At 44.5% G+C, this 72,089-nt stretch overlaps 2 protein-coding genes, 2 long non-coding RNA genes and 1 pseudogene across 15 annotated transcripts; 2 read left to right on the forward strand and 3 right to left on the reverse strand.

The window, feature by feature from the left end:
* Positions 1-26,549: 26,549 nt before the first annotated feature.
* Positions 26,550-29,038, reverse strand: LOC123427892 (pentatricopeptide repeat-containing protein At2g15980). Of its 8 annotated transcripts, XR_006622444.1 has the most exons (4): positions 27,524-29,038; positions 27,091-27,207; positions 26,913-26,982; positions 26,550-26,839 (listed from the first exon to the last, which is right to left on the reverse strand). XR_006622444.1 is itself a non-coding variant. In XM_045112034.1 (2 exons), the coding sequence occupies exon 1, from the start codon at positions 28,988-28,990 to the stop codon at positions 27,563-27,565; it is 1,428 nt and encodes a 475-aa protein (XP_044967969.1). In that variant the 5' UTR covers positions 28,991-29,038; the 3' UTR covers positions 26,550-26,839; positions 27,524-27,562. The 8 variants fall into 8 exon arrangements, 4 of the variants coding, with proteins under 4 accessions (XP_044967969.1, XP_044967968.1, XP_044967967.1 ...); XR_006622445.1 differs by lacking the exon at positions 27,091-27,207; XR_006622442.1 differs by having other exon boundaries at positions 26,550-26,982.
* A 340-nt stretch (positions 29,039-29,378) lies between these two features.
* On the reverse strand, positions 29,379-39,514 carry LOC123428776 (annotated as a pseudogene).
* A 4,724-nt stretch (positions 39,515-44,238) lies between these two features.
* On the forward strand, positions 44,239-46,998 carry LOC123430862 (E3 ubiquitin-protein ligase RNF14-like). Its single transcript, XM_045114698.1, has 4 exons — positions 44,239-44,399; positions 45,087-45,161; positions 45,265-45,778; positions 46,503-46,998. Exons 2-4 carry the CDS (start codon positions 45,087-45,089, stop codon positions 46,646-46,648), a joined length of 735 nt encoding a protein of 244 aa, XP_044970633.1. The 5' UTR covers positions 44,239-44,399; the 3' UTR covers positions 46,649-46,998.
* Positions 46,999-47,424: 426 nt separating this feature from the next.
* LOC123427896 lies at positions 47,425-52,949 on the forward strand. The gene is made up of 3 exons (XR_006622451.1): positions 47,425-47,790; positions 47,926-47,995; positions 52,839-52,949. It is a non-coding gene; the product is annotated as an uncharacterized LOC123427896 (long non-coding RNA).
* Positions 48,443-52,831, reverse strand: LOC123427895. Of its 5 annotated transcripts, none has more exons than XR_006622448.1 (4): positions 49,705-52,831; positions 49,530-49,589; positions 49,346-49,409; positions 48,443-48,955 (listed from the first exon to the last, which is right to left on the reverse strand). It is a non-coding gene; the product is annotated as an uncharacterized LOC123427895 (long non-coding RNA). The 5 variants fall into 5 exon arrangements; XR_006622450.1 differs by lacking the exon at positions 49,530-49,589 and having other exon boundaries at positions 49,346-49,464; positions 49,705-49,773; positions 50,774-52,829; XR_006622446.1 differs by lacking the exon at positions 49,530-49,589 and having other exon boundaries at positions 49,346-49,464; positions 49,705-49,808; positions 50,774-52,829.
* Positions 52,950-72,089: the final 19,140 nt, after the last annotated feature.

Below are 72,089 nucleotides of genomic sequence, written 5' to 3' on the forward strand. Positions count from 1 at the left end.
TTTCGAGGGTAGAGTATTCAACCCAAATTTATTGATTCGACTCAAGGGGAAGCGAAAGAATATTCTCAAGTATTAGCAGTTGAGTTGTTAATTCAACTACACCTAGAAGACTTAGTATCTGTAGGAAAGTAACAGTAGCAAAGTAGGGTGATAGCAGCAGTAGCAACAGTAACCAGTAGCAGCAAAGTAACAGCAGCAACAATAGAGTAACAGTAGCAGCAGTGACATCAGTAGCGGCAAAGTAACAGAGCAAGGACCAGTAGTAAAAGACTCGTAGGCATTGGATCGGTAATGGATGATTATGCCGGATGCTATTCATCACGTAACAGCTATAACACGGAGAGATATGTAACTAGCTCCCGTTCGTCAATCTAATGTAGGCATGTATTCCATATATAGTCACACGTGCTTAGGGAAAAGAACTTGCATGACATCTATTGTCCATCCCTCCCGTGGCAGCGGGGTCCTAATGGAAACTACAGGATATTAAGGTTCTCCCTTTAATAAAGAACGAGACCAACGCATTAACACTTGGTGAATACATGAACTCCTGATACTATGGTCATCTCCGGGAGTGGTTCCGGCTATTGTCACTCCGGGGTTGCCGGGTCATAACACATAGTAGGTGACTACAACTTGCAAGATAGGATCTAAAACACACATATATTAGCGACAACATAATAGGTTCAGATCTGAAATCATGGTACTCGGGCCCTAGTGACAAGCATTAAGCATGGCAAAGTAGTAGCAACATCAATCTCAGAACATAGTGGATACTAGGGATCAATCCCCGTCAAAACTAACTCAATTACATGATAGATCTCATCCAACCCATCACCGTCCATCAAGCCTACGATGAGATTACTCACGAACGGTGAAGAACATCATGGAATTGGCGATGAAGGAAGGTTGATGATGACGATGGCGACGATTTCCCCTCTCCGGAGCCCAGAACGGACTCCAGATCTGCCCTCCAGATGAAGAATAGGAGGTGGCGGCGCCTCCGTATCGTAAAACGCGATGAACTCTTCTCCTTGATTTTTTTTCTGGGCGAGACGGACTAAATAGAGCTGAGATTGGAGGCGGTGGAGCAATGTGGGCCCCACAAGCCTGCCAGGCGCGGCCAGGGGGTCCGCGCCTGGTGGGCTTGTGGGCTCACGGCTCCACCCCTCCGGTTGATTCTTGCGCCAGCATTTTTCATTAATTCCAGAAAACTTCTCCGTAAATTTTCAGGTCATTCCGAGAACTTTTATTTCTGCGCAAAAACAACACCATGGCAATTCTGCTGAAAACAGCGTTAGTCCGGGTTAGTTCCATTCAAATCATGAAAATTAGATTCCAAAACAAGGGCAAAATACTTCGGAAAAGTAGATACGACGGAGGCGTATCACGGCTCGCAACTTAATACCGGAGAGATGTTTTGGATAGATATCTCAAGGTGGATGATTAGTAAGTAGATGCTGATGAATAAACGGTCTACTTGTCTTGGCGTACTGCCCATTACTATTGAACCTCTAACTATCAAGTAGCATAATTAGCATTGCAGTGCGATCACAATTCTGTCAATTGCCCAACTATGATTTGTTTACTCTAGCATAGTTTTTTATCGTCTTTTGGGAGAGAGACATCACTAGTGAACATCATGTGACTCCGGTCCATATCACCATCATTGTTTACACCTTCATCATTTACCGCTTTCATTTTACTTTTCCGTTGCAATCATTATTACTTTCCCGCTTGTGTTTTGATCCTTTGCAAGCTACAAGGCCGGAGAGATTGACAACCTCTCTGTACTCGTTGGGAGCAAAGTAATTTGTTGTGTGTGCAGGTCCACGCCTTCCGCTGACCAGGACAGGAGACACCTACTTGTTAAGCCTAGGAGTCCTTCTGGTTCGATAAACCTTACAGTCTTCGTGTAAGGGAAATCTGTTGCTGACTACATCTTCACCTTCCACTTGGGGTAACTAACGAGGGGCGAGAAGTATATGCATCAACTTGTCATCAAGCAAATTTCTGGCGCCGCTGCCGGGGACTCCAGTCTTCAAGATAGGGGAGTTGCACGCTATCTTTTACCTTTGCTTTTAAGTCTTGTTAATTTTCTTTTTAGTGTTTTGCTTTAGAGTCTTATACCAAAAACCCAAAAAAATAGTTGCTTTGTTCTTTCTTGTTGCCGTTGCTATGGGTTCTACTGAAAACACCAAGTTGTGTGACTTCACTAGTCACAACAACAATGACTTTATCTGCACTCCTATTGCTGCTCCGGCCACTGGAGCCACGTCCGATGAGATTAAACCTGCTTTACTGAACCTAGTTATGAAAGATCAATTCTCCGGTGCTGGAGATGATGTTGCCTTGCACTTGAACAATTTTGTTGAGCTCTGTCATATGCAAAAATATAAAGAAGTAGATGGTGATATTGTTAAACTTAAGCTTTTTCCTTTCTCCTTGAGAGGAGGAGCTAAAGTGTGGATTCAATCTTTGCCTAGGAATAGCATAGATTCTTGGGATAAGTGCAAAGATGCTTTTATTGGGAAGTATTACCCGCCTACTAAGATTATCCAGTTGAGGAGTAACATTATGAATTTTAGGCAATTGGATAATGAACATGTTGCTCAAGCTTGGGAACGTATGAAATCTCTTGTTAAGAATTGCCCTACACATGGTTTGACTACTTGGATGGTTATCCAAACTTTCTATGCAGGATTGAACTTTACCTCGCGGAATCTGTTAGACTCGACCGCGGGAGGAACCTTTATGTCAACTACACTTGGTGCTTCCATAAAGCTATTGGATGAGATGATGACAAATTATTCTCAATGGCACACCGAGAGAGCTCCAACAGGTAGGAAGGTAAACTCTGTTAAGGAGTTCTCCTCCCTTAATGATAAGGTTGACATGATCATGACTTTACTTACTAAGCAAGCTCCTATTGATCCTCATGATGTTCCTTTAAATTCTTTGGTTTCTCAAGAAAGAGAGCAAGTGGATGTTAATTTTATTTCCAGGAACAACTTCAATAACAATGCTTATAGGAGTAATTTTGATAGCAATCCTAGACCGTTCCCATCCAACAACTATGGGAACAATAACAATTATCCTAGCACCAAAAACTCCACTACTGAATTAGAGAGCATGCTTAAAGATTTTATCACCTCTCAAAAATCCTTCAACAAGAGTGTAGAAGAGAAACTAGAAAAATTAGATAGTCTCTCTTTCAATGTGGACAACATAGCTCATGATGTAGAGATTCTTAAATTTAGAACTTCCCCACTTGAGGAAAGGAACACCACACAAATGAATGATATCCAAGTCCAAATTAATAAGAACGATAGCCAAACTTAAAGAGGTATGGGCTAGAGAAAAGGAAGAGTAAGAGAGAATTAAGATCCTTCCTACACACACTACCATTGATACTATACAAGTTGTTGAGGATCTCAAAACTTTTAGCACCCATCGCAGTCCTAGTCCAGATGGACCTATTAATGGTGATGCTAATACCTCAACTATAGGACAAGAAGGTCCTTTGAATTCAGAGACTACCAAAAGAATGAGCTTAGATGACATTACTACCACTTTAATTAATGGTAGTAATCTTGATTTTGACAATTGTAGTCTTTCTGAAGTTATCACCTTTTTGCAAAGAATGGCTAAAGACCCCCACACTAGTACGCTTAATATTGCCTTCACCGAGCATATTACCAATGCTCTTATCAAAGCTAGGGAGGATAAGCTCAAGCTAGAAACTTCTATTCCTATAAACTAGAAGATGGTTGGGATCCTATGGTAAAAATTAAATTGAATAATATCTCTTGCTTTGCATTGTGTGATGTTGGAGCTAGTGCCTCCGTTATGCCCAAAAGAATGTATGATATGCTTGATTGGAAACCTTATGATCCATGTTCTTTTGGTGTTCGTCTTGTTGATTCTTCCATAAAGAAACGTTTAGGGATAATTGATGATGTGCTTATTATTGTCAATGATAATTATGTGCCCGTTGATTTTCTTATTATGGACATTGAATGTGATCCTCCATGTCCAATTATTTTGGGACGTCCTTTTCTCCGCACCGTTGGTGCTATCATTGACATGAAAGAGAGAATTATTAAATTCCAATTTCCTCTTAAAAAGGGAATGGAACACTTCCCTAGAACGAAGATTAAGTTACCTTATGAGTCTGTTACTCGGGCAAGTCATTCTTTTGGAGTTGATAACACTTGATCTTCTTGCATTATGCCTAGCTCAAAGGCATAAAAGAAAGCGCTTGTTGGGAGGCAACCCAATTTTTTTACTTTCTGTTTTAGTGGTCTTGATGCTTGTTACTACTATAGCAACATCTTTATTTTTAAGCTGTGTGTCAAGTTATAGCCTCCGATTGCAAGAAAGTTCAAAAATTGTGACATGCTATCGAGAAACAGATTCTGTCTTCTTGACGGAAAAAATCGCCAAAAATCGCCAGATCATATTTTTGATCTGATTTTTTTGACAGCATGCTATATGTAATTTCCTTTCTGGAAACTGTACTGAGGTTTTTGATTTGAGTTGCATAAGTGCCCCGAATAAATTATTTACTACTTGATGTTCTGTTTACGCAGATTCTGCCATGTTTTGCGTTTTCATTGTTTTGTAAATCCTAAGCTTACTTTTTATGTGCAAAAAACTTTTGGCAATCATGAGAAGCAGTAGCTTGTCTTATAATTTCTATGGTAGTCATTATTTATTTACTATTTCTGCTAGTAAAATCACATGGTAAAGCACTCATATTTCCAGCAATCCAAAACCTTATTATAGGCAATTTACCCCGAGTGGTTTTGCTGCTTCCATGAGGCATCATATATTTGAGGGTGTTCACTATAAGAGATGGCGTGTGAGGGTTGTTCGATGGTTTCAAACCATGAGCTTATATGATGCCACTCTTGGCAAACCTGAAGGAATTCTTGATCCTCAACATGATCAAGCTTTTTATAAAACTGATACCCTGTTTAAGGCTGCTCTCTTGATTGTTTTTGGTGAGAACATATTTGATGTTTATGTGTCAATTGACAATGTAAAAGATATGTGGGACGCCCTCAAGGCCAAGTTTGGGGTCTCGGATGTCAGCACTAAGTTGTACGCCATGAAACAATTCTATGATTACAGGATGACTGCTGAGCACTCCGTGGTTGAGCAAGCTCACGAGATATAGTCAGTTGCTAGAGAACTTGAGTACTTCAATTCTATATTACCAGATAAGTTTGTTGTCAGAGGTAGAATCACTAAGCTTCCTCCCTCGTGGAGGAACTTTTCTAACCACAAGTTCAAGTTCAAGAACAAGGGAAAGTTTGATGATAAGGGAAAGTTTGATGGGATGGGAAGAACAAGGCTTCGTAGCACACCAACTTCAAGAAGAAGACTGACAAGAAGAAATGTGTTTTTCATGTCCGTGGAGATCCTGATCATTGGGCACCTAGTTGTCCTAACCATTATGACAAGCGTCAACATGGGAAAGGCGACAAAATCGCCAATGTTATCATTGCTGACGCTGAGATGAAGGATGCTGGGTATGATATACTTCCCACTACTCTCTTAGTATGTCGTTCCCCTGATTGGTTGATTGGCAAACGTGCTAATGTGCATGTACGCGATGATATTTCCATGTTTTTTTCTTATCGGGACGCAGGGACTACTTCCATTCTGATGGGCAATGGTTCAAGTGCTTCTGTTCGTGGTGTTGTCACGGTCGATCTGAAGTTTACTTAGAGGAAGATCGTGCGACTGAAGAATGTGCATTATGTCCCCTCCATCAATAAAAATCTTGTTAGCGGATCTCTTCTGTGTAGAGATGGCTACAAGCTTGTCTTTGAGTCCAATAATTTGTAATATCCAAGTATGGAACTTTTGTTGGTAAAGGTTATGAGTGTGGAGGCTTGTTCAGACTATCCTTGTCAAATGTTTGTAACAAAGTTGTTAATCATGTTTGCAATAATAGTGAATCAAATGTCTCGCATTCACGTCTCTCTCATGTTAATTTTTGTTGTATGATGCGGCTAGCCAAGTTGAACTTAATCCCCAACTCCACTACTGTCAAGGGATCTAAGTGTCAAGTTTATGTGCAAGCTAAGCAACCTCGTAAGTCTCATACAACTCCGGAAACAAGAAATCTTGCGCCACTAGAACTCATAAATTCAGATCTTTGTGAAATGAATGGTGTTTTGACGAAAGTTGAAAAGAAATATTTTATGACGTTAATCTATGCCTCCACTATATACTCGCATGTGTATCTTTTAAAATCAAAAAATGAGGCTTTAAATTTCTTCAAAATCTATAAAACTCAAGTGGAAAACCAACTTGATCAGAAAATCAACATGCTTAGGTCCGATCGTGGTGGAGAGTATTTTTCCAACGAATTTGATTCTTTTTGTGCGGAACACGGTATAATCAATGAGAGGATGCATCCCTATTCACCTCACTCAAATGGGGTAGTTGAAAGAAAGAACCATACTCTAACTGATTTGGTTAACGCCATGTTAGACACATCGGGTCGCTCCAAGGCATGGTGGGTGGAGGCGATATTGATTGCATGTCATGTCCTAAATCGTTTTCCCACAAAGAACAAAGAGATAACTCCGTTCGAGGAATGGGAGAAGAAAAGGTTAAATCTTTCTTACCTACGAACTTGGGGCTGCTGGGCAAAAGTCAATATACCCATTCCAAAGAAGCGAAAGCTTGGACCAAAACTATGGATTGTGTTTTCCTGGGCTAAGATTTTCGTAGCATTGGTTATAGATTCTTGATTGTAAAATCTGAGGTATCAAACATGCATGTCGGTACAATCATGGAGTCGAATGATGCAATTTCTTCGAAGATATCTTTCCCATGAAGGGTAGCACCTCAAATCAGGAGTTGCCTAGTTCATCGAGTCAAGATGTAGTAACCATTTCTGAACCTACCATTCAGAAGCAACATCTTGAAGATCCTATGGAGGACAATAATGAGACTCCTAAAAGGAGCAAGAGACAAAGGACTGCAAAGTCCTTTGGTGATGATTTTCTTGTATATCTCATAGATGACACTCCTAGTTCTATTTCAGAGGCTTATGCGTGTGAAGATGCTGATTACTGGAACGAAGCAGTTAGTAGTGAGATGGATTCCATCCTCACAAATGAAACTTGGGAGATAACTGATCGTCCTTATGGGTGCAAACCTATAGGGTGTAAATGGTTATTCAAGAAGAAGCTTAGGCCTGATGGTACTATTGAGAAGTACAAGGCACAACTCATGGCCAAGGGTTATACCCAAAAGGAAGGTGAAGACTTCTTTGATACTTACTCACCTGTGGCTCGACTGACTACTATTCGGGTGCTACTTTCATTAGCTGCCTCACATGGTCTTCTTGTTCATCAAACAAGGTTGTCAGAATCGCGATTCTGAATCGGATCAGAACTCCATTGATAGGATCGTGAATTGTAGAACCATAACTACCAGGATCGTATAAACTTAGATTCGATGAGCAAAATCATAGAATCGGAGGGGCTAGTTTGGATCGTAAAGTCATAAGATTCTAAGACATGAGTCTCGATTCTAACAACTTTGTCATCAAATGGATGTTAAGACTGCTTTCCTAAATGGAGAGTTGGACGAGAAAACTTACATGGAACAACCAGATGGGTTTAGAGCGGACGGTCATGAAGGGAAGGTGTGCAAATTGTTGAAGTCTTTGTATGGACTTAAGAAAGCACCTAAGCAGTGGCATGAGAAGTTTGAAAGAACTTTAACAATTGCAGGCTTTGTTGTGAACGAGGTTGAAAAATGTGTGTACTATCGCCATGGAGGGGGCGAGGAGGTTATCCTTTGCTTGTATTTTGATGACATTTTGATTTTCGGGACAAATCTGAATGCTATTAAGGAGGTCAAGGATTTCTTATCTCGTTGTCTCGAGATGTAGGATTTAGGAGTAGTTAATGTTATTGTGAATATCAAGCTACCGAGAAATGATGATTGTGGGATTACATTGCTTCAATCTCACTATGTGGAGAAGATCTTGAGTCGGTTTGGTTATAGTGAATGCAAACCCTCTCCAACACCTTATGATGCTAGCGTTTTTCTTCGAAAGAATCAAAGAATTGCTAGAGATCAATTGACATACTCTCAGATAATTGGCTCGCTTATGTATTTAGCCAACACTACAAGACCTGGCATCTCTTTTGTTGTTAGCAAACTGAGCCGGTTTGCCTCAAAACCAGGAGATGATCATTGGAAAGCTCTAGAAATAGTTATGAGAAACAATTTCCACATTGTCTTAACTGCGTACCAAAACTCGTAACTCAGATATTCATCTCTATGATCATATCGTAGACTGTTTATCCTCTTGTCACGACGATCTTCACTCTAAAATAGCTTTGAACTTTTCAACATTTCAGACTTGTGATTCATCAAGTAAATACTCCTGTATCTACTCAAATCATCAGTGAAGTAAGAACATAATGATATCCACTGCGTGCCTTAGCACTTATTGGACTGCACACATCAAAAATGCATTACTCCCAACAAGTTACTCTACTTGTTTCATGTGGCATGTTTTTCATGTATCAAGTGATTCAAAATCAAGTGAGTCCAAACGATCCATCAGCATGGAGCTTCTTCATGCATTTTACACCAACATGACTCAAGTGGCAGTGCCACAACTAAGTGGTACTACCATTATTACTTTTTATCTTTTGGCACTAATATTATGAACATGTGTACCACTACGATCGAGATTCAATAAACCATTGAGGGTAATTATTCAAGCAAATAGAATAACTATTGTTCTTTTAAATGAATAATCGTATTGCAACAAACACGATCCAATCATGTTCATGATCAACGCAAACACCAAATAACAATTATTTGGGTTTCACCACCAATCCCGATGATAGAGGGAGCGTGCGACGTTTGATCATATCAACCTTGGAAACACTTCCAACACGTATCGTCACCTCGCCTTTAGCTAGTATCCGTTTATTCCGTAGCTTTCATTTCGTGTTACCAATCACTTAGCAACTGAACCGGTATCCAATACCCTCGCGCTACTAGAAGTACTAGTAAATCACACATCAACATCATGTATATCAAATATACTACTTTTGACTTTGCCAGCCTACTTATCTACCAAGCATCTAGGGTAGCTCCACCTCAGTGACCGTTCCCCTCATAACAGAAGCACTTAGTCTCGGGTTTGGGTTTAGACTTGGGTCTCTTCATTAGTGCATCAACTGTTTTGTTGTTTCACGAAGTATCCCTTCTAGCCCTTGCCTTTCATGAAACTTAGTGGTTTTACTAACCATCAACCATTGATGCTCCTTCTCGATTTCTACTTTCGCAGTGTCATACATCACGAATCTCTCAAGGATCATTGTATCTATCCTTGATATGTTATAGTTCATCACGAAGCTCTCACAGCTTGGTGGCAGTGACTTTGGAGAACCATCACTATCTCATCTGGAAGATTAACTCCCACTTGATTCAAGTGATTGTCGTACTCAGACAATCTGAGCACACGCTCAACGATTGAGTTTTTCTCCTTTACTTCATGGACAAAGAATCTTGGCGGAGGTCTCATACCTCTTAACAAGGGCACAAGCATGAAATCAAAATTTCATCTCTTTAGAACATCACTCATGTTCCGTGACGTTTCAAAACGTCTTCGGCGCCACGCTTTTAAGCCATTAAGTATTTTGCATCGAACTATCGCGTAGTCATCAGAAACGTGTATGTCAGATGTTCACAACATCCACAGATGACGCTCGAGGTGCAGCAAACTGAGTGGTGCGTTAAGGACATAAGCCTTCTGCGCAACAACGAGGACAATCCTTAGTTTTACAGACTCAGTCTGCAAAGTTTGCTACTATCAACTTTCAACTAAAATTTCTCTAGGAACATATTAAAAACAGTAGAGCTATAGCGCAAGCTACATCGTAATTCGCAAAGACCATTAGACTATGTTCATGACAATTAGTTCAACTAATCATATTACTTAAGAACTCCCACTCAAAAAGTACATCTCTCTAGTCATTTGAGTGGTACATGATCCAAATCCACTATCTCAAGTCCGATCATCACGTGAGTCGAGAATAATTTCAGTGGTAAGCATCTCTATGCTAATCATATCAACTATACGATTCATGCTCGACCTTTCGGTCTCATGTGTTCCGAGGCCATGTCTGCACATGTTAGGCTCGTCAAGCTTAACCCGAGTGTTCCGCGTGTGCAACTGTTTTGCATCCGTTGTATGTGAACGTTGAGTCTATCACACCCGATCATCACATGGTGTCTCGAAACGAAGAACTGTCGCAACGGTGCACAGTCGGGGAGAACACAATTTCGTCTTGAAATTTTAGTGAGAGATCACCTCATAATGCTACCGTCCTTCTAAGCAAGATAAGGTGCATAAAGGATTAACATCACATGCAATTCATAAGTGACATGATATGGCCATCATCATGCGCTTCTTGATCTCCATCACCAAAGCACCGGCACGATCTTCTTGTCACCGGCGTCACACCATGATCTCCATCAACGTGTCGCCATCAGGGTTGTCGTGCTACTCATGCTATTACTACTAAAGCTACATCCTAGCAATATAGTAAACGCATCTGCAAGCACAAACGTTAGTTTAAAGACAACCCTATGGCTCCTACCGGTTGCCGTACCATCGACGTGCAAGTCGATATTAACTATTACGACATGATCATCTCATACATCCAATATATCACATCACATCGTTGGCCATATCACATCACAAGCATACCCTGCAAAAACAAGTTAGACGTCCTCTAATTGTTGTTGCATGTTTTACGTGGTGACCATGGGTATCTAGTAGGATCGCATCTTACTTACGCAAACACCACAACGGAGATATATGAATTGCTATTTAACCTCATCCAAGGACCTCCTCGGTCAAATCCGATTCAACTAAAGTTGGAGAAACCGACACTCGCCGGTCATCTTTGAGCAACGGAGTTACTCGTAGCGATGAAACCAGTCTCTCGTAAGCGTACGAGTAATGTCGGTCCGAGCCGCTTCGATCCAACAATACCGCGGAATCAAGAAAAGACTAAGGAGGGCAGCAAAACACACATCACCGCCCACAAAAACTTTTGTGTTCTACTCGAGAAGACATCTACGCATGAACCTAGCTCATGATGCCACTGTTGGGGAACGTCGCATGGGAAACAAAAAATTTCCTACGCGCACGAAGACCTATCATGGTGATGTCCATCTACGAGAGGGGATTTCCGATCTACGTACCCTTGTAGATCGCACAGCAAAAGCGTTAGTGAACGCGGTTAATGTAGTGGAACGTCCTCACGTCCCTCGATCCGCCCCGCGAACCGTCCCGCGATCCGTCCCATGATCTACTGCCGAACGGACGGCACCTCCACGTTCAGCACACGTACAGCTCGACGATGATCTCGGCCTTGTTGATCCAACAAGAGAGACGGAGAGGTAGATGAGTTCTCCGGCAGCGTGACGGCGCTCCGGAGGTTGGTGGTGACCTAATCTCAGCAGGGCTCCGCCCGAGCTCCGCAGAAACGCGATCTAGAGGTAAAACCGTGGAGGTATGTGGTCGGGCTGCCGTGGCAAAAGTTGTCTCAAATCAGCCCTAAAACCCCACTATATATAGGAGGGAGGGAGGGGAGGAGGCAGCCTCAAAACCTAAAGGTTTGGCCGAAATTGGAGGTGGAGGAGTCCTACTCCAATCCTACTTGGAGTAGGATTCCACCTTCCTGTTGGGGAACGTCGCATGGGAAACAAAAAAATTCCTACGCGCACGAAGACCTATCATGGTGATGTCCATCTACAAGAGGGGATGAGTGATCTACGTACCCTTGTAGACCGTACAGCAGAAGCGTTAGAGAATGCGGTTGATGTAGTGGAACGTCCTCACGTCCCTCGATCCGCCCCGCGAACAATCCCGCGATCAGTCCCACGATCTAGTACCGAACAGACGGCACCTCCGCGTTCAGCACACGTACAGCTCGACGATGATCTCGGCCTTCTTGATCCAGCAAGAGAGACGGAGAGGTAGAAGAGTTCTCCGGCAGCATGACGGCGCTCTGGAGGTTGGTGATGACCTTGTCTCAGCAGGGCTCCGCCCGAGCTCCGCAGAAACGCGATCTAGAGGAAAAACCGTGGAGGTATGTGGTCGGGCTGCCGTGGAAAAGTCGTCTCAAATCAGCCCTAAAACCTCCGTATATATAGGTGGGAGGGAGGGGGCCTTGCCTTGGGGTCCAAGGACCCTCAAGGGGGTCGGCCGAGCCAAGGGGGAGGACTCTCCCCCCCAAACCGAGTTGGACTAGGTTTGGTGGGAGGGAGTCCTCCTCCCTTCCCACCTCCTCCTTTTTTTTCCTCTTGATTTTTCTTCTCTTGGCGCATAGACCACTTGTGGGCTGTCCCACCAGCCCACTAAGGGCTGGTGTGTCTCCCCCAAGGCCTATGGGCTTCCCCGGGGTGGGTTGCCCCCCCCCCCCCCGGTGAACTCCCGGAACCCATTCGTCATTCCCGGTACATTCCCGGTAACTCCGAAAACCTTCCGGTAATCAAATGAGGTCATCCTATATATCAATCTTCGTTTCCGGACCATTCCGGAAACCCTCGTGACGCCCGTGATCTCATCCGGGACTCCGAATAACATTCGGTAACCAACCATATAACTCAAATACACATAAAACAACGTCGAACCTTAAGTGTGCAGACCCTGCGGGTTCGAGAACTATGTAGACATGACCCGAAAGACTCCTCGGTCAATATCCAATAGCGGGACCTGGATGCCCATATTTGATCCTACATATTCTACGAAGATCTTATCGTTTGAACCTCAGTGCCAAGGATTCGTATAATCCCGTATGTCATTCCCTTTGTCCTTCGGTATGTTACTTGCCCGAGATTCGATCGTCAGTATCCGCATACCTATTTCAATCTCGTTTATCGGCAAGTCTCTTTACTCGTTCCGTAATACAAGATCCCGCAACTTACACTAAGTTACATTGCTTGCAACGCTTGTGTGTGATGTTGTATTACCGAGTGGGCCCTGAGATACCTCTCCGTCACACGGAGTGACAAATCCCAGTCTTGATCCATACTAACTCAACTAACACCTTCGGAGATACCTGTAGAGCATCTTTATAGTCACCCAGTTACGTTGCGACGTTTGATACACACAAAGCATTCCTCCGATGTCAGTGAGTTATATGATCTCATGGTCATAGGAATAAATACTTGACACGCAGAAAACAGTAGCAACAAAATGACACGATCAACATGCTACGTCTATTAGTTTGGGTCTAGTCCATCACGTGATTCTCCCAATGACGTGATCCAGTTATCAAGGAACAACACCTTGTTCATAATCAGAAGACACTGACTATCATTGACCAACTGGCTAGCCAACTAGAGGCATGCTAGGGACGGTGTTTTGTCTATGTATCCACACATGTAAATGAGTCTTCATTCAATACAATTATAGCATGGATAATAAACTATTATCTTGATACAGGAATTATAATAATAACTATATTTATTATTGCCTCTAGGGCATAATTCCAACAGTCTCCCACTTGCACTAGAGTCAATAATCCAGCCCTCACATCACCATGTGAATTACATTGTAATAAATCTAACACCCATACAGTTCTGGTGTCGATCATGTTTTGGCCGTGGAAGAGGTTTAGTCAGCGGGTCTGCTACATTCAGATCCGTGTGCACTTTGCATATATTTACGTCCTCTTCCTCGACGTAGTCGCGGATGAGGTTGAAGCGTCGTTTGATGTGTCTGGTCTTCTTGTGAAACCGTGGTTCCTTTGCTAAGGCAATGGCACCCGTGTTGTCACAGAACAAGGTTATTGGATCCAGTGCACTTGGCACCACTCCAAGATCCGTCATGAACTGCTTCATCCAGACACCCTCCTTAGCCGCCTCCGAGGCAGTCATGTACTCCGCTTCACATGTAGAATCTGCTACGACGCTTTGCTTGGAACTGCACCAGCTTACTGCACCCCCATTAAGAATAAATACGTATCCGGCTTGCGACTTAGAGTCATCCGGATCTGTGTCAAAGCTTGCATCGACGTAACCTTTTACGGCGAGCTCTTCGTCACCTCCATACACGAGAAACATCTCCTTAGTCCTTTTCAGGTACTTCAGGATATTCTTGACCGTTGTCCAGTGATCCACTCCTGGATTACTCTGGAACCTACCTGCCATACTTATGGCCAGGCTAACATCCGGTCTAGTGCACAGCATCGCATACATGATAGAACCTATGGCTGAAGCATAGAGGACGGAGCGCATATGCTCTCTATCTTCATGAGTTGCTGGGCACTGAGTCTTACTCAATCTCGTACCTTGTAAAACTGGCAAGAACCCTTTCTTGGACCGTTCCATTTTGAACCTCTTCAAAACTTTATCAAGGTATGTGCTTTGTGAAAGTCCTATCAGGCGTTTTGATCTATCCCTATAGATCTTAATGCCTAGAATGTAAGCAGCTTCTCCTAGGTCCTTCATAGAGAAACTTTTATTCAAGTAACCTTTTATGCTCTCCAAAAGCTCTACGTTGTTTCCAATCAGTAATATGTCATCCACATATAATATTAGAAACGCCACAGAGCTCCCACTCACTTCCTTGTAAATATAAGATTCTCCAACCACTTGTATAAACCCAAATGCTTTGATCACCTCATCAAAGCGTTTGTTCCAACTCCGAGATGCTTGCACCAGTCCATAAATGGATCGCTGGAGCTTGCACACCTTGTCAGCATTTTTAGGATCGACAAAACCTTCGGGTTGCATCATATACAACTCTTCCTTAAGGAAACCGTTAAGGAACGCCGTTTTGACATCCATCTGCCAGATTTCATAATCGAAAAATGCAGCTATTACCAACATGATTCTGACGGACTTAAGCATCGCTACGGTTGAGAAAGTCTCATCGTAGTCAACTCCTGGAACTTGTGAAAAACCCTTTGCCACAAGTCGTGCTTTATAAACGGTCACATTACCGTCAGCGTCCGTCTTCTTCTTAAAGATCCATTTGTTCTGAATAGCCTTGCGGCCCTCAGGTAGTATCTCCAAAGTCCACACTTTGTTCTCATACATGGATCCTATCTCGGATTTCATGGCTTCCAGCCATTTGTTGGAATCTGGGCCCACCATTGCTTCTTCATCATTTGCAGGTTCATTGTTGTCCAACAACATGATTGATAAGACGGGATTACCGTACCACTCTGGAGCAGCGCGTGATCTCGTCGACCTGCGTGGTTCAACAGAAACTTGAACTGGAGTTTCATGATCATCATCATTAACTTCCTCCTCAACCGGTGTCGCAACGACAGAGGTTTCCCCTTGCCCTGCGCCACCATCCAGAGGGATGAGAGGTTCGACAACCTCGTCAAGTTCTATCTTCCTCCCACTCAATTCTCTCGAGAGAAACTCCTTCTCGAGAAAAGCTCCGTTCTTAGTAACAAACACTTTGCCCTCGGATTTGAGATAGAAGGTGTACCCAACTATCTCTTTTGGGTAACCTATGAAGATGCATTTTTCCGCTTTGGGTTCCAGCTTTTCAGGCTGAAGCTTTTTGACATAAGCATCACATCCCCAAACTTTAAGAAACGACAACTTTGGCCTTTTGCCATACCACAGTTCGTATGGTGTCGTCTCAACGGATTTTGATGGTGCCCTATTTAAAGTGAATGCAGCTGTTTCTAATGCATAACCCCAAAATGATAACGGCAAATCAGTAAGAGACATCATAGATCGCACCATCTCTAACAAAGTACGATTACGACGTTCGGACACACCATTACGCTGTGGTGTTCCAGGCGGTGTTAACTGCGAAACAATTCCACATTGTCCTAAGTGAGCACCAAACTCAAAACTCAGATATTCACCCCCACGATCAGACCGTAGGAACTTGATCTTTTTGTTACGATGATTTTCCACTTCACTCTGAAATTGCTTGAACTTTTCAAATGTTTCAGACTTGTGCTTCATCAAGTAGACATAACCATATCTACTTAAATCGTCAGTGAAGGTGAGAAAATAACGATATCCGCCGCGTGCCTCTACGCTCATTGGACCACACACATCGGTATGTATGATTTCCAACAAGTCACTTGCACGCTCCATTGTTCCGGAGAACGGATTCTTAGTCATCTTGCCCATGAGGCATGGTTCGCACGTGTCAAGTGAATCAAAGTCAAGTGACTCCAAAAGTCCATCAGCATGGAGTTTCTTCCTGCGCTTTACACCAATATGACCCAAGCGGCAGTGCCACAAAAATATGGCGCTATCATTGTTTACTCTAACTCTTTTGGTCTCAATGTTATGGATATGCGTATTGCTATCAAGATTCAATATGAACAATCCTCTCACATTCGGTGCATGACCATAAAAGATGTTACTCATAGAAATAGAACAACCATTATTCTCAGACTTAAAAGAGTAACCGTCTCGCAATAAACAAGATCCAGATATAATGTTCATGCTCAACGCAGGCACTAGATAACAATGATTTAAGTTCATCACTAATCCCGATGGTAGCTGAAGTGACACTGTGCCGACGGCGATTGCATCAACCTTGGAACCATTTCCTACGCGCATCGTCACTTCGTCTTTCGCCAGCCTTCGTCTATTCCGCAGTTCCTGCTTCGAGTTGCAAATATGAGCAACAGAACCGGTATCAAATACCCAGGCACTACTACGAGAGCCGGTTAAGTACACATCAATAACATGTATATCAAATATACCTGATTTTTCTTTGCCCGCCTTCTTATCTGTCAGATACTTGGGGCAATTGCGCTTCCAGTGACCCATACCCTTGCAATAGAAGCACTCTGTTTCAGGCTTAGGTCCAGCCTTGGGTTTCTTCGGCGGATTGGCAACAGGCTTGCCGCTCTTCTTCGAATTGCCCTTCTTGCCTTTGTCGTTTCTCTTGAAACTAGTGGTCTTGCTCACCATCAACACTTGATGCTCTTTACGGAGTTCAGACTCTGCGACTTTCAGCATCGCAAACAACTCGCCGGGAGACTTGTTCATCCCTTGCATGTTGTAGTTCAACACAAAGCCTTTATAGCTTGGCGGCAGTGATTGAAGGATTCGTCAGTGATAGCTTCTTGCGGGAGTTCAATCCCCAGCTCAGCTAGACGGTTTGAGTACCCAGACATTTTGAGCACATGTTCACTGACAGACGAGTTTTCCTCCATCTTGCAAGCATAGAATTTATCGGGGGTCTCATACCTCTCGATCCGGGCGTTCTTCTGAAAGATAAACTCCAACTCCTGGAACATCTCAAATGCTCCATGATGCTCAAAGCGACGTTGAAGTCCCGGTTCTAAGCCATACAAGACTTCACATTAAACTATTGAGTAGTCCTCCTTACGTGCTAGCCAAGCGTTCTTAACATCCTGATCAGCCGTAGTGGGTGGTTCATCTCCTAGCGCAGCATTAAGGACATAATCCTTCTTCCCAGCTTGTAAGATTAGCTTAAGATTACGAGCCCAGTCTACAAAGTTGCTTCCATCATCTTTCAACTTAGCTTTCTCTAGGAACGTATTAAAATTCAGGATGACTGTCGCGTGAGCCATGATCTACAACACAAATATTTTCAAAGTAGACTTAGACTATGTTCAAGATAATTAGAGTTTAACTTAATCAAATTATATGCTAAACTCCCACTCAAAAAGTACATATCTCTAGTCATTTGAGTGGTTCATGATCCACTTACACTATCCCAAGTCCGATCATCACGTGAGTCGAGAATAGTTTCAGTGGTAAGCATCCCTATGCTAATCATATCAACTATATGATTCATGATCGAACTTTCGGTCTCATGTGTTCCGAGGCCATGTCTGCACATGCTAGGCTCGTCAAGCTTAACCCGAGTGTTCCGCGTGCGCAACTGTTTTGCACCCGTTGTATGTGAACGTTGAGTCTATCACACCCGATCATCATGTGGTGTCTCGAAACGACAAACTGTAGCAACGGTGCACAGTCGGGGAGAACACAATTTCATCTTGAAATTTTAGTGAGAGATCACCTCATAATGCTACCGTCGTTCTAAGCAAAATAAGGTGCATAAAAGGATTAACATCACATGCAATTCATAAGTGACATGATATGGCCATCATCACGTGCTTCTTGATCTTCATCACCAAAGCACCGGCACGATCTTCTTGTCACCGGCGCCACACCATGATCATCCATCAACGTGTTGCCATCGGGGTTGTCGTGCTACTTATGCTATTACTACTAAAGCTACATCCTAGCAAAATAGTAAACGCATCTGCAAGCACAAACGTTAGTATAAAGACAACCCTATGGCTCCTGCCGGTTGTCGTACCATCGACGTGCAAGTCGATATTTCTATTACAACATGATCATCTCATACATCCAATATATCACATCACATCATTGGCCATATCACATCACAATCATACCCTGCAAAAACAAGTTAGACGTCCTCTAATTTTGTTGTTGCATGTTTTTACGTGGTGACCAAGGGTATCTAGTAGGATCGCATCTTACTTACGCAAACACCACAACGGAGATATATGAGTTGCTATTTAACCTCATCCAAGGACCTCCTCGGTCAAATCCGATTCAACTAAAGTTGGAGAAACCGTCAATTGCCAGTCATCTTTGAGCAAAGGGGGTTACTCGTAACGATGAAACCAGTCTCTCGTAAGCGTACGAGTAATGTCGGTCCAAGCCGCTTCAATCCAACAATACCGCGGAATCAAGAAAAGACTAAGGAGGGCAGCAAAACGCACATCACCGCCCACAAAAACTTTTGTGTTCTACTCGAGAAGACATCTACGCATGAACCTAGCTCATGATGCCACTGTTGGGGAACGTCGCATGGGAAACAAAAAATTTCCTACGCGCACGAAGACCTATCATGGTGATGTCCATCTACGAGAGGGGATGAGTGATCTACGTACCCTTGTAGACCGTACAGCAGAAGCGTTAGAGAACGCGGTTGATGTAGTGGAACGTCCTCACGTCCTTCGATCCGCCCCGCGAACAATCTCGCGATCAGTCCCACGATCTAGTACCGAACAGACGGCACCTCCGCGTTCAGCACACGTACAGCTCGACGATGATCTCGGCCTTCTTGATCCAGCAAGAGAGACGGAGAGGTAGAAGAGTTCTCCGGCAGCGTGACGGCGCTCCGGAGGTTGGTGATGACCTTTTAAGCCATTAAGTATTTTGCATCGAACTATCGCGTAGTCATCAGAAACGTGTATGTCAGATGTTCACAACATCCACAGACGACGCTCGAGGTGCAGCAAACTGAGTGGTGCGTTAAGGACATAAGCCTTCTGCGCAACAACGAGGACAATCCTTAGTTTTACAGACTCAGTCTGCAAAGTTTGCTACTATCAACTTTCAACTAAAATTTCTCTAGGAACATATTAAAAACAGTAGAGCTATAGCGCAAGCTACATCGTAATTCGCAAAGACCATTAGACTATGTTCATGACAATTAGTTCAACTAATCATATTACTTAAGAACTCCCACTCAAAAAGTACATCTCTCTAGTCATTTGAGTGGTACATGATCCAAATCCACTATCTCAAGTCCGATCATCACGTGAGTCGAGAATAATTTCAGTGGTAAGCATCTCTATGCTAATCATATCAACTATACGATTCATGCTCGACCTTTCGGTCTCATGTGTTCCGAGGCCATGTCTGCACATGTTAGGCTCGTCAAGCTTAACCCGAGTGTTCCGCGTGTGCAACTGTTTTGCATCCGTTGTATGTGAACGTTGAGTCTATCACACCCGATCATCACATGGTGTCTCGAAACGAAGAACTGTCGCAACGGTGCACAGTCGGGGAGAACACAATTTCGTCTTGAAATTTTAGTGAGAGATCACCTCATAATGCTACCGTCCTTCTAAGCAAGATAAGGTGCATAAAGGATTAACATCACATGCAATTCATAAGTGACATGATATGGCCATCATCATGCGCTTCTTGATCTCCATCACCAAAGCACCGGCACGATCTTCTTGTCACCGGCGTCACACCATGATCTCCATCAACGTGTCGCCATCAGGGTTGTCGTGCTACTCATGCTATTACTACTAAAGCTACATCCTAGCAATATAGTAAACGCATCTGCAAGCACAAACGTTAGTTTAAAGACAACCCTATGGCTCCTACCGGTTGCCGTACCATCGACGTGCAAGTCGATATTAACTATTACGACATGATCATCTCATACATCCAATATATCACATCACATCGTTGGCCATATCACATCACAAGCATACCCTGCAAAAACAAGTTAGACGTCCTCTAATTGTTGTTGCATGTTTTACGTGGTGACCATGGGTATCTAGTAGGATCGCATCTTACTTACGCAAACACCACAACGGAGATATATGAATTGCTATTTAACCTCATCCAAGGACCTCCTCGGTCAAATCCGATTCAACTAAAGTTGGAGAAACCGACACTCGCCGGTCATCTTTGAGCAACGGAGTTACTCGTAGCGATGAAACCAGTCTCTCGTAAGCGTACGAGTAATGTCGGTCCGAGCCGCTTCGATCCAACAATACCGCGGAATCAAGAAAAGACTAAGGAGGGCAGCAAAACACACATCACCGCCCACAAAAACTTTTGTGTTCTACTCGAGAAGACATCTACGCATGAACCTAGCTCATGATGCCACTGTTGGGGAACGTCGCATGGGAAACAAAAAATTTCCTACGCGCACGAAGACCTATCATGGTGATGTCCATCTACGAGAGGGGATTTCCGATCTACGTACCCTTGTAGATCGCACAGCAAAAGCGTTAGTGAACGCGGTTAATGTAGTGGAACGTCCTCACGTCCCTCGATCCGCCCCGCGAACCGTCCCGCGATCCGTCCCATGATCTACTGCCGAACGGACGGCACCTCCACGTTCAGCACACGTACAGCTCGACGATGATCTCGGCCTTGTTGATCCAACAAGAGAGACGGAGAGGTAGATGAGTTCTCCGGCAGCGTGACGGCGCTCCGGAGGTTGGTGGTGACCTAATCTCAGCAGGGCTTCGCCCGAGCTCCGCAGAAACGCGATCTAGAGGTAAAACCGTGGAGGTATGTGGTCGGGCTGCCGTGGCAAAAGTTGTCTCAAATCAGCCCTAAAACCCCACTATATATAGGAGGGAGGGAGGGGAGGAGGCAGCCTCAAAACCTAAAGGTTTGGCCGAAATTGGAGGTGGAGGAGTCCTACTCCAATCCTACTTGGAGTAGGATTCCACCTTCCTGTTGGGGAACGTCGCATGGGAAACAAAAAAATTCCTACGCGCACGAAGACCTATCATGGTGATGTCCATCTACGAGAGGGGATGAGTGATCTACGTACCCTTGTAGACCGTACAGCAGAAGCGTTAGAGAACGCGGTTGATGTAGTGGAACGTCCTCACGTCCCTCGATCCGCCCCGCGAACAATCCCGCGATCAGTCCCACGATCTAGTACCGAACAGACGGCACCTCCGCGTTCAGCACACGTACAGCTCGACGATGATCTCGGCCTTCTTGATCCAGCAAGAGAGACGGAGAGGTAGAAGAGTTCTCCGGCAGCGTGACGGCGCTCTGGAGGTTGGTGATGACCTTGTCTCAGCAGGGCTCCGCCCGAGCTCCGCAGAAACGCGATCTAGAGGAAAAACCGTGGAGGTATGTGGTCGGGCTGCCGTGGAAAAGTCGTCTCAAATCAGCCCTAAAACCTCCGTATATATAGGTGGGAGGGAGGGGGCCTTGCCTTGGGGTCCAAGGACCCTCAAGGGGGTCGGCCGAGCCAAGGGGGAGGACTCTCCCCCCCCCCAAACCGAGTTGGACTAGGTTTGGTGGGAGGGAGTCCTCCTCCCTTCCCACCTCCTCCTTTTTTTTCTTTTCCTCTTGATTTTTCTTCTCTTGGCGCATAGACCACTTGTGGGCTGTCCCACCAGCCCACTAAGGGCTGGTGTGTCTCCCCCAAGGCCTATGGGCTTCCCCGGGATGGGTTCCCCCCCCCCCCGGTGAACTCCCGGAACCCATTCGTCATTCCCGGTACATTCCCGGTAACTCCGAAAACCTTCCGGTAATCAAATGAGGTCATCCTATATATCAATCTTTGTTTCCGGACCATTCCGGAAACCCTCGTGACGTCCGTGATCTCATCCGGGACTCCGAACAACATTCGGTAACCAACCATATAACTCAAATACGCATAAAACAACGTCGAACCTTAAGTGTGCAGACCCTGCGGGTTCGAGAACTATGTAGACATGACCCGAGAGACTCCACGGTCAATATCCAATAGCGGGACCTGGATGCCCATATTGGATCCTACATATTCTACGAAGATCTTATCGTTTGAACCTCAGTGCCAAGGATTCGTATAATCCCGTATGTCATTCCCTTTGTCCTTCGGTATGTTACTTGCCCGAGATTCAATCGTCAGTATCCGCATACCTATTTCAATCTCGTTTACCGGCAAGTCTCTTTACTCGTTCCGTAATACAAGATCCCGCAACTTACACTAAGTTACATTGCTCGCAAGGCTTGTGTGTGATGTTGTATTACCGAGTGGGCCCCGAGATACCTCTCCGTCACACAGAGTGACAAATCCCAGTCTTGATCCATACTAACTCAACTAACACCTTCGGAGATACCTGTAGAGCATCTTTATAGTCACCCAGTTACGTTGCGACGTTTGATACACACAAAGCATTCCTCCGATGTCAGTGAGTTATATGATCTCATGGTCATAGGAATAAATACTTGACACGCAGAAAACAGTAGCAACAAAATGACACGATCAACATGCTACGTCTATTAGTTTGGGTCTAGTCCATCACGTGATTCTCCCAATGACGTGATCCAGTTATCAAGCAACAACACCTTGTTCATAATCAGAAGACACTGACTATCATTGACCAACTGGCTAGCCAACTAGAGGCATGCTAGGGACGGTGTTTTGTCTATGTATCCACACATGTAAATGAGTCTTCATTCAATACAATTATAGCATGGATAATAAACTATTATCTTGATACAGGAATTATAATAATAACTATATTTATTATTGCCTCTAGGGCATAATTCCAACACTTCCCACTTGGAAACTCTTTCCACCTTGTCTTTTTTCCTTCCCAAACCTTATGGGCCTTAGTGGGAACTTATTCCAGCCCACTAGGGGCTGGTTTATCTCTTCCCATAGCCCATGGGACCCCTTGAGGCGTGACACCCCTCCTGATGGTCCCCGGCACCCCTCCCGGCACTCCCAGTACACTACCGATGAGCCCGAAACTTTTCCGGTAATGCACGAAAACCTTCTTGTAACCAAATGAGGTCATCCTATATATCAATATTCGTTTCCGGACCATTCCGCAAACCTTCGTGACGTCCGTGATCTCATCCGGGACTCCGAACAACACTCGGTAACCAACCATATAACTCAAATACGCATAAAACAACCTCGAACCTTAAGTGTGCAGACCCTGCGGGTTCGAGAACTATGTAGACATGATCCGAGAGACTCCTCGCTCAATATCCAATAGCGGGACCTGGATGCCCATATTGGATCCTACATATTCTACGAAGATCTTATCGTTTGAACCTCAGTGCCAAGGATTCATATAATCCCGTATGTCATTCCCTTTGTCCTTCGGTATGTTACTTGCCTGAGATTCGATCGTCAGTATCCGCATACCTATTTCAATCTCGTTTACCGGCAAGTCTCTTTACTCGTTCCGTAATACAAGATCCCGCAACTTACACTAAGTCACATTGCTTGCAAGGCTTGTGTGTGATGTTGTATTAGCGAGTGGGCCCCGAGATACCTCTCCGTCATACGGAGTGACAAATCCCAGTCTTGATCCATACTAACTCAACAAAAACCTTCGGAGATACCTCTAGAGCATCTTTATAGTCACCCAGTTACGTTGCGACGTTTGATACACACAAAGCATTCCTCCGGTGTCAGTGAGTTATATGATCTCATGGTCATAGGAACAAATACTTGACACGCAGAAAACAGTAGCAACAAAATGACACGATCAACATGCTACGTCTATTAGTTTGGGTCTAGTCCATCACATGATTCTCCTAATGATGTGATCCCGTTATCAAGTAACAACACTTGCCTATGGCCAGGAAACCTTGACCATCTTTGATCAACGAGCTAGTCAACTAGAGGCTTACTAGGGACAGTGTTTTGTCTATGTATCCACACAAGTATTGTGTTTCCAATCAATACAATTATAGCATGGATAATAAACGATTATCATGAACAAAGAGATATAATAATAACTAATTATTATTGCCTCTAGGGCATATTTCCAACAGATGGGTATGAGACCCAAAATATGAGTTGTTCACAGTGGTAACCTATTCTATGTGATCGAAGATCCCGTGAATTAGATGTGGAAGACAAGATGTTGGTCAACTGAGAGAGAGTATCCTTACCATTGATAATACTACTCCATGAAGATGCAATACTTTCCTAATCTGCATGGGAGGTTGATATATATCTTAATGTGTTCTAAGTGGCTTATTGAAGGAGGGATGTTGTCCTGCAGAACATCTTTTTGAAGAACACACATATATGAGTTTGATAGTTAACGTCGCAATCTATGAGAGTAGGGTGCTCTCTTGTAAACTCATGAAAGGCCTCGGAGTATGACGCATAAGCTCCACCCGGGGGGAAGTCCCACAGTAGCCTAGTATCGGTCAAGGCTCTGTGTGAAGCTAGATTCGCGAAAAACTTGTAGTTCAAGGCATAGTCCACTGTTCAAGTTGCTTACTAGTGTAGCATAGAGTTCTATGTGGAAGTTCAACCTAGCAGTCTCCATTGCAATACTGATATATAAACAGTGTTTTGGAACCAAAGGCATATTTTGTGTGCCTCTGGGATCTGGTGGGGGATTGCTGGAATTCGATCTATATAAACAGTATCTATAAAGAAATCAAAGGTCATTGAGCAATAAAGAAATCAAAGGTCTAGCTTCACACATGTCAAACAAATAGTTCTTTGATGATACTTCAGTCCTTCACGTCTCTCTTGTAGTCGCTATAAAGAAATGAAAGGTCATTGAGCAAGGTGAAATTAACCAATTCGTCAATGAGGTCACCATCCTTTCATAGATCAACCACAAAAACATCACAAAGTTTTATGGCGGCTGCCTTGAATTGAGACATGATGCAGTGGTAGAGCTAGGATTGGGCCAGGCCACGGGCCCAGGCCTGCTGCAGTACATGTACAGTAATACTACAATACATATGTTGCTAGAGTAACTGAAGAAACAACTCTCCACGGCCCGAGCCGAGCCCCCTCCCCCCCCCCCCCCCCCCCCCCCCCCCCGCTTGGGTCCTGGATCCGCCACTACTCATGATGTGAGGTCCATCGCTGAATGCTTTTCTCTTTTCCATGTTAATCGGGAACCAAATAAAGCTGCACATAGATGCATCAGTCAGTCTAGTGAGTTCCAGAAAATGATCATGGGTAAACCGTACCCCCTCTTTTCTTCTGCTCCCTTCGTTCCTAAATACTCTCTTCATATCAATATATGACTTCGAACTGCTAAAACGTCATAAATATATTATGATATGGACGTAGTATAAGTTTTTCTAAAGGTTTCACTAAACAACTACATACAGATGTATATAAACATATTTTAGAACGTAGATTCACTCATTTTGCTTCGTATGTAGTCCCGTAGTGGAATCTCTTAAAAGACTTATATCAAGGAACGGAGGGAGTAGGATGTATTCAAAATTTCAAATCCATTGTAGTCCTCCTGAATAAGTAATAAAGCATGTGATTCGGAAAAAAAGAAGATTATTTCTTAAAGCATTTCAAAGTGTTGATTTTGTTATTTTTGCCAAGACCTCCACGAATGCAATTTGATCACTAAAATTTGCACATTGGCAGAAAACTAAGCAATGCTGGTTGCTAAAATAGTAATAATCAGATATTATTTTCTTTGTTCATATTAGGAGCATTTGAGCTCTGACATTAGAAAAACACTTTCAACTTAAGACATACTAATTGTATAAATGTTGTGCTAGCTAACAACTATACTCTTTTTAATATGATTGCTTGAGCAAGGTCTTGAATTCATGAAAACTGAGTTTCATGTAGCATCCAGTTCACCGGAAAGCTTTGCCTTCATTTTAGTTCCTCAAAAAGCTTGAACTGACGAAAAGACAATATAGTTCAGGGGCGCAATGCCATTCACAGATAAACACGAAGTTGTCTTTGTTTGATTGCACCATAGAAAAAAACTACTCCCTCCGTTTCTAAATATAAGACCTTTTAGACATTTCACTATGGGTAACATACGGAGCAAAATGAGTGAATCTATACTCTAAAATGTGTCTATATACATCCGTATGTAGTTCACAGTGGAATCTCTAAAAGGTCTTATATTTAGAAACGGAGGGAGTAAGATTTTTTTCAAAAGGTTCAGACTTAATAGAGAATTCCTACAAAGATACAGACTCCAAAATCAAACAACCAAACCTAGAAGAAAATTCCTACAGAATACAGTCCTCTGAAATTTCCATAAAATCATTTGAATGACAGAAGCAAATTTGTTTAAAACAAGGTAAAGAGTGCCAGGGTGCTATTACTTAATCACTTTACATACACACATCGCACCAAAACGCCTGGCTTCTCTGGCCTGCTGCGTGGTTTTGCCTACTGACAGAACACTAACTACGGCGATGAACATACTGCCTTTCACTGCCTGTCTTGCTCCTTTCGCTCTTGGCGAGTTCGTCCTTTGCAATTGCCAGCTCTCCAATGCATGTATGTAATACACGCTCCCACCCTTGTCAATATCCAGTTCTGTAAATGAAGCAAACATATAGAAAGCACTATCATGAGAGGTCAGTTAGGTGATGCGCCCAGGAATGTATACTTTGCATTGTCTCAGGGATCTTCCTTGCTGGAGTATGAATGCAGTGCTTGCCAACTCTCTTAGGGTGGAACTGTGACACAGAAATGAATATTGTTATTTTTGGCGCCATATTTTGTACTTTTAGCATCGATACCAACCGGAACATTAGAATTCAGAATCTCGGACACACACTACATACATCAACCATGAAATTTGTATAATTTCATAGTTGCATTCCATGTGGTACATGCCTCAAATAATGAAGGGAGCTGGCCAATTAACTCTTTGCCTACAAGCACCGCAGATGTTAACAAACCTGCATAAATCATATATCTCTTTACGTATTCTGCAACAACTATATATCGATGGCATGCATGACATAAAGATTGATCTAAGCTGTAAAAGTTGAAATATTTGGAAATAACCCAGGAGATGATCACTGAAGTACTGTAGTTAACATAACCAGCCAGACGTCATGAACCTAACATTTTCTTTTTCAGAAATAGAGGTGGAAGACCCTCGACTCAATGTATTTCTAAAGATACAACTCAGAGATTTTTGTGCTCTAATACGTACAGTGTAAAGACTGGAGATGAACAAAATTGGATAAGACAAGTACAACAGGAATTTACCAGTGTCCTTAACAGCAACATACGAAGCTTAAAAACGCATCATTGCAAACAATCCAGGTCACTTCCATCCTCAATGCCTACCGCTGCCATTTCCTTCCTCAACCTCTCAACCATCTCGTGGTCCTCAGCCTTCTCATAAGCGCATACAAAAGCATGGTATACCTCACCACCAGCTTTGAATCCCTTCCCAACCATCTCTGCCTGAAGTCTCATCGCCACCTCCACTTCCCCTTCCTCACAAAATCCCCTTATCAGCACCTCGTAGCTTCCCCGACTCGGTGTGAACTCTTCCCTCTTCATCTCTGCCCGCAAAATGTCTAATGCCTCCTCAACTCTCCTCTTCCGACACAATCTATCAACCATCTCCTCAACAACCTCCGCCGCCATATCAAATCCCCTCCTTCTGAGGTCTACGCGAACAAGCATGGCAGCATCAACATCCCCTATCCTACAATGCCCTCTAACCAACCACTCAAATGTTGTAACACTTGGCTCAGTCCCAGAAATCTCCATATCCTTATACATCTCCTCTGCCATCCCCATGTCCCTGGCAGCACAATACCCACCAATCATCGTGTTGTAGGAGGTGACATCTGGTTGGATCCCTCCCTGAACCATCTCATCCCACAATCCCCGCGCCTTCTCCATCTCCCTGTCATCACAGCACGCGGCCATCCGAATGTTGTAAGTGCCCACATTATGCTTGCAGGAGTACCTGTCCATTTCGTCGAGCACAATGTCGAAATCTTCGGACTTGCCATGGCGGTAGAAAGCGAGGAGGAGGGAGTTGAAGGTCTGCGCCGTCGGCTGGAGCACGCGGTTGGTTCTTGGACCCGGACGCGTGTAGATTTGGTGGTACATCTCGAGGGCGGACTCGGCGCAGGGAAGGGAGCGGAAGAGCAGCGCGACGGTGGAGGGGAGGGGGCAGGCGCCGGAGGCGAGGTAGCGGCGGGCGATGGAGGCCGCGGCGAGGGGTTCGCGGCGGGAGCGGAGGTAGGCGAGGAGGAGGAGGTCGAACACGAAGGGCGCCGACGCGAAGCGGCGGTAGGTGGCGGCGAGGGCGTTGAAGATCTGGGAGGGGGAGTAGTGGCAGGTGGCGGAGGAGAGGACGGATATGGCCGCGCGGCGGAGGCGGGAGGCGGCCGCGACGTGCGCGGCGGAGGCGGAGAGGACGAGCGGGGGAGCGGAGCGGGCCGGGAGGAGACGGCGGAGGGCGAACTGGTGGAAGCTGAGCGCTACGTGTGGCCGGTGACGGAGGAGGAGGAGGACGGCGGAAACGGCGGACGCGGGGAGGGGGTCAGGGAGCGGCAGGGATGCGAGCTGGGACCACTTGGACTTGGCGCGGTGGGAGGTGAGCGCCGAGGCGGCGGCCGCCGCGTACGGGTGGGCGGCGTCGATGAAGTACGGGGAGGAAGGGTCGCTGGTGGCATCGCCGCCGGGCGCGGCGGCGCGGCCGTCGGCGTGCATAGAGGTGTGGGGAGTGGCTTCAGAAGGTCAGAGTCAGAAGCACTATCCTGCTTGCTTTTTCAGTTTTTCCTGTTCTTCTGAACCGGGTTAAAAATAGAAGAAGCTGTTGGATCGATTAATTGTGTAAAACAGATTTTTTGTTTACAACAAGTCCAAGCCGCTGCATGACATGACACACCTGCTAATTCACAGACTGAAATTAAAAAATACTACTCCCTCTGTCCCAAAATAAGTGTCTCAACTTTATACTAGCTCTAATACAAAGTTGTACTAAGCTCAAGACACTTATTTTGAGATGGAGAGAGTATTTCCCTGTCCCAAACATTGATGAAAAAACTGTTCACTTGAGGCATCCTCTCATTCTTCCAGCGAAGGATAGAGTAGCTGCTTACAATTTCATTCTTGGCAGGCTTAAGTCTAAGAGCAACTTCAGCCGTTTGCTCCCCCAGCGCATCCGATGAATTCTTTTTAGCGTTTGCGTCGGTACTTTTTTCGTCTTGGAGATGAACGATTTTTCAACCGCGTCCTCAGGTTTCGGCCCCCAGACGCCAACTAATTCAAACTTGTCTTTCCGGCTGTCAAAAAGACGCCACTAATTCGGCGATCAGCATGCCATAGTTCGGCGATCAAACGCATCCAATAGTTCGACGATCAAAAGGAAGGGATAGTAGACATGAAACAAATCAAACGGCCGGCTCGTCGTAGTGCAGCTCCTTTACCGCGGGACTGGCCGGGGTCGGGCTCGCCGCCGGCGTAGTCGGGCTTGTCGTCGGCGTGGTTTATGTGCTCGGGCTGGGCTCGTTGTTGGTGTTGTCGTCATGGTCACCGCCATGGTCACTACGGACGCGGGCATCTCGTCTGAGATGAGGTCGCGCTCCACGAGGTGCCACGTCTTCACCTGCTTGTCCATGGTCGACATGTCTTCCCCCATCAAGAACGTCAAGTCGGTGTTCCTCTTCTTCGCGGCGACGTTGGTCCTAAGAAGGTCGAGCTTCACGTCCTACTTCGTCATCAACGTCGACCACCGCGCGTCGGATTTCTACCCCCTCTTGGCGGCGTTGTTCTTGGCATCGGCGATGCATTACTCGATCGAAGATTGCAGTCGTTCGGTAGCGGGCAACGCGTCCCTTGCACGCCCTGGCTTTTTTATGCCATCGGGGAGCCCTTATGCTGCATCCGGGGCAGACACGTCCGGATTGTAGGTCTCCTTGGCCTTGGCGAGAGCGAGCTGAACTTTCCTCCACTTCTCGCACGACTCGATCCTGGAGAACACGTGAAGGAACTTGAACTCTTGGTTGTTGTTGTCTTGGCGATACATGCCGAACATCCGGACCATCTGCACAGCCGCGGACAAAACGTATTAGCAAAGCACACGGCGACGCGACGAACTAGGACCGGCGGACTACGTCCATACCTGACCCTCGACGTTGGCGCCGCTTTTCGGACGAGCAACGACCTCCTCGACGATCCCAAGCCACTTATTGCAGGTCGTCTGGATCATCACTCAGTGGTTTGCCATGGCCTTGTTGTCGTGGTTCATGTGGATGTTAGCGAAGTCGGGGTCGACCAGCTTGCGTTTGTCGAATGTTGTCTTCATTCTCCCCCAGTACGTGTCGGTTTTTTGATTTGCGCCGGTGATCGGGTCGATGCTCACGGTCTTCCATGCTTCGGCAAGGCACTCGTCTTCCTTGGACGTCCACTTGATGCGGTGTTCGATTGGCTTGGCGTTTGACCCCCGCTTCTTCTTCCACTCCTCCTCCTCAACACTCGTTTCGGTTCCACCTCCGCCTGCTCTTCTTCCCCACCCTCATCCTTGGTGTCGTCGAGCTCGGCGTCCATGTCGCTGACAGTGTCCATCATTTCATATTGCACGTCGAACCCTGATGACGAGATGATGTATATACTTCTCGCACCTCGTTGGTTACCCCAAGTGGAAGGTTGAGATGTACTCAGCAGCAAGTTTTTCCTTACTCGGAGATTGTAAGGTTTATCGAACCAGGAGGACGGCTAGGATCAACAAGTAGGTGTCTCCCACCCTGGCACTAGTAGAAGGCGTGGACCTGCACACACAACAAATAACTTTGCTCCCAACGAGTACAGATAGGTTGTCAATCTCTCCGGCCTTGTAGTTTGCAAATGATCAAAACACAAGCGGGAAAAGTAATAGTATATGCAACGGAAAAGTAAATGAAAACGGTAAATGATGGAGGTGTAAACAATGATGGTGATATGGACCGGAGTCACATGATGTTCACTAGTGATGTCTCTCTCCCAAAAGACGATAAACAACTATGCTTGGGTAAACAAATTACAGTTGGGCAATTGACAGAATTATGAACGCGCCGCAATGTCAATTATGCTACTTGATAGTTAGAGATTCAATAGTAATGGGCAGTACGCCAAGACAAGTAGACCTTTATTCATCAGCATCTACTTACTAATCATCCACCTTGAGATATCTATCCAGAACATCTCGCCAGTATTAAGTTGCGAGCCCCACCCAAAGTGTAAACTCAAAGCAATGGACAACTCCATTAACGAACTATGTGTAACATAAACAATCCTTGCAACTATGGTCAAAAGCACCATTATTTTCTCCCTGGTGGCAACATCACATCCCCTAGTCTCATGTTTCTATCACTCAAGCTAGACATCGAGGGGCATGAACCCACAATCATGCATAACGCTCCCTCTTGGAGTTACAATCTACTACTCGGCCAAAGCAATAAATAGCAACGGAGAACATGCATGAATAACTAAGGAACATAATATAAAAGCATAATCAAATATATAACTCATAACAACCCGAACATAATCTCATAATCCATCGGATCCCAACAAACCGAGCATAGCAATAGCAAGAGAATTACATAGATGCCTTGATCATGTAGGGCAGCTCACAAGGACTAATCATTGAAGCACAAGATTGGATAGAAGACATCACATAGCTACTGGTCATGGACCCATGGTCCAAGGAGGACTACTCACGGCAGGTCCAAGAAGCGTCCATGGCGGTGGAGAAGCTCCTGGAGGTCAATCCTCCCTCCAACAGGGTGTCGGGAAGAGGCCTCCTGATGCTCCCGATCTCGGAAGCGTTGCGGCGGCGGAACGATGGAGAAATTCGCGATTCTGGATCCCGTATAGGGTTTTCCTCGTCATGGGGTAAATATAGACGAAAGGAGGGCATCAGAGGGCGTGGGACCCACCCAGGCGACCTCTTGGCGCGACCTAGGGGTGGGTCGCGCCCACAAGTCGCCTGGGCGGCCCCTGGCACCCCTCTGGCCCCCTTTCGTGCTTGGTGAAGCTTCCGGTGTGCTGATTTATATATATTTTTGTCGGGATTTTTCGGGCTTCGAAAAATTGGGTAAAAGCTCCTGCAAAATAGACATCAGCAGATAGAAACTGGCATTGGGTGCACTAAGTTAGTAGGTTAGTCCAAATATGTGTGAAATGATATAAAAGTGTAGCAAAACATATAACAATGTCACCCAAAAGATCATGGAACAAGCAGAAATTATAGATACGTTTGGGACGTATCAATATCCCCAAGCTTAATTTATGCTCGTCCTCGAGTAGATAAATGATAACACAATAATTTCTGTGGTGACATGCTAACACACATATAAGAACTTCAAAGTAAAGCAAGTAAGATATGCAATTCAAGTCAAGACAATAACAAGCAAGAGTTTATATCTAGTATTGAAATTAGCAAAGTAAGAACATAAAGATGCAAGAGCTCTCGTTGTACGTGACTCGAATGTCTCCAAATGGTGTTTGCGTGCAAGAAGTGGGAGATGGGTTGAGATCATAAAATATATTTTTAATTGAGAACTCAATCTACTAAAATCTCACACTTGGTCTCCTTCGGAATCTTATTTTGACTCATACTTAGACCACTAGTCAGGCACAAGTCAAAATGATCCTCTCTTTTTCGACTTTGAGAACTCATGCAATGGATGAGCGTAAGAAAGATATGTTGGCACTTAGGATGACAAATAGAATAATGATGGAGAAGGAGGACAAAAAGGTGTGAAAGGCTCACATCAATGAGGACAACCATAGGCGAGAGAAAGCCAAATGATAGATATGATGTGAGGAGTAGGGATTGCCATGTAACGGATGCACATATGAACTAAGGTAAGCTCTCCAATGGAACTAGTGGGAGTGCATCCAACTTGTTTGCTCATGAAGACCTAGAGCTCATTTGAGGAGGCTCATCATTGGAATATGCAAACCAAGTTCTATAGTGTAAGGGTCCCCACATAGTGATGCATGAATGATAATCTCTATGTAGTACAAGTATAGCAATGGAGTACAAGTGTGGATCTTTCAAAAGGAATAGTAGTGTTGCCCCCTCCTCTCTTTTTTTCTCTCTTTTATTTTATTTTATTTTTTGTGGCCTCTTTGGCTCTTTCTTTTTATCTCTCATTTGTCCTCTTTGGGATCTTTTGTTTTGTCCTCTTTGGGATCTTTTCCTCACTTAAGGGCAACACTCTATGTTTTACATGAATAAAAAGAAGATCATCACACTTTATAAGAAGTACTCAACTTAAAGACAAGTGAAAACTATCATGATGTATGCAAATGTATGCATCTGCCAGTGTAGCAGGATATTCAATGATACTAGCGTGTCATGTAGCAATAATAAGGGCAAGGCCCAACTAGCATGTGGCTCCTCGATCAAGCAAAAGCATGTATGACATGAAGATCAAGTCATGAGATGGTTAATGTTGCATGGCAATGTATCTCGGAAAGGCTATGAAAATGCCTTAATAGGTAGGTATGGTGGCTATTTTGAGGAAAGATATAATGAGGCTTATGTATGATAGAGCGTATCATGTCATGGGTTTGGATGCACTGGCGAAGTTTGCACCAACTCTCAAGATGATAAAAGGCAATGCACGGTACCGAAGAGGCTAGCAAAATAAGGATGGTGGAAGTGCCAACAATCGAATACTCACATTAGTCCTAAGAACTCATGCACTTATTATCGATAACTCTCTATCTAGTTAGGAAATTCACAAAGAGACAATTACCCCGAGGAGGTGTGTTTGGGGGTTTGGTTATCCTTGCGCATCCTCGACTCATGGTAACGTGAGGGTACTCTATATATTCCAACCCCTCCGGAGGTTAGCGATCAATTTAGTAGCTAGAGTTCTCAACTAATTTTTAGTTTTTGAAAAACACACGGATTTCCCAAAATATGACACCTATCACTAATAGGCTCAAGCTCTTGGCACCAATAGTTCAAACATTACTCAAATCAATACCTCCAAACTATTGCAAGTTACTACTATACTTAAATAGCAATCTTAACTACCTACTCATGCAAGACACACAACTCAGTGCAATAATCCAACTCTCTAAACAAGATAAGCATGATAACTCAAGAGAGTTCCAAAAGCAACCTAAATAAAAGCTCTTAAAAAGATAAGCATGAAAACTAAGAGCTAAGCATGACAGTAGTTATGTAAAGATAAAGAAAACACAAAAAAGATAAGCATGAAAACCTATGTTGTGTTCGAGAGTGGAATGGAGCGTGTTTTCCTCCCAAACAAGGTATGCTAGGTTCTGACTTGTTATGAACAACAAGCAAAACTAAAAAAACTAAAAAGTAAATAGCGGGACGCTCCAAGCATAGCACATAACATATGAAGTAATAAAAATATAACATGTAGATGGACGAACTGATGATTGTTGATAGAGAACGGGATGCACGGGGGCATCCCCAAGCTTAGACGCTTGAGTCTCCTTGAATATTTCTTGGGGTGCATGGGTGCATCCCCAAGCTTGAGCGATTGACACTCTTGTATCTTCTTTCATCATCTCCCATCGCATACTTGAAAACTCCCTTCATACGAAACTCATCATAAACTGATTAGAGTGGTTAGTACCCTTAATAAAATAATTTATTACCTACTAAAAATAAAGATTTTCATGAATAGCTACTATTTCTCATGATTTCCAAAAGGTTTTTTCAAATAAAAAGTAAGCTTAGGATTTGCAAAATGATGAAAACGCAAAAGAGGGCAGAATCTGTGAAAAACAGAACAACACGTAGTAAATAATTTATTCGGGGCACTTCTGCAACTCAAATAAAAAAACTCAAAACATATGCCAGAAATTCAATTATATAGAGCATGATGTAAAAACAATTCAGATCAAAAAGATGTTCTCGTGATTTTTGACGATTTTTTTCGTCAAGCACACATAATCTGTTTCTGGACAGCATGTCATAATTTTTGAACTTTCTTGCAATCGGAGGCTATAACTTGACACAAAGCTTAAAAATAAAGATAAAATGATGTTGCTACAGTAGTAACAAGCATCAAGACCACTAAAACAAAAAGTAAAAACAAATTGGGTTGCCTTCGAACAAGCGCTTTCTTTTATGCCTTTGAGCTAGACATAATGCAAGAAGATCAAATATTATCAACTCCATAAGAATAACTTGCCCGAATGACGGACTCATAAGGTAACTTAATCTTCCTTCTAGGGAAGTGTTCCATTCCCTTTTTAAGGGGCAATTGGAATTTAATGATCCCCTCTTTCATGTAAATGATAGCACCAACGGTGCGGAGAAAAGGACGTCCCAAAATAATTGGACATGAGGGATCACACTCAATGTCCATAATAAGAAGATCAACAGGCACATAATTATCATTGACAACAATAAGCACATCATCAATTCTCCCTAAAGGTTTCTTTATGGAAGAATCAATAATACGAACACCAAAAGAACATGGATCATAAGGTTCCAATCAAGCATATCATACATTCTTTTGGGCATAATGGAGGCACTAGATCCAACATCACATAATGCAAAGCAAGATATATTATTCAATTTGATTTTGACCATAGGATCCCAACCATCTTCTAGTTTCCTAGGAATAGAAGTCTCTAGCTTGAGCTTCTCCTCCCTAGCTTTGATAAGAGCATTAGTAATATGCTCGGTGAAGGCAATATTAAGTGTACTAGTGTGGGGGTCTTTAGCCATTCTTTGCAAAAAGGTGATAACTTCGGAAAGACTACAATTGTCAAAATCAAGATTACTGCCATTAATTAAAGTGGTAGTAATGTCATCTAAGATCATTCTTTTGGTAGTCTCTAAATTCAAAGGACCTTCTTGTCCTATAGTTGAGGTATTAGCATCACCATTAATAGGTCCATTGGGACTAGGAGTGCGATGGGTGCTAAAAGTTTTGAGATCCTCAACAACTTGTATAGTAGCAAGGGTAGTGTGTGTAGGAAGGCTCTTAATTCTCTCTTCCTCTTCCTTTTCTCTAGCCCATCTATCTTTAAGTTTGGCTAGCATTCTTATGTTCTCATTAATTTGGACTTGGATAACATTCATGGGTGTAGTGTTCCTTTCCTCAAGTGGGGAAGTTCTAATTTTAAGCATCTCTACATCATGAGCTATGTTGTCCACCTTCAAAGAGAGACTATCTGATTTTTCTAGTTTCTCTTCTACATTATTGTTGAAGGCTTTTTTAGAAGTGATAAATTCTTTAAGCATGCTCTCTAATTCAGTAGTGGAGTTTTTGGTGATAGGATAATTGTCGTTGTTCCCATAGTTGTTATATGGAAACGGTCTAGGATTGCTACCAAAATTACTCATATAGGCATTATTATCGAAGTTGTTCCTAGAGATAAAATTAACATCAACTTGCTCTCTTTCTTGAGCAACCAAAGAATTTAAAGGAACATCATGAGGATCAATAGGATCTTTCTTAGTAAGTAGAGTCAGGATCATGTTAACCTTATCATTAAGGGAGGAGATCTCCTCAACAGAGTTTACCTTCCTACCTGTTGGAGCTCTCTCGGTATGCCATTGAGAATAATTTGTCATCATCTCATCCAATAGCTTTTTGGCAGCACCAAGTGTAGTTGACATAAAGGTTCCTCCCGCGGCCGAGTCTAACAGATTTCGCGAGGTAAAGTTCAATCCTGCATAGAAAGTTTGGATAACCATCCAAGTAATTAAACCATGTGTAGGGCAATTCTTAACAAGAGATTTCATACATTTCCAAGCTTGAGCAGCATGTTCATTATCCAGTTGCCTAAAATTCATAATGTTACTTCTTAACTGGATAATCTTAGCAGGAGGGTAGTACTTCTCAATAAAAGCATCTTTGCACGTATCCCAAGAATCTATGCTATTCCTAGGCAAAGATTGAAGCCACACTTTAGCTCCTCCTCTCAAGGAGAAAGGGAAAAGCTTAAGTTTAACAATATCACCATCTACTTCTTTATATTTTTGCATATCACAAAGCTCAACAAAATTGTTCAAGTGCAAAGCAGCATCATCTCCAACACCGGATAATTGATCTTTCATAACTTGGTTCAGTAAAGCAGGTTTAATCTCATAGGACGTAGCCTCACTGGCGGGAGCAGCAATAGGAGTGCAGATAAAGTCATTGTTGTTGTGACTAGTGAAGTGACACAACTTGGTGTTTTCAGTGGAACCCATAGCAGCGGCAACAAGCAAGAACAAAGCAACTATTTATTTGTGGTTTTTGGTATAAGACTCTAAAGCAAAAACTAAAAAGCAAACTAAAAAGACTAAAAAGCAAAGGTAAAGGATAGCATGCAACTCCCCTATCTTAAAGTCTGTAGTCCCCGACAACGGCGCCAGAAAACTTTGCTTGATGACGAGATGATGTATATACTTCTCGGACCTCGTTGGTTACCCCAAGTGGAAGGTTGAGATGTAGTCATCAACACGTTTTCCCTTACTCGGAGACTGTAAGGTTTATCGAACGAGGAGGACTCCTAGGATCAACAAGTAGGTGTCTCCCAACCTGGCACTAGCAGAAGACGTGAACCTGCACACACAACAAATAACTTTGCTCCCAACGAGTACAGAGAGGTTGTCAATCTCTCCGCCCTTATAGTTTGCAAATGATCAAAACACAAGCGGGAAAAGTAATAGTAATTGCAACGAAAAAGTAAATGAAAACGGTAAATGATGGAGGTGTAAACAATGATGGTATTAAGTTATGAACCCCACCCTTGAGATATCTATCCAAAAGATCTCGCCGGTATTAAGTTACGAACCCCACCCAAAGTGTAAACTCAAAGCAACGGACAACTGCATTAACGAACTATGCGTAAGGTAAACAATCCTTGCAACCGTGGTCACAAGCACCATTATTTTCTCCCTGGTGGCAACATCACATCCCCTAGTCTCATGTTTATGTCACTCAAGCTAGACATCGAGGGGCATGAACTCACAATCATGCATAACGCTCCCTCTTGGAGTTACAATCTACTACTCGGCCAAAGCAATAATAGCAACGAAGAACATGCATGAATAACTAAGGAACATAATATAAAAGGATAATCAAATATATAACCCATAACATTCTGAACGTAATCTCATAATCCACCGGATCCCAACAAACCGAGCATACCAATAGCAAGAGAATTACATAGATGCCTTGATCATATAGGATAACTCACAAGGACTAACCATTGAAGCACAAGATTGGAGAGAAGACATCACATAGCTACTGGTCATGGACCCATGGTCCAAGGAGGACTACTCACGTTAGGTCCGGGAAGCGTCCATGGCGGTGGAGAAGCTCCCGGAGGTCAATCCTCCCTCCGGCAGGGTGCCGAGAAGAGGTCTCCTGACGCTCCCGATCTCAAAAGTGCTGCGACGGCGGAACGATGGAGAAATTCGCGATTCTGGATCTCGTATAGGATTTCCTCGTCAAGGGGTAAATATAGGCGAAAGGAGGACACCAGAGGGCATGGGACCCACCCAAACGGCCTCCTGGCGCGACCTAGGGGTGGGTCGCGCCCACAGGTCGCCTGGGCGGCCCCTGGCACCCCTGTGGCCCCCTTTCGTGCTTTGTGAAGCTTCCGGTGCCCTGATTTTTATATATTTTTCTCGGGATTTTTCGGGCTTCGTAAAATTGGGTAAAAGCTCCTGCAAAATAGACATCAAGAGACAGAAACTCGCACTGGGTGCACTGAGTTAGTAGGTTAGTCCAAATATGTGTAAAATGATATAAAAGTATAGAAAAACATATAATAATGTCACCCAAAAGATCATGGAACAAGCAGAAATTATATATACATTTGGGACGTATCATACCCCGGGCAGGACGTGGCGGCGACGGGGCCGCTCGTGATGATCTCGTCCATGTCGGCTTCAGTGGGGTTAAACTGCAGCGCCGAGCCGGGCATGAAGGGAAGGGCACCACGGTGTAGAGGCGGTGCAGGCGAACCTGATGAGTACGCCAACGGCGAGTGGCTGTACTAAGTGTTGAGGCCGGTGTTAAACGCGGGGGAGGGAGTGCGCATGTCGTGGCTGAAGCCGGTGGGGGAGGAACACCGCGGAGCGCCATGCAGGAAGGTGGTGTTGGGGTTGAAACCGCCATGCACATCGCTGTCGGAATAGCTAGACGAGGGTGTGTACCCCTAGGGCGGCATCAGCGGCGAGAGGTTGGCTGACGACGCGACGCACTGTTGGTGGCTCCGCAGGGCCTGCGGGTTGCGGCTCGGAGGATTCATCATCCTCGTCCGAGACGCCTCTCCATGATCGACCGCCGCCGCTGCCGCCACGTCCTTGGCCCTCTTGGCGTCGAGCCTTCTCCGTCGGTCGGTTGTGACTGCCTCCCGATGCTGGACATCCTCCCTTCACTGGTCGTCCAAAATGCCCGCTGGTCTAGCCTTCGGCTTCCTCTGCTTCGGTCGGGTGGAATCGGCAGCGGCAGCCAACAGACGTGTAGGACTCCACTAAAGATAATCCAAAGCACACTATTGTAGATGCAAAATCCCTGCTGTCAATCAAAATATAAGAGTTGACTTTTTCTCCCCCTCTTCCGCGACCGTGTCGCCCCCGCGGGCGATCGGACGCGGCCAACCTTTTCTTCCTCCACACCCCCTCTCCCTCTCCTCTCATCCGTCGTCGCTGGCACCCGCGGCCGGCTTGGCCCCGGGGTCGCTGGTGGTGGCGCCTCCTGACCTTTCCCTTCTGGTGGCTATACAGCGCAGGGCAAAGCTACACTAGGGGGGGTGCTCCTAGGAGGCGACGGTCCGTGTGGCGGCGGGGCTCCCCAGTGCGGCGTGGGTGGACGGCTGGGCGGAGACGTCGTTGTTGGCGACGGGGTGACGCTGCGATGCGACTTGGCAGTAGCCTCCCAGCCTTGATCTGGGCCATGCAGGGCCCATCTGGGCCTAGAGATTCCAACGATGGAGCGGATTTGCGACGGATCTTCCGGGAGGCGGGGGAGCAGTGACGAGCGGCTGGGTGTTGGCGGCGCCATTGCCAGCCCGCTGTTGCATGGCCGGCGAGGCTTAGCGGGCCCATTTTGGGCCTCGTTGGGCCAGGGTGGCCTGGTATGCCCTGCTGTCGTGTCCGGTCGGCGACCATGGTGGTGCCGGAGGCGCGGGGCTCCCGCATGTCAGTGGTGGAGGTGGATCTCCTCTTGCTCGGCTTCGGTGCTGCTGCTCCGTCGTTTGGCGTCTCTCTCTCTCGTCTTCTTGGCCTCGTGTTGGTGTTCGCAGTGAGACAACGTGGATGGTGGCGCAACCGTGATGGCGCATGGGGTTGGGCGTTGGTTTGGCTGGTCGGCTCCGGTTGAGCGGTGGGGTTTGGAGTGCGGGAGAAATCCTTGTCGGTTCGTCCGGCTCCGATGCGGTGACACCGGCAGGTGCCACCATTCCTTCCTGTAGGGTGTGAGTGGTAGCCATTCCCTACCTCCTTCCACGTGTCAGGGGAAACCCTAGGACTAGTCCGTACAGTAGCGTCGTCGACGTCGCATCCTTTCTTGAAGGTGCTGCTTGGCACGCGATGGATCGAAACCTCAGGCTGTGGTGGTTTGTCTCCATAAGGGACAGGTGTGGCGGGTCATCCGCTCTTTGTCGAACTGTCGTTGTTGGCATTTATTTTTTTGTATTTTGTTTTTAAGGGTTGATGTATTGTTTGTTCCATCAATGTTGGTGTTGGTTTGTTTGGAATACAAAACTGAAACCCTTTTTGGGTAATATATAATCTTTACCTATTAATAAATCACCTATTGCTTCTATATACGTCATTAGACTAGACTCTAAAATTGTTTAATATTATCCACCAATGCCATCTATAAATTATAAAAACGTTTTACAGGGAATCCTCGCATGGGCCGGTCAAAACATAGGGACCAGCTATATTACGCTTTGCTCGCTGGAAAATAAACAACACGCCCATTTGGGCCAGCCCATGGGTGGGGGCCTGTTTTTTTAGTTTTATAATTATTATTTATCTGTTCCTTTTTATTTTTTCTAATTCAAATAAATCAAAAAATCTTTCGCAATTCAAAAAATTATATTTACATAAATGTTTGATGAAACATAAAATGTTTGCGAATTCAAAAATTGTTCGGGATTTTTGTAAAAATGTTTGCATACTAAAAAAATCGTAATTTTGGAGAAATACTTCGTGAATCAAAAAAAGTCCACCATTTTGAGCAATTTCTTTAATGCAATTAAAAAAATGTTTGATAATTTAAAAAATAAATTATTCACCAATTCACAAAAAAAAAGTTAAAAACAGTTCGTAATATAAAATATCGTTTGGAATTTCTAAAAAATGTTTATAAATAGATAAGACCTTCTCAATTATAGCCAATATTTTATTGCGAATAATTCCGACAACCTCAGAAGAAAAAAAGGCATTTACTTGATGGTGCGATTTGACTCTTTTTTTTGCATTTTTTAACCTATCTATACCTGAGTCTCTCCCTAATAATGAAGCAGGTATCGCTCATGCCGTCCGTCATTGGCGGTTTTACAAAACAACCCTTTTATTTTAGAGAAATTAACCCGCAGTCCTTTGTTTAGTTAAAAAACGTTTCGCTTTTATAAAAACACCCCTCCCCGTGGTCAAGGTCTTCTTATCCACACGCACCCGCGGCCGGCGTCGGCGTCTTCTTATCCACGCGCACCACGCGGCGAGGTGAAGCAGGGGAAGACTCGGGTAGGTCGGGGACGGGGCCTTGGCGGAGCCTCCAATGGACGCTGGAGATGGCCGGAGGGAGGAGGGTCGAGGGGATCGGGAACGGCGTCGCTGCGCTCGCGGAAGGCTCATCGACGACTGGGGCTGCATTGGCGTGGTCGAGGCAGAAGGGAGCCGGTGCTCCGGTGGCCAGAGGCGGGTCGTGGCTGCGCGGAGCCACGAATGGACGCCGGAGGGAGGAGGCTCTGCGATTCTCCCGCCGTATCGCTGCGGCCAGCGGCCTGAATCTCGAGGCCGAGCAGCTCTCGGCGTGTATAGCGCCGGCCTAGGCTCCTCCGCGAATCGGCGGCCCGAATCCGCTGCTAGAGGGAGCCCGGCGGGTGCTGGAGCTCGCGCTTCCGGATAGGGTCGGTGCCGGGATTGGAGGGGCTCACTGGTTAGTAGGCCGGGGCCATGGTGCTGTTCCGGAAGTTCTTCTTCAAGAAGCCGCCCGACGGGGTGCTCCCCATCACGGACAACGTATACGGTAAATGGAGATGGACTTGTTTCCTCTGCGTTGCCGTTGGTCTGGTTGCGTGCAGCAGACGACTGCATTTTTACACCATGGCCGTTTTAGTAGTGGAGAAAATAGGTTTCAGTTTGATTGATCTGTTGCTGATTGCAACTCCAAAGTAGTATAAGCAACTGAGCGTAGTTCAAATGTTGATTTGACCTACGGTGAGCAAGCATTAGCTGGTTTAGAGAAGAAATTTAATCAGAGAGTTTTCTCCATTTTAGCATATGCTTATGTCTGCTTATCAATTACCATGTTTTGAATGAGGAAATCTGATGTATTAGTACCGACTCGCAAACCATACATCACCTTATTTTTAGTGGCTAAATAGCCATTTGATATGAGAACAGAGTTGAGCATTTGGTATCATGTTTTCATTTGAAGTCAATAGGGATAGAATAACTGGTTATAGCTTGTGGATGTTCTCAGTTGTTTTTTGCACACAAGGTGTTTGTGTGTTTGTCCGTGCCAGTTTTTTTTTTTGCACACAAGGTATTTGTGTGTTTGTCTAAGACAGTTTCAGTCACAGATGCTTGAGGTAAACTCCCATATAAATACATCATGAGACTAACTCTCCTTCCATATGATTCAAAAAATGGTATGATGGTGGGAGTCAATCTGGTAACTAAACTAATGTCACGTGGGTGTGTGCATATGGATGTGCCTTAGTTGTTCACAACCAGATGAACTGGGTTGTTGCACGCACAGAAGGATTTGGATGAATGTATCATGATTATGATATTTTCCTTGTCCTTTATCAGAAAAATTAATAGTTTCCTTGATTTGTTTTGTTCTAGATTTGTAAAGCATTGCACTCATTTGCTTTTTGGTGCGGGAGCTTCAAGACAACAGGGGCAACAGGCTTCACTCAATACATTCATCTATGATTTTCTCTCCAATTTTGAAATTATTTGCCTTCCTGGTTTATAACAACATCGGGAGTCTGAACCATGTAGTCTACTTATCCATAATGAACCACATGTGCGAACCATGCATTCTGAACCCGATCAACCGTATTTCTCCGTAGGTCGACGAAATATGAGCGGGACCATGTCTTAGGTTGTGGAAATGTGAGTCGAACTAGGAGAGTTATTAAAGACGTCCCATTTGTTCCTTTGCAACGCACAGGTATTTGTGCTAGTCTTACGAAAAAGAACAAGGGTTGGCATAGAGAGAACCAAATTTGTAAAGGAAACAAACCCACGTTTCTGGAAGGTGAGGCGCCGAACTCTTTCCTTTCTCATTTCAGTGCTCACCTTTTTCATCTTTCGTAGGGGCCTTTAGTCTTTTGAATGTTCTCGATTTTAAAAATGTTCCCAAATTTGTAAAAATGTTCACGAATGATTGAATGTATGCAGTTAAATAGTAATGCTTCTGAGTCTTTCTGATTATATACCGGAGTGAATTTTGAAGAATTAATTGTCGGATGGATCGGAATATTATACTATATTTTAAAAAATGTTCCTTGAAATTCAGAATAATTCTTTGAGTTACCAAGTTTTTTGACAACCATGATATTTAAAAAAAATATGAACATTGTTTCAATTTGTGAATTATGAATAAAATTAAAAGAAGAAATATTTTCTTGCATTTGTGAATAATTTTTCGAAATCATGTGATGATATATGAACATAATGTGGTCATCATTATTAAAGATGATGTTTTTTTCTCCAGTTGCAACACACATGCCATTTTGATAAAAAGAGTTAAAAAAAGTCTCTGAATCCGCCCGTACGCCTACCGTCGCAAGTCGCCACCCGCAGCAGAGAGCGCTCACGGCGACCTCGACCTCTCGCCGGAGGCGGCGAGGATGCTCCGCGAGATGGCGGTGCGGGGTCGCGAGGAGGGAGGGGAGCCCGATCTGTCGGACGAGCAGCTGCGCTCCAACGACCAGCTTCCAGCAAGACGAGGTACCTGATTCCTGAAACTCCGTGCCTCGCCCTAAACCTCGTCGCCGATAAACCCTCGGGCCGATTTCGCACTACAAACCCCTCCCCTGATCGCGGCGTCTGCCGGTCCTCCGAATCGGGCACAATTTTTCCTAGCCCTTATGTAATTTCGCACCGCAAACCCTACCAGCGGAAGATAGAGGTCGCAGACGAAGTCTTGTTAGAACAATTGCGCTGTAACTGAGCAGAGAAACAGGATTCTGCCTTGTAGTTTCTCATGTGTGATGCAGACGTTGTGATTTGAACACGCTGCAACTTGACTGTAAGATCCAAGTATTTTGCTGCTCTGCCATTCACCACGCAGGCTCCAGACTGAAAAGTTTCTTTCAGAATTGGACTGGATAGAAGTTTGGTTTCAGAACTGGACTGGATAGAAAAATTGGTTTCAGTATTGGACTGGATATTAGAACAGAGGAAGTTGTGGCATTGGGAACAATATGCGAATGGTTCATAAGCAAATTGGTTTACTGCATAGGATAGAAGTACTCTTATCTTCAAGACAAAAATCACACAAATTGTCTTACGCCAAACAACCCGTGTTCGGAAACAGAAGATGACTATTGGTCGTCTCAAACTTGAATGCAAATTTCTCACACTGAATCAAATGCCGAGGTGATCTTATTCTGTGATATATTGTTTATTTCTTAGATGTTAGTGCTGGAGGCAATTTATGGAGACAAGATATGCATTTTTGGTGAAAAGGCTGGACTGCGGTCTTTCCAGGTGCAACTGCCTTTTAATTGCTCCCAGACTCCCAGGAATCCGTAACTATCATCGACACACAAAAATTATGATACATCTTTTTTCCATTTCAAATTATTTGCAGATACAGGTGCATTGTGAAATTCCAGATGGTATCAATGTATCTGTACAAGCATTCCAGGGTGTTGATGATGATGACCCGAAGAGCCAGTTCCTTGAAAACTTTAGTGTCGAGCACTTGGCTACACTATCACTGACATGCCTCATGCCTCCATCGTACCCAAGCCATCATCCTCCATACTTCACTCTCGGTGTACAATGGTTGGATAACGTGAAGGTTTCCTCTCTTTGTCACATGCTTGACTCTATCTGGGCCGAGCAACCTGGACAAGAAGTTGTTTATGGGTGGGTGCAATGGCTGCAGAGCTCTATGCTTTCTCATCTTGGTTTTCATGATGGATTAGTCATACAACAGGCTGATGATAGTATGGTGCGTCCTGTGGATGTTCGGGTTGTTCAAGAGATTGTGTCCGCAGAGTCTGTTGTTGAACGGTTGATCAGCTACAATGAGGAGCAATGTCATGAATCCTTTCTCCACAGGCTTCATGCCTGCATGATTTGCTTCAGTGAGTACACAGGTAACTTGAATGCTCTAGTTAATGCTCGGGTACTCTTCCTGGGGCTCATTTCTTGCACTGTGCTCTGCATTATATTATCATTTATCTCTACTTTTTCGTCTGAATATGCTGTCTTCTGCACATAGTATTTTTTTTTTCAGGACTGGCCATTCATCATTTCAAAATATATACATCGAATGCCAAATTGGGGTTCCATGATTTAATACGCACGAGTTTAAGCCGATACTGGCCTCAATTTGGAAAAAATATCACATAACTATGATCTAAATATTTGCTCAAAATTCGTTTCAACTATTTAATACTCGTCAAGGCACAACATTTTAAACCTGACAAAAATATCATTTTTTGCATATTCGTCAAGGCACAGCTGAGCCTCTGCTAATTATGTACAGCAATAATAAAAATGTAGTACTGCATTTTTTGCACTGTATTTGCACCGCAAATTCAAGTTTTTACACCACTTCAATGTACACCACAAGTTGTAGCACTAAAGTGATCATTCATGTCAAGTTCTAGCACCTGTGGTGTAATTGATTCTTGCACTAATAATTATGTACATAATTGAGCCTCTGCTAATTGAACCAAGGAACCATTCCAAAGCCTAAACTTAAAATAGTTAATCCCTTCTGCGAAATAATCAACTAATCGTGGGCAATCTAAGTTTCATCATGTCAGGAGACTGGATCTTGTAAGAACTAAATCTGTGTCTTTTGATTACCCTCAGGTGTTGATTTTGTAAAGCTTCCATGCCATCATTACTTTTGCCAGAGGTGCATGGAGACTTACTCGAGGATTCATGTCAAGAGTACATTGGTTTGGGGTTTTGGTAGTCATCTTCTTATTTGGAGATGGCATGTCTATAATAAATAATCTTCGTTCCTTCATTCGACGGCGAAATCTTATTCCCGATGTCAATGGTGGTGTTGGAAGATTAAATTTGTCTAAGTATGGTCCTTCAGATCTTTATTTGTGAGATTGGTTTTGGATTTTTTTTCTCATGGTCGATGTGTGGAGGATTGCCCTCCCAATATGTGTCCCGGCTGATACGTTCTCGGCAATAGCGATTCGTACTCTCGACTCCCAACGATGTCAACCTGGTTGTTTGATTTTTTTTCTCCTTGGAATACCGTGTTGGTACTCTTGCCGATGTTGGTTGAATACTTTAATGATGGTGTGTGCATATCTCAGCCTTGGCATTGCGGATCAAATTAAAAACAATAATAGGACCCTAGTTGGTATTTATGGATTTGTGGTTTGATATTTCTGTTACATTCCTATGGCCGCCTTCAGAAAAATACAAAATTGTGTCATGGAAGAAGAAAGAGTTTGAAGATCTCAAAAATCTAATCATTTCTTTTAGACTTTATTTTGTAACCGCTGTAGTCAGCTCATGTATATCTACCATGTACAATTTGCTACTAGTATAATATATCATGGTATTGATTGTCAAAAAAAAGTGACACGTACTTGTTGCTTGCCTTTTGACTAAAATCATTCCAAAATTTAAACATATTATATGATTATTTACCCTCTTGCCAAGACAGTTTTTGCATGTGGGCTTAATTTTGTGGGAAAAAAAATTTATACTCCAGCCGTTCTGCCCGATGGCCTTTAAGAAAAAAAATTTATAGCCAACGCAGTCCTTTAAGCGTCCAGTCGTCTACGCGAGCGACGCTCTCACCTCTGTGAGACTGCGACCAGTCAACCCATCCTCTCTACGGGAACCCTACCCTAAGCAGCTAAGCGCGACGGCGGCGGCTGGTCAGGTCGCAGGACCAGGCGGGGCAGCTGATGGCGGCGGCTGGTCAGGTCGCAGCTCGCAGGACCAGGCGGGGCAGCCGACGAAGGGGCAGCCAGCGGCGGCGGTGGCTTAGTCAGTTCGCCGGACGCCAGGACGAGGCGGGACTGGCGGGCAGCTGTGGCAGGGCAGCCGGGCAGCCGCGACAGGGCAGGGCACGCGACGGCAAGCGGCAAGGCCTAGGCACTCCTAGCAGCAGCAGCAATAGCGCAAGGTGAACGAGCCATCCATGATCCATCCACTCCTCTGCTGCTCTGCATCCATCGCTCTTCTCACTTCTCACACTTCTAATCCATCCAATTGCCCCCAAAATTGCTAATTGTGCGTATATCTTTTGTTTCCGGCACAGCTCCGGCCAGATTGCGAGAAGCTGGAAAGAAAGGGCAAGGGAATAGCAAATCCAAAGGAAAGGGGAGGAGGTAATTTCTATTTATTTTTTTGAAATTTTGTAGCATTTTTTAACAGCAGTTTGAAGCCTTTAATTCAAGCAGATTGTAGTGACGTATTAATTAAAAGCTTCATTATCGGTATGTTTTAAGTTGTTTTTTGATTGAAACATGTCTACATTTTCATTGTATTTGGTTATTTATTTGTAGTGTGCATTGTTAGTGTGTATTGACTCTTTTGATTCGCATCAAAAATATTATTAGCGAGACTTCGCCCCACCTTAAAAAAAAATCGTGGTCCGCCTCTGATTCTGGTTGTAGCATAGTAGTTACTAAGGGTTGGGGCGCCACCTGGTGGCGCCGCCTGAGAAGAAGTTTGTGTGGTGCCAGATTGACGAGCGACCCTTCCACCTCTTTTTCTCTAATTGCTGACGATCATGCACATATAAGCAAAGAACTTGCAATGGAATTTACAACTAATAGCAAGCAAACAACTTTGAACAAATAACAATATTTCAGAGACCTTGATCCCCTTGGGCATTGGATTATTTCTAACCAGATTAAACACTATATCATACGAATAACAATAGGAAGTTGTAAAACCAATCTGACATAGAACCAATTGTAGACATGAGGGGCTAGCAGGTTGAAGCTCGTCCAGTAGTGGAAGTATACGACGACAAGGCAGTTGTTGTCTTTGCTCCTGCACAACAGAAAGTTGTAAAACCAATCTGCCATAGAACCAATTGTAGTCATGAGGGGCTAGCAGGTTGAAGCTCGGTCAGTAGTGTAAGTTTATGAGGACACAACAGTTGTTGTCTTTGCTCCTGTTCACCGGCTGAAACACTGCTAGCAGCGGATGTTTACGGCGATGCAAGAGATGATGTCTTTGCTCCTCTTGTTCGTTGGCTGCTTCGTGAGATGCTCCGCTTCTGCCTGTCCATCCATATGGTGTCATTGATCTCATCAACAGTCTCTTGGTTGGGTCCTCACCTGAATTTGGGTCATGCTATTTTTGTTACTGTCATTTGCATAATGTACACTTATAGCTGATGAAAATAATGAATGTTTTCTATTAACACCCTATCTAAAACAAAGTTAACTGTAATAAAATAGAGAAGACAAATAAATAGTTTTGGGTGATGTTACCAAAGAATTATAAAATGTTATTGACAGCATACATCATAGACTGCACTGATATTCATAATTATTGACAGCATACATCATAGACTGCATTGATATACATAAATGTTATTGATGCACTGATTGTCTTCTCTGTATCTGTCTTTAGCATATTTTCTAGCCCTGAAATCTGTAGGGAAATTTTTAAGACGCAAACCGTGATAGAATAGCATGAAGCACAATATAACATAATTAGCTCACCCCTTTGTATGATCTCTGGTCCGTGTCATAAACCGATCTTCTTTAATTCCAAAGGCAAGTGCTTCTGGAAAAATCATCATTGAAGCAACCATACCAGAAATTATGGAAACTGATTTGTACTGTGTACAACAAGAACAGGGAAAAAAGGAACGTAAATGAGCATCCAGCAGCTGATTTTCATTACCTTTTAAACACATTTTCATGAAGGGGTTAATACTGCCATCATATGGCATAAGCTTCTTAACTATAAGTGTGATAACATCTCTATAAATTCAAACGTTCGTGGCTAAATACTTTGTATCTGAGCGCCAAATAGTAACTGGAATGAAAGCAAATTTGAGAAAAGAACAGAAACATACCAGGAAACACTGGTACAACAGAAACATATGTCAGATGTGTATCCACATCCATCACTGGTTAAATGTATACTGTAGGAGCAGAGTTGCAAAACTAATTAGTAAGGCTGCAAGGAAAAAAGGGAAATATTTTCATCAGTTCGAGGGAAGAGATTTCACCACCTATTACCTATGGCACACCAAAATTAGTTCCATAAGAGTATGGATCAGCCTAGTTGAAAAAGGTGAATAAAGATATAACTGAATCGACACAAAGTAGTCTCTAAAGACAAATAATTACTTTTAGAGCTGCATAATAGTGGAGTACCTGATTGACATATTTCCGTCAGAATAGTTCACATGGAGAAACCATAACTAAAGGTTTTTTCTCAAACAAACATCATGTACAGGAAATCCTTCCGTATACTAATATTAGTGACAAACATATGGACAAGAAAATGATAAATGACTACAACGATAGCTAATTAAAGAACATGCAACCAATCTACAGGAGAGCTTACATATTTTTTGAAGCCCCGGTTGTTGTTGGCTTTGAGCTCCTGAACCCAATTCCTCAAACAGTCCAGCTCAACTATCAACTTCTTGATCTCCTCACATTTTTTATTATTCTCTTTTAAGTATAATAGAGCTCCGTTACATCTACCATGTTCAACTAATACTCTATGCTTCACTACATTTACGACTTTTGACAACCTACCAGCCGAAAAACAATTTGATTTCTTAGTATGGTGAAGAACCAAGCATTCTGTAGCATCATTCTGCTACATTCAAACCGACAGTGCTTACGTGCATCAGTCCTTCTGCATATGAAATTATAACAGACAAACCATAGAGCAACTGGATGTTTCATGACTATCTCAATGGTTGGCCATGTTGCAGAAGTACACTGTTTTTTCTGAATGATTTAGAGTTCTGTCATGGTATAGTCCTTGACACTCTAGCTCAGCAGTCAACTTTCTGACCTAAATCACTCATTTACGCAGTAAGAAGAACAAACACATCCAACGACAATCTAGTTTGATGCCTCAAAAGCATTCACATTTCAGAAGAGTTTGATCAAATATATACATACCTTCATACAGTGATAGTGCGAGTTCTTTAGTGCCTCGGGAACATCCTAAAAAACAACTCCTTGCAATTCTTTCCTTTAAATCGAGTCCTCCCTATATGACTTAAAATTACATAAGAACAGAACTCCATCAAATGAAAAGGTACATGTTTCCAGGAGTGGAATGGAATATGAAATTTACGAGCACCTCGGTCGCGGACCCGTGGACAAGAGGGGATCCTCGAAGAGATCCTTTCCCGGAGGCACAATGAGGATCTACGACGGCGTCGTGGCAACGTCTTCACCTTGCCTCCAACTGACGCAGGTCGCGCCCATCCAGATCGCGCAGCACCAACCACCGGTTCTCCAGACCTCACACGACCCCCAAGCCGTCCTTTCACTGCTCTACATGTGACAGCCTTTGTGTCCGCCACGTGACGCGCCGATCTGGTCGACCGCCGTCGGCCGCTGTTGCACCTCCACAGCTGGCCGCTTACCTATTGTGTGTGAGCCAGCAAGGCCTTTGTCCCTGTAGCCAACGTTGAGGCGCACAGCGGAAGATGAAGGCGATGACGAGGCGCGGTGGCCCAGATCTTGCTCTCAGTCGCGTTTGTCGGGTTGAGCGTCTGAGAGGGAGGCCGACGGCACAGGGTAGCGGAGCGGATGGAAAGAGACGAGGACGGGCATGGGGTGTGACGGAAGGATAGCAGAGGAGGCGGCAGGGTTGAGGGGTCAGTGGCCGCAGAAGAATTGGGAAACAGAGGAGACGAAGGCTGAGCTTGCAATGCAAGCGATTCGGGGATATTTTTGTGTAGGGACGCGCAACAGGCTTAATCGGCCACGCTTTTTTCCTAATCCACGATTTTATTTGTCTCGTAGCGCTGCCGACGTGGACACAACGAGCGATCGCCCATCCCGCGTAGCTTATTGTATTGGATGGTCCAGAACAACTCGCCATTCATCCAGCCATCTTCCATGTGTAAAACCAGATGGGCAAGCTTAGCATTGTTACCAGGGCCCCTACCCTAGCTGCTTTTACGCCGCCTCATCCCCCCAAAGACCTAGCCGCCACCACCACCTCCGCTTCCACCATAGATCGGTTCCACCTCCTCCGTCCGGCCTTGCCGGTGTTAGGAGGGGTGGGGAACCCGATCTATGAGTGAAATTCTTAACAATAGAAGTATTTTTAGTACATTGGTTTGGGGTTTCGGTAGTCGTCTTCTTATTTGGAGATGGCATCGTCTATAATAAATAATCTTCGTTCCTTTGTTCGACGACAAGATCTTCTTCCCGATGTCAATGGTGGTGCTGGAAGATTAAATTTGTCTTAAGTATGGTCCTTCAGATCTTTATTTGCCAGATTGGTTTTGGATTTTTTTTCTCATGGTCGATGCGTGGAGGATTGTCCTCCCAATATCTGTCCCGGCTGATACGTTCTCGGCAATGGTGATTCGTACTCTCGACTCCCAACGATGTCAACCTGGTTGTTTGGTTTTTTGTCCTTAGAATACCGTGTTGGCGTGTGTGTATCTCAGCCTTGGCATTGCGGATCAAATTTAAAACAATAATAGGACCCTAGTTGGTATTTATAGATTTATGGTTTGATATTTATGTTACGTTCCTATGGCCGCCTTTAGAAAAATACAAAATTGTGTCATGAAAGAAGAAAGGGTTTGAAGATCTCAAAAATCTACTCGTTTCTTTTAGACTTTATTTTGTAATCACTGCAGTCAGCTCATGTATATCTATTATGTACAATTTGCTACTATAATATATCATGGTATTGATTGTCAATAAAAAAGGTGACATGTACTTGTTGCCTGCCTTTTGACTAAAATCAGTCCAAAATTTAAACATATTATATAATTATTTACCCTCTTGCCAAGACAATTTTTGCATATATACTATTATGGTTACTAATCACCGTATACTTAAAAGGTGATTGTACGCATTCTTTATATATATAAATATATGCACTGTACCATAACTGTGTGATTGCAAATCACATCGCAGGCCTGTCATGCGTGCATATATGAAATATTACAATTAATGCATATGCCGTACTTAATTACTCCCTGGGTGTGGTCAGGTACATATATGAAGTACATCTGTAACCCCTATATATACTGAGGAGAGGGTGTGGTCTGCCATTGCCTCAGATTGCCTCTAGAACTATCTCTTAATCTCGTATACAGTTCTTGGAATTTACGATGGGGAGCGTGGCGTACAAGATAGCTGTTTTCGTCATCGGGTGCCTAATTGTCGTTGGACAATGTAAGTATACATACACCACTATCATATTATTTCTACATAAATTTGCATAGTGTGGACTGATGACTATATAATATTTTACCTATGTAACAGGCCGTCCAGAGCACGAGAACACCTATGAAGATGGCCGGGCCAGCGCGACAACGCAAGTCTCATCATTAGAGAATAGCAAAATTACCGTGAAATGGTGTCTCCAGAGGGATTGTGAGACCAAAGGTGAACCCTATAGGGATAAGACCAGGGCGTGCATCTGTTGCGTCACTCAGCCAGGTGCACCGTGTTATCATTCCCAAGATGAGTGTCAGAAGAATTGCCCGATAGTCCGAAATTAGGGTGGGCATTATAGGAATAAAACAACAGGTTGATTGATTGATGTACACGGTACCTTTTCATTTGTGCGTGTATCCATGCTAATAAAGAAATAAGTTGAAATCCAGTGTGACCAATCTTGTCTTAGTTATATTTTCTAATTCGTGGCACCAGTTGTTCTCTTGATTTAAAACTAAATAAAAACTGATCGATCAACGCTAGGAGAGCGAAGTACTATCCTACCAAAAAATCTTATATTTTAAAATGAAAGTAGTATCATGCATGACAGATCTCAACTACTTCTTCCGTTCCTAAATATAAGTTTTTTTTAGAGTTTTCATTAAAAACTACATATGAATGTATATAAACATACATTAGAGTATAGATTCATTTATTTACTCGGTATATAGTCTTCTAGTGGAATATCTTTAAAGACTTATATCTCTTTAAAGACTTATATAGACATACATTAGAATATATATTCACTTATTTTATTCTGTTTATAGTACTAACCATTGAAAATAGGGAAAATCTATAATGAAGTGTGCGCATGCGAGTCATCCCGTGCGGCGGGTTCTGACCCTCCATCGTGTGGCGCACAGTGAACCGTATAATATACAGAGTAGAAGCTATGGCTGGCTACAGTAGGCCGACCCTACAATACTTTCTAGCATGCTACAATTCTAAACTGATCACGTCCTATGCTACAATGCGCTAGCATTATGATGCACTACTAGTATAACATCACCGATGTAGAATCCGGCAATTACGCTGCATCGACAAGTACTTCGTAATGTAATATGTCAACTAAACATGCTTAAACATTCGGAAAGCATGTATTATATAATCCGATGAGTCTTTTCATGCGGTTAATTTCATCTCCTTACCATGCATGCATGTAATAAAGTCATCAAAATTCTTTCTATTACCTTGAAATTTAAAAAGTTTTATCTCCAAAACCGTTAATTTGATTGACGATCCGTTTTCACCGTTGGCTTTGTCGCGACGAGATCTTTAAAACCAGACCCCATTTCGACATGTTTCGAGAATTTTTTTCTCCATCTATAATTGCCACATTTTTAGACTTACTTGTCGTATTATTAACCACTTACTTACCTAAAAAAATAACTTAATTGCCATTTTTTTCTCAATGTAAACCTTGTGCCGCATGTATCCATATTTCAGCACACAACAACGTGGGCTAGAAGGATATGCAAATGATATCACAAACATATGCATTGCATGCAAAGCGTCACACGGAAAATTCGTAGAAAAAGTGTCACACACAAAACATGTGTTGGCAGACCTTATTCACTAGCTAAATGCAGCTGGTTAGTACTAGTACTATTAGTAGTAGTTTAAAATTGCATAGTTGCCAATTTTACAAAAACTTAGTTGTCAAGATGTTAGTTTTACTATGCCGAGTTTTCATATTTACAAATGATGATCAAAAAGATTTTTTTGGTCACCGGTTTTAAATATGTCGAGTTGTCATATTTTTACGTGTAATCGCCTAAAAAAGGTTGTTTGTGCTTGCCATTTTAATTATGCCGAGATGTCATATTTATGCGCAATTTTCAAAAATTTGAGATTAAGTTATTTTTAGTAAGTGCAGCAAATATGATAGGTACGAGAAAAAAAAAGTTATCGAAACATGTCGACATGAGATCTAGTTTTGATATGGAAATTAAGCAGTTGTAATCTGGTAACAAAGTACTTGTAATATGATGAGTAGCTACTTGTAATTTGACAAGTACACATTTTATACAGGACAAGAAGTCAACTCATCCATGTAGCTAGAGCTAGGCCATGTGTAAATATTGGCTAAGCTACTAAAATTTAGTAGTACTAGCTAACGCTGCCACAAATGCTCGTGTTGTTTGCTTTTTGCAACGCCTTGAGGTCATGGACTCCTTTTTGATAATGCCTTGCATGCCTGTGCTGTCAGACCATCCGTGAAGATTGACATGCATGCAGTAAAGTAGACTGTAATAAAAGACAACCTCTGCTACCACTGCAAACCTAGGGAGTAGAGTAGTCATGAGGCTCGCGCTAAAACGAAGCAATTTTGTGGGCTAGTAGCAGCCGCCGCACGGGAAATCATATATGCGGCGCCGCTAGGTAGTAGGGTCCTTGAAAATATGGAAACTTTCAAAGTGGGATGTCGGATCGTTAACTCACGTGCACCACACAGATATGCTAATTGAACACTTTTTTGACTCGCCCTCGTTTGTATCTCCCTCGCCGTCGTAGAGGCACAATGGCCAACCATGGAGATGATGCCCTGCTCTGCTACCGGGGTGGATGCCACCTAGCTAGGCAGCGGCAAAGCCAGAGGCGAGGCGTCTACAGACGACAGGCTACAGTTGAGATGCCCTTCAGCGAGTAGGGCCGCGAGGGACGCCACCCGTGGGGCGGTGGAGGATGCCTGCGTCGTCGGCCTTGGCGACCTCACCGCCGACGCCGACCGACGGGGTACGAAGACTGCATAGGCAGTGCCACGTGCGTCGGCGACACATATCCCGATATTGTTTCTCCTTCAAATCTTACTTCCCTCCCTAGCCCGCAAGTCGGCGGCAAAGCGGCCATTTTTTCCCTCCATTTCCCCCAAACCCTTCCGCTCGCTCCCGCGCTCGCTCCCACCGCTGTGGACGACGACCTCACGGCCGCCGCCTCCATGGCCTCGCCCCCCGTCGCCGCCGAAGCCAGAGGTAAGCCCCCCTCCCCCCCGCAAGGCCGTCGCGCCGCCCAAGAAGAAGAAGGAGTCGACGCCCGAGGAGCGGGCCATGGAGTCGGCCAAGAGGAAGGGTCGGAGGCACGCGTAGGATGCAAGGGGCGAGGCAGCTGCCGCCGCCATCGCCACCACCACGGAGCAGGAAGACACCAATGCCCGGGTGAAGGCGGCAACCAGGGAGGCCTTGTTGTACCTAGGGGTAAACCCTAGCCAGCACGGGCTTGTCAACGCCACCATTGTTGCGGCCGCGGCCAACACGGGCTCATCAGTATATCCTCGGATGATGCTGCCGGAGTCGCCGCGCGCGTTTTGCACACAGTTGATTCCCAGCTTCCACGTCTACCCGCAAGGCACCCACTTCTCTTGGGAATGCTCGTCGGAGGTGAGCATCGTGGCCCCTTCCACGCCGGCGCCGGTGACCATCGACCTCAACGCCGTGCCGGTGGCAGGCGGATCATCGTCCGAAGTCATGAGGAAACGCCAGCGCAAGATGCCATCCGACATGCTCACCAGCGCCCGCAATCTGTTCGATGGAATGCCGGCGGTCGTCGACGATGACACGGCCAACCGATTCCTCGAGAACATGATCTTGGAAGGCGGTGTGCCGGCGGCTGGTGCGTACGATCCCGATGAGAGCCAAAGCCAGGACGGCCGAGCGCCTTTCACGCAAGCCACCAATGATCCACATGACGCCTTCATGCAAGATCAGGTCGGCCTAGATGGCTTCCTGCTCGACCATGAGTTCCCGGAGGACTACGGCCTTGAGGAGGAGGAGGATGACATGGACATCGATGGGGAGCATTTGTTCGAGGAGGAACTCGCCAACCAAACTGTTGCCGTGGCGAAGCCAAAGCGCAAGAGCAAGCGGACGAAGGCATACACGCCGGCCGAGGACAAGCTCCTTTGTGAGTGTTGGAGGGACATTGGGCAAGACCCGAAGGTCGGCGCCGAACAAAAGTTCAACCGGATGTGATCTGTGACGGAGATCACACTCCCTTTTTTGCATGCCGACAAGTGTGGTGGCATGACCACGGGAAGACATGCGCGTGGTCAAATTCCCACCCCTTTTGGTGTGCTCGCATGTGTGCCGACCGAGGCAAGTGTACCAACATGAACTGCATGGTGTTTTTATGTAGGCTGGCAATGTATGCCGGTCGCTGGCGTGCCGGCATGAACTCTTGGGCGTTGGCATGGAGGCCTTTTTAATCTAAATATGCGGACATAAAATGGGTCGTCCGCGTTGGGTGCACGACCGACCCAAAAAAAGGGCGTACACAGAGCGGGCGGCCGACCCAAACGGACAAAAAGCGTACAATAGTTGTCATCATCCTCTTCTTCTTCATTGTCTTCCATCATACCCCCTCTTTCTCCATGCTTGGTCCAACAATTATAAATGGGCATGAAACTCGACTGAAGCGGGTGAGTGTGAAGGATTTTCAAGGAAGAGTAATCCTTCTTATTCCGATAGACGATACATGGACAACACATAAAACCATTCAGACTGTTTGCCTGAGCCACACCGATAAAATTATGCGGGCCCGTAATATACCCGATAGTGCGTCGGTCATCGTACATCCATTACCGGTTCATCAGCATTATGTAATTAAATATATCAAAAACCATTACAAAACATCATGAATAAAAAAATGACCAAATTAATACAAGTTAATCACATTAAAACCAAAGTACACTAGTGATCAAGTGTTATTACTGTAAAAATAAATGCATAAAGTTCATACATAGTTCTCATAAAACAACATACAACTATATAGAGCATCTAAAACATACATTGAAAGTAACATACAACTATGTAAAACATTTAAATGCATCAACAAATGCGATCAAAATCGGAACTAAGGTAACAATTGATCCAACAACATAATGATACCAAGTCTCTTTATCAATGACATATTTTCTAACCTTTCTAATCTTCAAGCGCATTGCATCCATGTGGATCTTTTGTAGATCGACGACATCGGCAACATGCAACTTCATTTTCATCTTCTCTTGTTCAATTATTTTCAATTTTTATTTCAAATAGTTATTTTTTTCAACTAAATTTAACCACTCAACAAGAGGGTCGGTTGGAATTTTCGGTTCACGTACCTCCTACATAAAAATATCTATATCAAGTTGGTCGGCATAATTGTCATAAACAGTAAATAAAATAAATAGTTACAAAAGATAATATACCACATTCAAATTATAGACCAGACGAGAGCCGGCGTGTGCGGATATCAAAACCATGTCATTATATAATAACAAACAATAATACAAGTAAGAAAATTATACAAGTAACTATCTAAATCATACAAGTAAGATTTTATTAAAAGGATAAGAACAAGAGGCTCACCATGGCGGTGGCGACGATGAGATCGACGCGGGCGATCGACGACAGTGAGGACGGGGACGCGTACGGGGTGTCACCCTACACATGTGCAAACTAAGCAGTTAATTTAAGCTCAGATTGGATCTAAATCAAATAAACTCCCACATACACTCCTTCACTAAAACCCATAAATCACTCTACTTCTAGAGCATGAAATGTGTTAAACTAGCAATGAGAGATGATAGGATGAAGTTGCTATCTTTTTAGAACAATTATATAGTTGGTGAGCCGTCAAATCTAGACAAATCTTGGAAAAAATGGAGCTTGAAGGTCGAGCTTGGAGAAAGAACAGAGGAGAAGAAAGAGGAGAAAGCTTAAGTGTGGCTCGAGCACCTCATATCATGTTTGTTTTGTGTGAACTCAAGTGGCATCATGCTCTCACACATTTCATCGAGCACGTATTGTGCATAGGAAGGGAAAATAAACTAGCACACACCTTTCACCTTCTATGAGGAAAAAACAGAGGAGAGGACGAGCATGGGCGAGGATATATATAGGCAAATGTTTTGGAGACACCAACTGGGACAAAAGGGTTTCACGCGTGCCCCGACCCCTTTAGTCCCGGTTGGTGTCTTCAACCGGGACTAAATGTCCCATTCGAACCAGGACTGGTGCCTGCCGAGCTCCGTCCGGCGTCCTCGCCGCCCGAACCGGGAGTAATGCTCACATTAGTCCCGTTCATAACGCGACCGAGACTATTGCTCTAATCCGGGTAGAACGAAAGCCCTATTTTCTACGAGTGGACACTTTAATGAGCGACTCTAAAATCCGCTAGAGATGGTTTATTACGCCTCTAGTAGCTACATTGAGCACATCTACATGCCTATTTTGTTGTAGTGGCACATGCACAGAGGCGAAGGGGTCCATACCACCAAAATCAAAGTGAAAAGCTCATTCAGCTCGTTGGGGAGGCGAAAGTCGAGGTGAAGGCTGTGTTGGGGAACGTAGTAATTTCAAAAAAATCCTACACCGTACAAGGATCTATCTATGGAGAAACCAGCGACGAGCAAAGGAGTAGAGCATCTTCATAACTTTGAAGATCGCTAAGCGGAAGCGTTGCTAGAACGCGGTTGATGGAGTCGTACTCGGAGCGATTCAGATCGCGGTGGATTCCGATCTATGCGCCGAACGACGACGCCTCCGCGTTCAACACACGTGCAGCCCGGTGACGTTACCAACGCCTTGATCCAGCAAGGAGGGAGGAGAGGTTGAGGGAGAGCTCCGGTAGCACGACGGCGTGGTGTCGGTGGAGCTACGTGGCACTTGATACGTCCAAAATGCATCACTATTTTGTATCATAACTTGTCTCTATTCATTCATATATTTCACAATATGATGCTGTTCTTATAGTGTTTTGGCTTATTTTACACAGTTTACAACTTTCCGGTGTAGAAACAACAGACGCGAAATTCAGCAGAGTAAATGGGATGAAGAGTTGCCATATTAGAACATCTCCAACTGCGCTGAAATTTATGGGGAAGAAGTTTCCGAATGAATCACGAAGACAGGCTGAAGAAGGGTCGGAGGGGGGCCACCAGGCACCCAGGCGACCTGGTGGCGTGGGTCACCCCTAGGTCGCGCCCATATGCCGCCTGGGTGGTGGGTCCCACCTCCGATGCCCTCCTTTGGCCTATATGACCCTCGTGACCTAAAAGTTACGAGAACAGAAGTTTTTTCTGGAGTTCCGCTGCCGCTCTGGGGCAGAAACCTACAGAGAAGAAAAGACCTTTCCGACGGGCAGATTTCGCTGGGGAGAACTCCTCCCGGAAGGGGAGATCGTCCTCATCGTCCTCACCATCGTCACGGGCATCATCGAGATCATCATCACCATCATCATCATCACCAGCACCATCTCCATCATCACCCCATCTCACTTTACCATAGCAATCGGAGTTGTACCTTGCACTATTCATCCCCTCTACTCTACCGGTGTTGATTACTCTTTTGTGGTGAATGCTATTGAGTTTTGTTGGAGAATTATTGTTATGACCAGATTGTTCATCATATTTTCATCACCTCTGATCATGATCTCTTTTATGTCTCGTGAGTAGTTCCTTTAGTTATTGAGGACATGAGAGAAGTCTAGTTGCTAGTAGTCATATGAGGTTGAAGTAATATGTGTTGATTGATATTCAAGTTATGGTGTTATTCTTCTAGTGGTGTTATGTGAACGTCGACTACATAACACTTCGCCTTTTTAAGTACCTAGGGGAATGCATCGTGTATAAAGAATGCTTATGGTGGGTTGCCGGAGTGACAGAAACCTGAACCCCAGTTCGCATACTTTTGCACGAGGGAGTATTGGATCCTAAAGCTTATTGCTATGGTTAGACTTTGCCTTAATTTCTCTCTTGTATTTGCGGATTCTTGCAAGGGGGATTAATCATAAGAGTGTACTTGTCTTAGCCTAGACGGTGCACTAGTGAAGATCCACCCACATAACACTTACCAATACAAAACATAGTACTAGACAGAATATGGCGAAAGCACTTGACTATCTCTCTTGCGTGTCCTCAGGAATGCCTTAGTCTTTATAAGTTTAGCCCCTCGGCTTATCCTTTGTGCTCAAAAGGATTGGGCCACTTGCTGCACCTCGGCACCATTTACTTTCCTTGCATTTATTTCGTTGTTGCTTATACCAGAAAACCCATAAAAAGTTACCTTTCAGTACTTGAAGTTATTCCTTGCTCAAGATCGCTTGTCTGTACCTTCTGCTCCTCGTTGGGTTCGGCACTCTTACTTATTGAAAAAGGCTACGATAGATCCCCTACATTTGTGGGTCATCAAGACCATTTTCTGGCGCCGTTGCTAAGGAGTGTAGCACTATTGGTAAATGAAATTGGTAAGGAAACCTTTACGCTGTGTGTGCTGTTTTCACTTTTTGTCCCTATGGACAACTCTGCTCTTGGTTTGTTGCTTGTGGGGAACCGCCCCAACGCTATTGTGGTGGAGGAGCCTCCCCCACCTACTGAAATTGTGCCCTTGAAAATACAAACTGGTATTATTGATTGTGTCTTGGCTAATCGATATGCAGGAGATAGACATCCAGGTGAACACTTGCTATATCTTTCACAACTATGCTCCTTATTTAAGCTTGCAGGCATATCGATGGATTTTGTTATGAGAAACTTATTCTCTCTATCATTAAAAGATAAGGCTTTGGATTGGTATAGGCTTCTTTTATGCAAAGTTTTACCCTCTTCATGAAATACATCGAGACATGAACTATATTTATAACTTTTGGTCTCGTGACAGAGAAAGCATCGCTCAAGCTTGGGGGAGATTGAAGTCCCTAATGCTCAAATGTCCCAATCATGAGCTCCCCAAGGAAATTATTCTTACAAATTTTTATGCAAGGCTTTCTCGTCAAGATAAAGAGATGCTTGATGCCTCACACTTAGTCTCCTTCGGAATCTTATTTTGACTCATCCCCAAACCACTTGTCAGACACAAGTCAAAATGATCCTCTCCTTTTCGATTTTGAGCACTCATGCAATGGATGAGCGTAAGCAAGATATGTTGGCACTTAGAATGGCAAATAGAATAATGATGGAGAAGGAAGACAAAAAGGTGTGAAAGGCTCACATCAATGAGGACAACCATAGGCGAGAGAAAGCCAAATGATAGATATGATGTGAGGAGTAGGGATTGCCATGTAATGGATGCACATATGAGCTAAGGTAAGCTCTCCAATGGAACTAGTGTGGGTGCATCCAAGTTGTTTGCTCATGAAGACCTAGAGCTCATTTGAGGAGGCTCATCATTGGAATATGCAAACCAAGTTCTATAGTGTAAGGGTCCCCACATAGTTATGCATGAATGATAATCTCTATGTAGTACCAATATAACAATGGAGTACACGTGTGGATCTTTCAAAAGGAATAGTAGTGTTGCCCCCTTCTCTCTTTTTATTTCTTTTTTATTTAATTTTCTTTTTCTCTTTTTTTATATTTTTGTGGCCTCTTTGGCTCTTTCTTTTTATCTCTCATTTGTCCTCTTTGGGATCTTTTGTTTTGTCCACTTTGGGGTCTTTTCCTCTCTTAAGGGCAACACTCTATGTTTTACATGAAAAGAAAGAAAAATCATCACACTTTATAAGAAGTACTCAACATAAATACACGTGAAAACTATCATGATGTATGCAAATGTATGCCTCTGTCAGTGTAGCAGGATATGCAATGATACTAGCGCGTCATGTAGCAGTAATGAGGGCAAGGCCCAACTAACGTGCGGCTCTATGACCAAGCAAAAGCATGTATGACATGAAGATCAAGTCTTGAGATGGTGGATGTTGCATGGCAATGTATCTCGGAAAGGCTATGGAAATGCCTTAATAGGTAGGTATGGTGGCTGTTTTGAGGAAAGATATAATGAGGCTTATGTATGACAGAGCTTATCATGTTATGGGTTTGGATGCACCGGCGGAGTTTGCACCAACTCTCAATGTGAGAAAGGGAAATGCACGGTACCGAAGAGGCTAACAAAATATGGATGGTGGAAGTGCCAACAATCGAATACTCACATTAGTCTGAAGAACTCATACACTTATTATCGGTAACTCTCTATCTAGTTAGGAAATTCACAAAGAGACAAGTACCCTGAGTAGGAATGTTTGGGGGTTTGGTTATCCCTGCGCATCCTCGACTCATGATAACGTGAGGGTACTCTATATATTCCAACCCCTCCAGAGGTTAGCGATCAATTTAGTAGCTAGAGTTCTCAACTAATTTTAGTTTTTAAAAAACACACGGATTTCCCAAAATACGACACCTATCACTAATAGGCTCAAGCTCTTGGCACCAATAGTACAAACATTACTCAAATCAATACCTCAAAACTATTGCAAGTTACTACTATACTTAAATAGCAACCTCAAATACCTACTTATGCAAGACACACAACTCAGTGCAACGAGCTAACTCTCTAAACAAGATAAGCATGATAACTCAAGAGAGTTCCAAAATCAACCTAAATAATAGCTCTTTAAAAAGATAATCATGAAAACTAAGAGCTAAGCATGACAGTAGCTACGAGAAGATGAAGAACACACAAAAAAGATAAGCATGAAAACTATGTTGTGTTCTAAAGTGCAATGGAGCGTGTGTCTCTCCCAAACAAGATAGGCGAGGTTCCGACTTGTTATGAACAACAAGCAAAACTAAAACAAACTAAAAAGTAAATAGCGGGATGATCCAAGTATAGCACATATCATATGAAGTGATAAAAATATGGCATGGAGCTGGACGAACTGATAATTATTGATAGAGAAGGGGATGCACGGGGGAATCTGATGTCTACTACGCAACCTTCTCCTTGTCGACGTTGTTGGGCCTCCAAGTGCAGAGGTGTCACGCCCAAGATGCGACCCTATCCTGAATTTGGCATGAAGGCATCGTCAGGGATAGAAGCGCATCTCGTCGTGTCGCAAGAATGGATATCGTTACAAGTACATGTACTGAAAAGAAGAGATATATATTCAGAGTTGGCTTACACTCGCCACAAGCTACATCAGAGTCACATCAGTACATTACATAACCATCAAGAGTAAGAGCAGGGTCCGACTACGGACGAAAACAAACGACAAAAGAAGAACGACGTCCATCCTTGCTATCCCAGACTGCCGACCTGGAACCCATCCAAGATCGGAGAAGAAGAAGAAGAAGAAGAAGAAGAAGAAGCAGCTCCAAATGAACAATCAACGCGCTCGCGTCAAGTAACCTTTACCTGTACCTGCAACTGGTGCTGTAGTAATCTGTGAGCCACAGGGGACTCAGCAATCTCATTTCCAAAGGTATCAAGACTAGCAAAGCTTAATGGGTGAGGCATGGTTAAGTGGTGAGGTTGCAGCAGCGGCTAAGCATATATTTGGTGGCTAACTTACGAGTACCAGAAACAAGAGGGGGAAGATCTATGCATAACGGACGTGAACTACTGATGATCAAATGAATGATCCTGAACTCCTACCTACGTCAGGCATAACCCCACCGTGTCCTCGATCGGAGAAGGAACTCACGAAAGAGACAGTCACGGTTACGCACAGTTGGCATATTTTAATTAAGTTAACTTCAAGTTATCTAGAACCAGTGTTAAACAAAGCTTCCACGTTGCCACATAACCGCGGGCACGGCTTTCTGAAAAGATTTAACCCTGCAGGGGTGCTCCAACTAGTCTATCACAAATTACCACAAGCCGCATAGAAATCCTCAATCACGAAGCTCGCGATCTCGGCGGATTCCCTAGTGGAAAACCTCAACTCTAAGATTACCCAAAGCATCACCGGAATCCCGATGCACAAGATATTCCGTCAAAGGTAAAACTAATCCAGCAAGGCCACCCGGTGTGTCGACGAACCCGATAGGAGCCGCGTATCTCGTTCTCAGGACACACCGTCTATGCAAAGTGGACGGGAACCAAACCTCGAGTTGCCCCGTGGTGGCACCGCCGACTGCTAGGTGGGTGGACCAACACTCATGAGGAGCACTGGCCCGGGGGTTGATTAAATTATCCTCGGGTTAATTACTCCCTATGCAGTTTATTAGTGATTAGGAAAATGTAGTACCAAAGTTGGGCCTTGCCAGACCAGCTTTAATCTAAAACAAATTATCAAGGGGGTCCCCATAACAACCCCGATCGTGTTAGGAGCGCTCGTTTATGGAACATAACACCGGTAGCCGAAAACTAAGGGGGCAAAGGTGGAACAAAACACCAGGCTAGAAAGGCCGAGCCTTCCACCTTTTACCAAGTATATAGGTGCATTAAATTAAATATCATTAATATGGTGATATGACAAGGAACCCATGTTATCACATGGAAGCAACTGCACTTGCAACTAGCAACGCTATCAACAGGATTAAGCAAGCAGTAACATAGCCAATGAGTGGTTTGCTAGGTCGAACAGGTTGAAGGTTAACATGGCATTGTTGAGAGGCTGATATTTAACAAGTGGTTGGCAACGAGACATAATCAATAGCATCGAAATAACTAGCATGGCAATGATAGTAATGGTATCTGGGGAAATGATGAAGCCTCACGGAGAGAAACTTGATAGAACTTAAAACTCCGGAAAAGAAAAGATAAGAGCACTTGAGAAAAGGAATTGATATCATGAGGCACTTCGGAAGAAGAATTGAAACCATTTAATGAAGCAAGAATAAGAATTATGTTATGCTTATCCTTCATCAAGTTTAATTGATGACCAGCAACGGATTTAGCATACAACTTATTCCTCTAGGAATGAATCTTGAAGAGGCAGAGAGATAAGCACCACTTGAAGCATAAATGAAAGAAGCACGGGTAAGAATTCCAATTGAATGGGAATACCAAGAAAGCATGGATACACATGAGAATGAAGAGATCATGATCCACCTGAGAGAGAAATTTAAACAAGACACCAGAATAATTGAGAGACGAACGAAGAGACAACAATTGAGAAGATTTGAGGATGAAAGCTGAAAGCTGAGAACGAAAAAGTCTTCTGAAATGATGGCCTTCGGAGGATCAAGAATGAAATAACTCGGAAATGCACCGGGTAGCAAGAAAGGGATACTCATGATTGGAATAAATAAGATGACGACACCAAGCTGAAATGATGAATATCCAAGAGAATAGACCAAGATTTGAGAGAAAAACCCCTTCGGTCTTCAAAACTGAAATGAAGAGGAGAACACCACCAAGAATAACTGAGATACTCCGGAATAAAGAATAATGAAAGGTTGAGCCAATATGAGAATTAATTCCAATAGATCTTGACGAGGGGATATGAGTGATGAAATTCATACTTACGTCATAGTTGAAAAGAATTAATGAACTCCGGGAAGGAATTAAAAGAGCGAGGAAAGATCCTGGGAAAAACCTGTGGGTTATGGGCCCACTCAAAGAAACCACCGTTAGAAAAGATTGAAAGACAGATTCAATGCACCGGTACAAATGACAACTTCATGAGGGTGAGAACCTCGAAATACTTAAAGGATAGAAAACACAAAACTCCTGAGAATCTTCACGATGAATCACCGGTTACGAAAGAAAGAAGAGATAGCGGAAGCATCACTGAAATGAAATGCAGTTGGATGAAATCCAATCACTGAAGAAAAAGGGCGGGAGGGCGGGGAAAAACAAAGACAACTTGGGACGGATGAGATGAACTCCGGATGGGATAAGAGAATGATCTGCAAAGATTAGAGAGGATTGAATTCACTCAAGAGAAACGCACTGGTTGGAAAAGAATTGATATGACAACTCCGGTAGACAAGAATTGATAAGAGAATTTATTTGAGCAAAATAATTAGCATTCACATAAAAATATGAGAACACCACTAGAAAGATCTGAAATCACCACTTAACATCGAAGCAACTTGAATTACCATATTCAACAAAACAAAGGATGAGGCTTATGAAACAAGCCAGAACAAACTCATGAGAAAGACTTCGCCCGATATTTTCGTGGACAGGATCGCACGGGCTCGATTTTACAGTAGTCATCAAGTGCAAGGCAGTGCACCCGACATACGAAGCGTCCCCGAGTCATAGCAAGCTACAAGGACTCGTTAAGACACAACGTGTACCGCTGTAAGTCGACCGTGAACAAACGAATCCACTAGATGTCGAACCCCAACCTAACATCATGCATTTGTTGGAAGATTGTCCTATAAGCAACTACTTGAATTCCCACCTATGAATTCCCGAAATATCTGGTCATGCAATCTGGTACACGGATACAAGGAGTAATATCACACAACTCCTATACTAACCCGTCACCTGTATCACATCCGTCAACACACAACCAGAATCTCGGACCTTCATCTACAACAGATCCTCGTGATCACAACGATACAAAGTATGGCAGTACTCCCGAACAATCTGCACCAGTACTGGGGACATCGGGGTTATCTCGCCACTACTAGTATTGAAGCAATTACGAACATCCTTCGTTCTGAGATACTAAGAAATCTGAATGATAACGATGTGCTCGAGAATCCCCTGGAGCTCAACTCCCCGGAAGAAAATCAAGTCAGACAGGAGGCACCAAGACAGAACTACGTCACATCGGCATCATATAGATTCCAAAAATATCCGCGTGATCCTAAAAAAAATTTGAGTGAGAAGAGGAGTGGAATAAATTATTACGTCAAGATTCCTCACCAGAGCATATAAGAGGAGAGAAAAAAGAATCCTACTCTCCGATATATAACTAAGACTCAAATAGTTTTCACTAGACTCGACTCGGCCAAGTTCGATCAATCAAGGGGGCTCAAGGTCGGTCCTTGCTCTGATACCAACTTGTCACGCCCAAGACGCGACCCTATCCTCAATTTGGCACAAAGGCCTCGTCAGGGATAGAAGCGCATCTCGTCGTGTCGCAAGAATGGATATCGTTACAAGTACATGTACTGAAAAGAAGAGATATATATTCAGAGTTGGCTTACACTCGCCACAAGCTACATCAGAGTCACATCAGTACATTACATAACTATCAAGAGTAAGAGCAGGGTCCGACTACGGACGAAAACAAACGACAAAAGAAGAACGACGTCCATCCTTGCTATCCCAGACTGCCGACCTGGAACCCATCCAAGATCGGAGAAGAAGAAGAAGAAGAAGAAGAAGCAGCTCCAAATGAACAATCAACGCGCTCGCGTCAAGTAACCTTTACCTATACCTACAACTCGCGTTGTAGTAATCTGTGAGCCACAGGGGACTCAGCAATCTCATTTCCAAAGGTATCAAGACTAGCAAAGCTTAATGGGTGAGGCATGGTTAAGTGGTGAGGTTGCAGCAGCGGCTAAGCATATATTTGGTGGCTAACTTACGAGTACCAGAAACAAGAGGGGGAAGATCTACGCATAACGGACGCGAACTACTGATGATCAAATGAATGATCCTGAACTCCTACCTACGTCAGGCATAACCCCACCGTGTCCTCGATCGGAGAAGGAACTCACGAAAGAGAAAGTCACGGTTACGCACACAGTTGGCATATTTTAATTAAGTTAACTTCAAGTTATCTAGAACCAGTGTTAAACAAAGCTTCCATGTTGCCACATAACCGCGAGCACGACTTTCTGAAAAGATTTAACCCTGCAGGGGTGCTCCAACTAGTCCATCACAAATTACCACAAGCCACATAGAAATCCTCAATCACGAAGCTCGCGATCTCGTCGGATTCCCTAGTGGAAAACCTCAACTCTGAGATTACCCAAAGCATCACCGGAATCCCGATGCACAAGATATTCCGTCAAAGGTAAAACTAATCCAGCAAGGCCACCCGGTGTGTCGACGAACCCGATAGGAGCCGCGTATCTCGTTCTCAGGACACACCGTCTATGCAAAGTGGACCGGAACCAAACCTCGAGTTGCCCCATGGTGGCACCGCCGACTGCAAGGTGGGTGGACCAACACTCATGAGGAGCACTGGCCCGGGGGTTGATTAAATTATCCTCGGGTTAATTACTCCCTATGCAGTTTATTAGTGATTAGGCAAATGTAGTACCAAAGTTGGGCCTTGCCAGACCAGCTTTAATCTAAAACGAATTATCAAGGGGGTCCCCATAACAACCCCGATCGTGTTAGGAGCGCTCGTTTATGGAACATAACACCGGTAGCCGAAAACTAAGGGGGCAAAGGTGGAACAAAACACCAGGCTAGAAAGGCCGAGCCTTCCACCTTTTACCAAGTATATAGGTGCATTAAATTAAATATCATTAATATGGTGATATGACAAGGAACCCATGTTATCACATGGAAGCAACTGCACCTGCAACTAGCAACGCTATCAACAGGATTAAGCAAGCAGTAACATAGCCAATCAGTGGTTTGTTAGGTCGAACAGGTTGAAGGTTAACATGGCATTGTTGAGAGGCTGATATTTAACAAGTGGTAGGCAACGAGACATAATGGATAGCATCGAAATAACTAGCATGGCAATGATAGTAATGGTATCTGGGGAAATGATCATCTTGCCTGAGATCCCGCTTGGAAGAAGAACAACTCGGAGAAGTCGGCAAACCATCGTAGTCGAACGGGTCCTCACATTCCGACACGCTTGCGGAACTCTATCGGAACGGAGCAAATCGGAAACAACATCAACACAAATATTCACCACACGATGCACAACATGATGCATAACCTACTATGATGCATGATCAGTTCATTGATGCAAGGGATGGCATGGCAATTCATCTCATGCAAACTCTACACATTAAGTGAAGCTCGATATGCAACGGGTTGCATATCGATGAAACTCCACGTTTAATTAGTTAATTCACTCCCGATTATTTACACGACAATATTTAATTGTTGTTAACATAGCAAGGGTGAAGCGATGGTCCTACATGTCATCCTAGTCAGTTTAACTCGCGGAACAAAGAGCGGAGCTACGACACAAGAGGCATGCAACACAATATATCATGCCATGAATGCGTCATGCATGCGAGTTCAAACATCACGGGCAAGAAGAGAACTAAACAGGTGTCGCCACGGCGAGCGAGAGGAAACCATGGCGGCAAATCGGAAACGATGCCACGACAACGTTCCTATCCCGATAACTCAACGGGGTATCGGTGACAACGGATAGGGAGCGCGTGCGGGAACACTAAATAAAGATGGGGTGATCCCGACTACCGGGTTCCCATGTGTCGAGGGCGCGACGAAAAGGAAGACAACGTGCACGGGCAAACAAACGGTGCATACATATGGTGCATACATGCATTCAACTCAAACAAATCATACGTTCGTACACCACTAGCACATGGTACACGACATGTCCCATCGGTATACCTTCGACGCGTGCGAATCGGAGGGGTTTGGTCGAAGCGGACGTCGTGGTCGTTGTGGAAGTAGTCGTACACGCGCCGGTAGTTGAAGTAGTGGTACACGGTCTCGTCGACGGTAGTCGTTCACTCGGCGTCGTGGTTCTCAGGTCTTCGGCGTCGGTAGTCGATCACGGGTCTTCGGCGACATCGAGGAAGTCGAACTCGTTTCCTGGGGTCGTCGAGGGCGTCATGGTACTCGGGTCTCGCCGGAACCATGAAGGAGGGAATGGCGCACGCGGCGGTGGCAAACAGCAGCACAAGCTAGCGACAGAGGCCACAACTACAAGCGGCAGCAACTAAGGGCAACAGCTACATGCAAGCAAGCTCTAGCAACTAGCAACAACATAGCAACGGCATCAAGCAGAGCAACCTACATCAATCGGTATCAGGCGGCAGCAACAACAAAAGGCAATAGCAAGCAACAACATTCGACCATCTGCAGCAGCAGCACGCTGCAGCCGGCAGCGAACTACAGCTAGCATCAACGGTGCAAGCGACAGCAGCCTCGACATTAGCGGCAAACAGCAGGTAGCAGGGAAAACATCAGCAGCTAGCATCTACCTAACAGCAGCAAGCAACTATCAGCAACGCTAACATCTACAACCTACATCACCTAGCAGGCAAGCAGCTAGCAGTAACCGCAAAATCTAATGGCTACAGACAACAACAGCGGCAGCAGGCTACGTAGCTGTAGCACAACCATCGCACAGGCAAGCTTATCATCAGGCAACGGCACGCAGCGCGCAGGCAGGCAGCAAGCAAGCAGCAAGCAGCAAACAATGCAACAACTAGCATTAACAGCATAGCGGCAGCAGCAACAGCACCAAGCGGCAAGCAGCAGCGCAGCGGGCAAGCAACAGCGGCCAGCAGCACAGCAGCATGCCGGCAACAGCAACGGCAGGGAGGCGGCAGCGGCTCGAGGGGAACGGACAGGGGCCCGGGAGGGGGCGGCATCGCGCCGGCGGCCCTGGCCGGCAGGCACCGAGGCTGCGGTGGCCGGCTCGGGGAACCTGCGCGGGGAGGCGGCGAGGCAGCGCGGCCGAGGCCAGCGGCGCGCACGGGGCGGAGCAGAGAGAAGGCCGGCGCGGCGAGGCTGGCAGCGACCACGCGGGGAGCGGAGAGGGTGACTGCGCTGGGGTGGCTTCCACGGCGGGGCGCATCTCGGGTCGAGGGGGCCTGACATGGGCGAGCTCGAGCCATGGCAGGACGGCGAGCAACCGGTTGCTGCGGGGCCGAGGAGGGAGAAGCACGCGGCTGCAGGGCACCGGGCGGCGAGCGGGATCGAAGGGACGGGGAGCAAAGAGCCGGCTCGCGAGGAGGGAGGCGGCCGGCGGGGCACCGAGCACGGCGGCCTGGGGCTCACGAGGAGGAGGACGGGCTGATGCGAGAGGGGCGCTGGGGTGGTCGCTAGGAGGTGCGACGGCGCGAGAAAGGCACAGAGGAGCGGCAGGGGAGAAGGGATCGGGCACGGGGAGCAACGGGCTAGGTCACGGGGGGGGGGGGGGAAGCTGGGCCTTGGGCCGGCTGGCCTAGGCTAGCTCCTCCCCCATTTGGGTTTTCCTTTTTTTTATAAAACCTTTAAAACCGAAATCTGTAAATAAAGAAAGGTTTTTTTAACAAAATAAAATAAACTAAAATAAATGCCTTTTGACCCCTTTAAAACAAACCCCAACTATAAATAGATTGGGCATTTTTAAAGAAATAAAAATGAAACCTTTTTTTAAAGAATAAAAATAAAACCCTTTTTTTACAAAAGAATAAAATCAAACTCCTTTTGACAGGAGAACAAAATACAACCTCTTTTATTTAAAGATTAAAATAAAGTTCTTT

Source organism: Hordeum vulgare, chromosome 2H, assembly GCF_904849725.1.
Source record: "Hordeum vulgare subsp. vulgare chromosome 2H, MorexV3_pseudomolecules_assembly, whole genome shotgun sequence".
NCBI classification, from domain to species: Eukaryota; Viridiplantae; Streptophyta; class Magnoliopsida; order Poales; family Poaceae; genus Hordeum; species Hordeum vulgare.

Bases quoted from the DNA above. Each gene is read 5' to 3' on its own strand.
- LOC123430862 (XM_045114698.1), top strand. From the start codon at position 45,087: ATGTTAGTGCTGGAGGCAATTTATGGAGACAAGATATGCATTTTTGGT. The intron at 45,162-45,264 runs GTGCAACTGCCT...AATTATTTGCAG, and splicing joins CTGGACTGCGGTCTTTCCAG to ATACAGGTGCATTGTGAAAT. The intron at 45,779-46,502 runs GTAACTTGAATG...GATTACCCTCAG, and splicing joins TTGCTTCAGTGAGTACACAG to GTGTTGATTTTGTAAAGCTT.
- LOC123427892 (XM_045112034.1), bottom strand. From the start codon at position 28,990: ATGCACGCCGACGGCCGCGCCGCCGCGCCCGGCGGCGATGCCACCAGC.